The following is a 72,089-nucleotide window of genomic DNA, read 5'->3' on the forward strand; positions in this document are numbered from 1 at the left end:
GTTGCACCTTCAGTGCCAATCAGAGAGTTAAAGAAGCTGTTAGTGACCTTTGAAATGATAAAATATCCCTTAATTTTTCTAATGATCACTCAGAGATGTGCCAAAAGATGATTGCAACCAACTGGGAACAAATAATATTGAGCAAGCTGGTAGGCGGTGCTGGCTGGTAGAAAGGTGCACAGGGTCTCAGGGTTGAGCTGGACGCCGCGGGGTTCAGACACTGCCTTCTTACTGGCTTTGTGAACTGCACAAAGGCATTAGACTTCAGTTTCATCACACTTAGAAATCAGCAAATAACACTTATGGGACTGCTCTGAAGATTATGCATGAGATATGCCCCGGAAAATACCTGCTACTGAACAGGCTTGCAATTAATCTCAGTTTCTTTTTTGTCTCAATACTGACAAGTGAACAAATGATGAAAATGATCATACAAATAACATGCTAACTGAATTATTATGATAAATATGATATTCTTCCCATGAAATTTTATTGCTTTTAATAAAGAATATCTATCAAGTAAGATTCACTAAGCACAATGATACTTTTATCTTTCTGAAGAATTTTTCTATAAATAAACAAGCCATTAAAAAAACTTTTTTATCAGCTCAATTCTTGTGCCAGTCCTAATTGTTATAAAAATCATAGTCCTTCAGCCTTTTGGAAATCTTTAAATTTTGTGTGTTTGACAATCGAGCTTCAGGCTCCCACTAGGAAGTAGGACAAGCAGAAAACGGGAAGTTTAATATGAGCACAAGTATTCATCCTGGTCACCCAGCCGAAGACAAAGATGAGAACTATGTGTCCCCAGGTCAAGTCTATGATGGAAAGCCAAATTCCTCTTAAAATTTTGGTGTATCTTGTACAAAGGTATTTGGGTTTTGTTCGCCTTTGTTTTCTTGACATTACAACCATGTCTGGAATACAAGTATTCAGTAAATATCTGTGAAATGGATCCATACATGAATGAACCACAACAAGGAGTATCTGGTCCTGTCGTTTTCAAACACGTTTTAGCTGTGAGAACTTTATTCCAAGTACTTGGTGTACAGCCAACGTGACGTGCATACAAGAAAAAATTTTCTGGACAGTGAAGCTGAAGGTCTATACCCCAGATCTCTAGACCCTGCAATGTGTGACTGGGAACCCCTGACCTTTCGCATCCCCTCACTTTGCAGATGAGATCAGTAAGGCCCAGAGAGGAATAGGACTTGGCAAATGCTACACAGGGGGTCTAGAAGTTCACTCTTGAACTTGGGAGTCTCTATACCAGGCAACATTCCAGGGAATGTTTGCATCACCAGGAGGGCACATAGACTCCCTCAGGCCATCCAGGTGGCCTCAGAGTAGAGCTGGTATCAGCTGCTTATCCAATTTTTAGAAATGCAACTTATCCTGTGGTGCAATAAAGGGCTTCAAGGATCACCAAGGGCTCTCTTAGAGCAAGACGGTGTCTGGGATATAATCCCATGACCCTCTAGCTCTTCATACAGGAAATGGATTCTAAAGTTATACACCTTAAAATCGTCTCAAAAACGTGAGTGTGGATTCTTTGGGGACTATATATACAGGTAAGTGAACGTAGGAGCTGAATTTGGAGGTGTGTATGATAACCCCAGTATCCTTTCAGATCAGAGACCAGCCAACATCATCAACTGGTACTAAGTGTGGAAGAGGTATTGAAACCAGTGCTGTTTCACACATGCATGGGTGATGCTCGGCTGTTCCTCTCACTCTTCTTTAGGTCCTGCTCCTTAGATGGCAGCTGAAGGTCTGCACTTCTGGAAGCCTGCACTAGATACCTTCTTCTCATCCTCCCTCTGGGCAGCAAGAGACCATCCTACCCCCTAGATATGGCCCAGGAAGGCCGTCCGTTCCTTTGAGCCAGGCTCTGACAACTTCCTCTTCAGTCTCTAACTTCTCTTGATCCTTATTCTCCACACCAGAAGAGGTAGAGAAAGCAGCGTATTACCAAGAGCTGACATACTGTGCAACTGAATGCTAGCTGCCAGAGCCGTGTTTCAGTCTCATGGTTATGGATAAAATATGACTTCTAAATGGGCACACCACAGCAACCATAACAAGACATCTTGACAAGTTGTGTGAAGACATCATCAGGTACCTGGGAGAGTTCCATCACTGGCGCACTGCGCTGTTTCGGGTCTGTGGGCCCTAAATTGTTGCTGTTCCTCCAATCTGCCTAAAGAGGGAGCTATTTCCCTAGAATGCCCGAGTGAGGGGCTGCCAGCCAGCCTGCGGCTTTGTGGACCTCAGCCCAGCCGCAGCCTGCTCCTGCACCAGACTATGCACGACCTTCTTGTGTCAGCAACAACCTAAATTGCACTTTTCTTATCTTTTTAAAAAACTATGTCTACTAAACTGACGTAAGTTCTAGATCCAGTAAACTGATTAGATTCTGGAAAGTTGGTTTCTTGTCCCACCTGCAAAATGCTAACGAGGTGTCTTTGGGTGTCACCAATCAAACTCAGGTAACCAAAGTGAAGTTAAGAGGACCGATTGTGTTCAGAAAGTATCGTGTAATAACACGGTTCTCTGGAGGGTGAACCATCAGTTTGGCGCCCATTACTGGTTCCGATCTTCTGGCCATGTCTGTAACCTCTCTTTTTAATTGGGAGAAAAAAATAATGTGAAACTCTTACAATAACTGCAAAGAGTAATTGAAAACACACGTGCAACAGGTTAAACAGGGTCAGTACATGGTAAGCTCAGAGACACTGGTAGCTTAAAAAGAAGTGTATGAGATGTGATCCAAAACTATGATGAATGTTTACATTTGAAAAATATTTTACAGTACGAGACACATTGCCATTAATCCCTCTTGCTTAAGAAGCCACTTTCGGAACAGTTCTGGAAGTCCTTGCCAATGAGTGTCTTTAGTTGCTCTGTCATGGTTGCCTCAGTGTTCTGAACAGACTCAAAATATTCGCCTTTCATAATAATTTTGACTTTGAGGAAGAAATTCCAGAAAATTCACCCGATGCCAAGGCCATGTGAATAAGCTAGGTGAGCACACACCCAGTGTTTTTATTCTACATAAATTACCATACATGTTTTGAATCAATTCAGGAAAATTGAGGCAGCACAAAAATAAAACAAAGCAAACAAATACAAACGAGGATTTCCAGAACTGCTGCAGATAGTAGTCAGCATGATGGGATCAATGGGTTTGAAGTGAGGGGAGTATATTAATGGCAATGTGTCTTCTAGTATAATAATTTTGTGCAATTAAACATTCATTGTATTCTTCACACCTTATATTGAAGGGAAATTCTTCAAGTCCTGTCATTTCATGCACAGGTGAGGTACATTACTTGGTTCACCTACAAAAGTAAAGCAATGTACCAGAAGACAAGACATGCGTTTCTAACCTACATGGAAACATACTGTTTAGATACCTCTTCAGGTGCTTCATTGAAGGAAAGGCACTCAGTCCAATGGAAAGCCGGCTCTGTTCTGTCCATTGAGAGGGAATCACTGTTAATACATTTTCCCTACCAATAGCAGTGCTTCCTTCAATCTATGACCAATTATTCATACAGTCATTTAATAAATAGCCATGGTTCAACAACCTAACAAGTGCTCTGCTGTAGTCTATAGCAATGGTGCTAAACCTATGACACACACGCCTCACTGGGCTGTTTATTATCAGTGCACACTCCAAATGATCTCTAGGGACAGAGAGATGAATCCTAATACCTACTCTCAAAGAATTTGCAGCACGGCCAAGGAAAATTTAAACACAAATGCATAATCACAACCCAGGAAGATATTAAGTATAGAGAGCTGTGAGAATGCAGGAGAGGCCCGTAACTCCTTCTGCAGAGGATATTAGCAGGAGGTATCCCAAGATTTCCTAGAAGAAACAAAGTTGAATTTTAACAGGGAATGCAGGGTTGCCATTTGAGGTGTAGAGGGGGGAATGTTCTAGGCATGAAGTCTCCAAGTTCCTCTATGAGAGAAGGAGTTCAACTAGATTGTTCCTAAAATGGTCCTTGGAAGGCAGAGGAGTGGTGAAGAGGAGACAAGAGGCTTCCCCTTAATCAGTCCTGCTGTGGGTCCCTCTTCATCCCTGACGACATGAGGGAACATGGTACTCTCAGGGCTGCTGTGTTGTAAGCACAGGTTTTGAAACAAAGGATAAAATTTGATTGTGACACGGCTGTGAGTGTTTAGAAAATCTGTTGGGGCTGTTTTGAAGGCATGGCTACAAAGCAATGGGCCACAAGACAGTCAGATGGGGGCATTGCTGAGCGTGTGACTAAGGGAGCATCAGAGGCAGCTGCGAGGGTGAGTTACATAAGAAAGCTCACTACCAAGGTGTGTCAGAGGTAGAATAGTCAGGATATGATGACGATACAAAACAACAGAGAGGGAGGGAGAAGTGAAAAATAATCCCAGGACCCTAGTGAGTCCATGGGACAATCTGAAATTCTCATCAAGAATTTAATGAATGCTTCCTACATGTATACAGCATTAACTATTCTCATGCTTCTCAGGGAGAAGTTGGTAATTAATCACAGGACTCAAGACATGGTAACTTCATGTGTCTTCCATGTTTGTTTGTCACTTGCAGTTGTTCTGCTATTAATTTATAAAGGAAGAAAGACTAGCCCAGTGATGGCAGAGCTTTTAGAGATGCCTGCCCAAACTGCAGCCCCAAACCCACTTATTTATCACAAAGTGCCAGCAATGCAATTAAACCTAAATATCAAGGTTTTAGTTTAGAAAAAGCACCACATACTTTAATATCTTTCGTCATTAAAAAAAAATCATACTCATGTTACAGGTTCACTACCACTGCACGAGGCCCTGGGATTGTCTGTGATGACTGAAGCTTCCAGGAGGCAGGGTGAGCTCTTCTGGAACATGGATCACTTTTCCATGCCAGGAGGGAGCACAGAGCAACAAGACTCATTGGCAGTTAAATAAAACCCAATGGAAACCGTGAAAGTGAACATTTGCTCAGAATGTCTTCTCTTTGGAATTTAGACTAAGGAAAAAAAAAGATAACTAAGATATACAAGGATGAATTCTAAGATTTATTTTAAGGATACTCATTGCCAATTTGTTTATAGTTGTGAAAAGCTGGGAACAAGTATGACATACAAAATAGTTTCTAGTCTTAGAGGATTCATGACTAGGCCTGGCTCTGTGGCTGGTAAGTTCCACAGAGAGGGGGACAGGACAGAGATATCCCATGGACAGCAAGGCTCTTGAAGTCATGTACTGATCACCATGATCTTTTAGATTTGAGAATGAGTGCACCATGAAGCTGTGCATCTCTTTCTCCTTTCTCCCAGGCATTGCTAAGCTGAGTGCTTGCAGCTGGAGCAAGTAAGCATCTGTCTGGAATCCCCTTAAGACATCACCTCCAATCCCAGGAGGCTTTGCTCCATGTCTGAAACTCAAATATGTGCTGAATCACACTGTGCAAATAGCATTGGGTGGGAAGGGTAGTGAGGGGGGTCACAAAACTTCAGTTCCTTTATTTCTTGAGTTTTTATTTTTTGAGTATGTACTAGATTCATTTTCCTATGCTAAGCCACCAAGAAAGCCTGCTAAGTGAGGCATAATCCTTGCTGCATGTGGTAGACACTGAAGCTTGCCTACCTAAAAGCACTTCCTCTGCCTTTCTAACCAAACCCTGATTGCATTCTGGATTTCAATATATTCAGTTGCACAAACCTCGCTCCCAGCCTCTCTGTCTTTAAGGATATCCCTATGACACCATTTTGACTAAGGAGAGACAAGTGAAAGTCACTAAGTGCATTTTTCAGAAAAACTCTATAAAAGGAGCAGCATGGTGAATGATGGCATTATTACCAATCACGCCTACTGATTTTCTAGCCTGGGAGTTTGGTAGATGGTAAAGAAGTAATCACTTGATGATCATTGGCATCAAGCATGGGAAAAACAGTCACATGACAAAAGTGGCTGAGCAGAAATCTTGAAGGAAACTAGGTCCTTGATGATATTATAGTTGCAGTGACCATGGCTTCGTGTAACATTGTTCAAATCAGCCCTTGACTTGTCTAAGATACTCATTACTTGGGCTTTTGGTTACTTGAAGCTGAATACAATCTTAGCTATTATTTGACTCCATGACCTTTTTAGACAAATGACATGGCCCAATGTAATGGTCAGTTGTATGGACACAGCATGATTGGTCCGAAGTACAGAAGGACAGTCTGCTGTAGCTGGGGAGGGTACCACTGGGGAAGGACCTCTGATCAGGAGGGATTTGGCTGCTTGAGTTGGGTGCTAGATAGGGAGTTGTTCAACAATCAGGGAGAAACACTTATGGTCTTGCAGGTTACCTTGCACAGAACGTATGCAAGATAAGAGAAGTGAATAGCATGGCATGCTCAAGGAGCTATGATGACTTCATTTGCTTGGAGCAGAGGATGAATGTGGGATGAGGGGATGGGTGATACAGGAGAGGGTAAGTGCCAGCTTGAGAAGAGACTCATGGGACGGTGGGCAAGTCACTGGATCTGTTCACCTACACTTTCCTCAGCTGTTAAGGAGGTCACTGAGAGGAAGAGGTAGCTGTGAATAGGGGCTGCCTGCAAGGGACTCCTGGGATTCCCTGGCTAGAGGCTCTGCTCCTTTGTGGAAGTTTCCACAGGAAGCACCATCTCACCAGCCTCCTGCCCTTGGCTTCACACTGCATAGTGTACTTCAAGGACTGCGCTGTTGCTGGCATTTCAGTCTGAACGCTAAGTGGTGACTCAGAACCAACAGAAGTGTGGACAACTGTTTACTAAGAAGGCAGCCTTTGGTGTGACAAATTAGAGTGGGCTGATGGATTGTGCAGTGCTCATGAGCTGGACAGCTTGGAAATAGCACATACCATTGCACTGGGCAACTGATTCATTGCTTGTTCTGTCTTGCCAGGCAGGGAATCATATGCCCACCCAGTCAGACCCAAATTCTTCCAAGCCAAGGAAAGTGTTTTTCTTCCTAGACTGTGCTTCCAATACACTGGGATACTGCCCTGCATCCCTTGTTCCTACTAATTTCATTATATGGGAATACAGCACTTTCTTGAAACTATTCATACGTTTAGTTTAGTTAACCTCTTGGAGTCAAAAGACCATAGTCTGTAGAAAGGATCTCAATATTGTTTTTTCTTAGAATGTTAAAAACCAGCAAAAATAAATTGGTATCTATTGGGTACAAGGAAGCAAAAGGCCAGATACTGTAGGAGACATAGATGAGTAGGAAATGCTTCATGACCCTAAGCTTAGCCTAACACCCTTGAACTTACACCCTTGCCTAGGAGGCCACATGAACTGCATGATGGAAAGGCTGAATTTGAACCCGAGCTCTTGTACTGACAGCAGGTGCAACCTGGTCTGATTCTGAATCTGAACTTTTCCCAGCTTTGCTTCTTTGTCCATAACAGGAATGATAGTACCCAGGAATGTGCTAATCAGAGATAATATCAGCCTGAAATAGCTATAATATGTAGTAGAGAGTAACTGCCTAATAAACAATGACTATTCCTATCACTGTCAATGAAAGAGTTAAAGAATTAAAAGTAATTACAAAAAAAGTTTTGAATGGTAGTGCAAGAGAATTGCTGAATTGGTGGTTTAAGGTGTTAGGAACTTCCCAGCCCACACAATGTTCCTGTGATTCTCACAGCAAACCTGTGAGGAATATCCCCATTTACAGATGAGAAAACTGAGCACAGAAAGAAGTGAAATGGTTTAGAAATCTTCAGTAAAAGACAGAGCCCTGTGTGCTTTCTGAGAGGAACAGCTTCTTGCAAAGAGCCTAAAGGCTTTAGCTCAGAAAAGTGACAAATCAAGAAGCTGAAGAAAGCTGGGCAGACTTCAGAGGAGGAGATGGGTCTGAGCCCACCATGCACCTAGCTACTAATCATAAAGCACCTACTATTGGAAAAGGATTATTCTGAGACTCTTGGTGAGTCATATAGAGGAGGATTTGAAGGGCTCAGAAGGGAGAAAGGGAAGAAAGGGCATTGCAGTAGCAGGATGTGCGCCTAAACTCACTGCCTTTAATGTATTCGACTTGACCTCAGACAACTGGGAAGCCTAAAGAGCCACCACTCTTCTGCCTCCAGCATCCCTCTGTATCCTTCCATGTGCTTTTCTAAGACTTTTTTCTTTGTTTGTTTGCTCTAGTTTTTTGACTGCTCTGCCCTGGCATCATCTTGCCTCTAATTCACCAAAAGCCATCCCAGTCCATCCTCCAGGCCAACATTTTGTTCTAAGTACCAGGTCTGTAGGTAAGAGGCCCCGAGATGGCATTCTCCCCAAAGGCCCCATGATGACAACCTGAGCTGAGCTGGCCCCCACCCACTATCTCAGGGGAAAAAGCAATCAGACAAAGATGATGATACAGATGTGTGGAGAATGGTGGAATCTGCAGTGGGAATAGCCTGGTTTTGCCTATTGATTTATCCTCTCTCTCTCCTGTCTACCCCCGCATCTGTCTCTACAACTGCCAGTGTGTGTGTGTGTGTGTGTGTGTGTGTGTGTGTGTGTGTGTGGTAAAAATTTATTCCCCATATGATACTGGAAGCTTTAAAAGCATAGGTTTTGTCTCTTTTGTGCACCAGAAGAGGATTTTAGCTCAAAGTAGAACGTAAACACCAGCAGCCTATGAGGAAGCCCTTAATATAAATAGAGAGAGAGAGTCTGGGCAGAGACAGGCTTTGATGAAGCTGCCTGTAGGGTGGGAGGGAGACTCTAACGCTGGGTGTCAGGCTGATTCCCTAGTTCCACAAGGTAGGAAGAAACCATTATTCAGATTAAGGGGAAGGAGAAGTAAGAAGTGTTGAAAACTTCTTAGAGAAGACTCACAGGAAAAGAGGCCCTGCTGAAGAAATTTGGAAAAGGCCTTGGGAGAAGAAAAACATGTTTGACAGATCCTACAAGATTTTTGAGTACTGTGTCATACAATCTTCCTCAGCCAACCCTACAACCTCACTAGAAGCCCATTAATAAACCCTATTTCAATTGTGTTTGTGTGCAAGTAGAATTTTAATCAATGGATAGATGAGAACTCAAGAGGGAAAAGTGGTGACAGCTGACAGCCAGGCCCATCCATAGCTTGTGGGCTCTGATATAAACACATAGTTTCTCCTCACCTCCATCCCCAGTCCTGCCAGGGGCCACTGGTCAATGTCCTTGGAGAAGACTCATGGCCCAGTCTGGTTCTTCCAGTGTCTTTGTGCCCTATACTGTTCCAGTTAAGGGCTATTGTTCTTGTCTTATGTTGTTCTTTAGGGTCCTTGTTATCATTTGAAGTCATTAGATTCTGGCTCTGCTATGATTTGCCCTCAGGCATCCAAGAATTATCAATAAGATCAATGTTTAGGTGATTCTCCAAATATATTTCCAGAGGCAGTGGGCGTTAGTCTTATTACTTAACCTACAAATGGCTTCTTTCTCTAATAAAATGTCCTATGTCTTATTTCTAACTCCATTGCCTGAAATATTTGAAGAAGTGTATGTATCTTCACCTTTTATCAAAAAGAGTCCCTTCCTGATTGAGTTTCATCTGGAATCTGGATCCTCATTGTCTAATGCAATAAATCTTCCTGCTTCATACCCTGGCATGAATGGGAACATATATGAATGCTCCCATAGGAGAAGGGAACATTTTAATCATTCTAGGGCTTTAGACAGCTTTAGAATCTTCTTTAAAGAATTCCTGAATATCCCACCCATATGCCTTACAACATTTCTATATCCCCTGGGGCAGAGTACAAAATGATTATTGAATGTAGTCAGTCAAGTTCAAACTTAAGTTTGATTATATTGTTGAATTAACAGGTATCTAGACAAGGGTCCTATCCCTGATCTGTTATTCTTGCCCCCCCCATAACACACCCTCACATATGAGCAGTATTAATTTTTCTTCTGTCATGGGGGTGGGGAGATGAGGTTTGACAGGCTGCTGAGTAGCTTTTCCAGACAGGGAGTCCCTGGATCTAGGCACTGAGCCATCCTTCCCTGCTGTCCTGGGGAGCCTTTACAGAATCCTAGCTCCAGACTCTTCCACAAAACACAATCTTGCAGTGAGGAGAATGAAGTGGCTCCGGGGAAGCCACTTGGCCTTCTGAGAGTGGCTAAATAAAGTCTGTGCTGGAAGAAATGGAATGTCATCCACAGAAACACTACGGGCAAGACCTCTGAGTGTCTCCTTCCTGTGTCCAAACTTGTAAAAAATTTTTATTTTCTTCCTTCTGGAGTTACTTAAATGGGCTTCATTTTCCAAGTAGGCAGGCCCAGAGGACTCCTTTATTGGACTTGACTATTACATCGCCAGGACTCTGAGAGCCAGGGCAAAGGGTTAGCTTTGGCCTGGCAGAGTCTTACTAGCATGCTGCCAGTGGTGGAGTCACTGGCATGCACAGGAAGTCCAGAGCCTCACCCCAGGGTGAACTCAGTTGGTGGGTCAGTCTTCCTTCCTGAGCCCTAAAACTTTCTTGCCTTGCAGCTGACACAAAGCCTGAAGCACTGTCCATTCCAGCTGGTGACTTCAGCTTCAGTTCACCTAACTCCAGGGAATCATGCCGGTGAGGGGCATCTTCACAATCCACAGAAGCCCACTTACCTGCTAGAGAAACCAGATGGTTTATTAGGCTGGCTTCTGACAATTCCTGCTGAGGAAATCCATGCCTTTTCTCCTACCAGAAAATACTTCTTAGATTTGGGTCTTCTATATCCATTCTTTTTTGGTTTTTTTCCTTTCTTCCCTTAATTTCAGTATCATTTTTCATTTCTGAAGATTTAACAACCACAGTGCACTGTCACAATGCCAAATCATTCCAAGTCAACCACAGTCTTGGGTAAGCAGCTCTTCCCGAGAACTCATTGACAAGACCAATATTACGTAATTGTAGCTTGCACTGAGTATTTACCATCTGGCAGGTATACATGTTCTACTTGAGCTATCTCATTTAATTCTTGTAATTGAATTCTCATGAGTCATTGAAGTAAGGTTGCTGCATGAGACTGAGAAAGGTCACATGACTGGTAATTGATGGATTTGGAGCTCCATCCCCTGGTTTCTCTGATTCCTGAACTCCTGCTTTTATATCACTATTACAGCTAAAGCAACTGAAGGTACATTACTTGCCCAATAGACAGGTCGTACTTGACCTCCAAGGTAGTAGTTTTTAGTCTTGGTTATTCATTAGAATCACCTAAAGAGGTAAAACAGAAAAAAAAAAAAAAAAAGCAAAACCAGCTCTCCAACTGTGTCCTTAATGATTTTTATTTAATTGATCTGGGGAGAGGCCCAAACATTAGTATTTTTAGAAAGCATCCAGGGGATTCTAAAAATGCATCCAGATTTGAGAATCTGACAAATCCAACAACCCCCAGTCTAAAGCTTAACTAAACAAAATAAATGACATTTTCTCATAATTCCAAAGGAAGCAATTGGATGGACAGCTGGGTTCTCCCACCATACTTCAGGGAGAGTTGGAAAAGTCTGCACACCTGTAAATGATACCACACAGGAATCCTGGTTCCATCTGGGCATGTATAATGCTTATTCCAGGACAAAGTGCTCAGGGAATGATTGTGGTGGTGAAGACAGTTGTCAGAGTTAACATAGGGTAGAAGTTTTATAGACATTCCAAATCTTAGAGCCCAAAGACAGTAACTCATAATCAGCCAGAGGCAACTAGAACAAGTTTTGTCAAACATCAGCTCCTTGAAGCCAGTTCTGAACACACACACACACACACACACACACACACACACACACACACACTCCAGTACCTTCCAACCTATGTATGCATTCAGGAAGAGGCCCCCTCAGCAACATTCTGGGTGGATAAGCCATGATGATAGATAAGTGAGGCACGCTGGGGTTATCAGTGCAAATCATCATGGTTTGCACTGTCAGTCTGAGTGAGCAGAGGTTCATGGCAAGACTGCCCCCATCACGGAGGAAATGCAGAGAGGAATCTCTTACTGTGTGCTTGCTTAATCATTTCCACTTAACACACAGTGAAAGCAGAACTTTGTGACACACTTGCCCTGTCTGGGCAAAAGTTCTGCTTTTTCTGGAAGATCTTGGAAAAAGAAAAAAAAACAGCATAAACCCCCCCCAAAAAAACCCCAAAAGTTGGCCTTGAGGGAGGGAGAGCTTCTTAACATTTCATTCATTTAAGTAGCATCTATGGTCAGTTTCTTCCTCTGGGTGCCATGTATTCACATTCCCAGTATTGTGCTGGAGACATGATCTGAGCACAAGAGAAAGATGTCACTGTTCTGGAACAAAAATAGGATTCCATAATCCCAAGGGGAAAACAGAGGAGCACAGGAAACCCCAGTTTAAGCAGAGGACTTTCTATTCTGTCACTTAATACCTGTTTCAGGAATTTTGTGGCAATGGTAATACTGAGACAACATGAGGCAGTGTAGCATCATTGATTCTCAAACTATTAAGATGCTTCTGAGAGAGATGGCAAATCATTACTCCCCTGATCACCCATTTATTCCCACAATCACCTGCAAATGCAGCATCTAAGGGGCTAACTCCTGACATACTGAGGTCCAGGACAGTTTTCTGATCCCACCTCAGCTTTCTTATGGGTCAGGTGTGGTGCAAACATTCTGGACTTTGCATCCCTACCTCTGGGTCATCAGTGGCTCTAGAGTGCTGATGGAGGTTTTAGGGTCCCTCATTTACCTACAGGGTAAATGCAGAGCAAGTTCACGAGTTGCACTTAAATTGTTTATTTGGGATGGCTTCGTGGAGCTGATCGTTATTTTTAGGGGTTAAAGTCTTTACCTACATAAACCACTTCCTGGCAATGCTTCTATTCTAAATTGGAAATTTTAGGATGCTGTATTTCCAGGAAGGCCCTCTCATGAAGGAAAAAAAATTCAATATACAGAAAACCAAAAAAAAAAAAAAATGCACTAAGAAATACTTACCATTTAGAAGGACTGATATAGGGTTCCACTGCATACAAACCTTTCCTGGACTGGGAAACTTAGTAGGATGCATTTGGTGACAAAATACAACATAGCCTCATATTTTGCTCATGTTAAAGTAGCTCTGATGATTGCCCTTAAAAGATAGTGTGTTCTCCCAGGAAGAAACTGGGCAGCTAATATTGTCCAGAGGGATGCCCAAGGAATGACTAACAGCTCCTGGCTCTGCCCCTGCTCCGTTCTGGGTCCTCAACTTCTTTTCCTGGCTTCCAGCTGGATTTGACCAACTGGACATATTGGGAGGTGATTGGTAGATGGGAGCAAGGGAAAGCCTGAGATTTATCTGCCAACCTCCTTACCTCAGCACTGTGCCAGGCTGCAGGTCCAGTTCCAACAACACAGACCAGTGGGCTTCCAGATTCCGCCAGGAGAGTGGCCCCAGACTCAAGCTATCGTACCTTCTCCTCCTCTTCTTTTGCAGCCTGGTAGTCGTGCAGCTTGGGTAATCTTGAGTTGCTTCCTGGTCCCCGTTAGCTTTATTGCACCTCTGTCACCTGCACAGCCAGGTCCCTGCATTAAATTCTGTTTCAAACATTCTCTGTGGGTTCTGTTTTCCTAGTGCATGAACTGGTGCTCTTCAGAGAGTGTGATTTCTCCCTTTGCCTCAGGGTCCTGGTCTGTGAATAAGATTGGGTGATGTATTTACAAGCTTGATATTAGCTTCATGCTGTCTATTGATGTGGTGACCCGCATACCAAGGGAAAACATAGCATTAACATCCAAAAATTGAAATGAACCTCACACTTCAGGATGCCCCGTAAGCAAGGACTTCATTTGGTTTTCTCAGAGTAGTTTTCATTTTGAACTATAACCTCAAAACCTTTTGTTGGAAATAGGCAAGGAATAGAAAGTAAATAAAATGTTTTTTAAAAAGCAATAGATATATTCTTATTCATTTAATAATTCATCACTTCCTTATCTGTTCTCCAACCATGTGTGGTAGATTTACACCATTTCCCTCTGCGTTAATATTCTGATGCTTGGTAATAAACACATTGTAGGTGTATTCCTTATTTTTCTTGCAGTTACTGACATTGATCTATGGATTTGTTGTTTGGTTTTTGATTACTATATTTCTGGGTTGAAAATTTTTCATCATTAACACCTCTATACTTGTCTCCTAGACCCTTTTAACTATCTTTCTCTTCTTCCTTCAAAATCCTTGGATGTATTCCATAACTGCTATCAGTGAAGTCAGAAGATGGGCATGGCCATGTGATTTAGGTGAAGAGTTGTTTTGTTGGCCCTCATTTTCCTTCTCCAAAAAATATTTTATGTGATATTTTATCCCTCTCCTCCCTACTCAACTCAACTCCCAGGCAGAGATCCCAGAGGGGTACAATGTGGCACCGGTCTGAGTAATTTTGGTGGCAAGTTCCATGTACTTCTTCAACTGCCTCCCAAGCTAGTGGGCAACTAGAGAACTGGAATTGAGTGTCATCCATAGTCGGATCCATATCAGGAGTGATTCAGCAGGCAGTGACACATTAATTTGCTGGAAATGGACTCTACAGATGGCTGCCCACATGGCCTCATCAAAGCAGCCCAATGATAGCACAAGAAAAAGTTTGAGAATCAGATGTGGTTCCAATCACTGGTTCCACTGCATGCTTATTATACAAACTTCTGTAATAATAATGGCCAACAATGTTTATCAAGTTCAAACTATGTGATGGGCAGTTTTGCTGTATGTATTATCCTAATTATTCCACAAAGTCATGTGGGATAGGTTTTACAGATAATGAAACAAATTGAAAGCAATTAAGCAACTTGACCAATAACATTTAACTGGAAAGTGAGAGAGCCAGGAAATCCCCCAAGTCTTTCACCCTTTTTTGCCACTTTGCAAGTTAACTAAATTTTCCAAGTATAACTTACTTTGTCTTTCACATCAAGATATTTGTGTCCATCTTACAGTATTATTTCTCTCTTCTTGTCATTCTGCACCATTTAACATCTGTTGAAATTCCATTTTATTATGCACTGTTACACTTGTATTCACTACTCAAAAGAAAAAAATAGAATCTCAAATAAATTAATGAACACAAAATTTATCTGCCGATGGAAGGTATTCTAGGAATCCTAGGTAGCACATGGGTCTGGATTCAAATGGGTCCTTAAAATGCAAGGGAATAGGGAGATAAGTCTGATTGTGACTAGAGGGAAAGCCAGGAACCAGTACAAACAATTCTGCCTCAGCTGCCTCGGCTGCTGTGCTCTGCAGAAAGGTAAGGGATCTCCTGGGAGCCTTCAAGATAAGTGTGCCCAGGTGGGAGGTTGTAGATTCAGATCTGCAGCGTCACATCCCTCCAGAGCACAAGTCAGAGAAAAGCTCTATAAAAGTTCCTCTTCTCTAAGCTCTGGAGGTACAAGCCTCTAACGACAAGAGCAAGTAATTTCAGCTTTGGGAGCACAATCATTTTATACTAATCCACACTAATTTTACATTCAACTTAGAGACATTGCCACTTAGTTTCCTTATGCATTATGTTGACATTTTCTGTGTCTTTGCTTGCTTTATATGCAGTTTATAGGAGAAAGGAACCTAAGGGAAAGGCTTAACAAGAATAATACCTTAATAGACTCTCAAAGAGAGTAGAAGTTGGGGAAATACAGACGTTTAGGCAGATTGTAATAATATTCAGACTAATTTTTTGCAAGAGTCTGCAAGGTGAAGCCATCTTTCCTCAAGAGAGAAAAAGGATATTATTTTTCCAATGGACAGCAAAGTTGGGTAGAGGACAATCTGGAGATAGAACAGACAGCAAATGGAAAGAATAGGGAAATATTTCTAGAACAGCAAACACAGTGACATTCAAATGAACTCCCCCAAACACCCCCTTGTTAGGGAGACTTCCTGAATTCCCTGGGGTCACTGTTTCCTTCTTGCAAGACCCATAGAGTCCCTATAGGTCTCTACTTTCCATTCATTCAAATCGTTACTGTCAACATCTGTCCTCACCTTCAATTCTGAATTTCTCAAGAACAAGAAAACATATCCTCCCAGGCTGGTATTTTTCTGTGCCTGGCACTGTGCCTGATACAAAGGAGGACTTGTGAGTTGAGTGTGCTTTTATCAGAGGCCTGTGTGAGTGAATGACCCTTTTCCCAGTACTATTACCTGTTAGTGAGAGAGCAGCAAAGCTACCTTTTCTAGGGAAGGGAATGATTTCACCTTGTAAGATCTTTTATTTTCCTTGATGTTCCTGTCCATGTGACTTTAACCTCAATTCAAGTACAAGCTAAAATTGCTCCCCATCATTTATGCCTTTTAAGGACCAGTTAAATGGTATTAGAAAATGTGTTCAGAGCATGAGGATTGTTTATACCCTATGCTAAGAGAACACACCACCAGATCACCACCTCGCTTCTACACAAGCATCTGTGTACACACTTGCACCTGCTGAAAACTCCAAAACTGGAAACGGCTGATGAGTTAGAATGGTGAGATTGCAGTTGTAGTGTTTTGGGTTTTTTTAGGAAAAAGGCTTTATGCTTATTATATTTATACAAAGATAAGTGAATAAATATGCAAATGAATATGAAGTAGATACATCAGGAAATGGGAAAACAAAATTCATGACTAAATATCCAAACTTCTGTTACTGAAAGCAGTGCTTTTTTCTAGTTACACAGAAAGAACAGATCATCTAGAATAGCACGACGTCTGGCTGTGAGAAGGTTTCGGAGAAAATGTCTGATATTCGTATTACCACTCCCTTTGGATTGTGAACAAGGGTCTGCTTCTGCCTCTCTAGCGGCTTGAGTATGCTCTGGTCAGCTCAGGGTCAAGGAAAGGCCAAGGATTTTTTATACATTTCTAGTAGATGACACGAACATTAGTCACTTATCTCTTTTTTTCTCTCTCTCCCTTTCCCTTCAGGAACAGAAAAATATGCTATGTCGCACGATGGCCCCTGAGAATTTAGGGAGGGCAACAGTTTAATGTCAGCCTGGTTCAGGGTGTGAATCTTGTTGAAGATAAAATGAACTCCATGAAACTCGTTTAGTTGCTAAGAGACATGATATCTTTAAATGTCAATTATCATTCCCCTCAAAATAGCTCAAAAATCATCCAGTGTTTAGAGCTTCTGAAAGTTTCATGATATGCTAGATTTTTTAAATGTGCATTAAAATCCTGATTTCATAATGCTAGCTTGAATAAAATGTATCTGACTTGACCATTTCTTAGCTGTGTGACTTTGATGAAGCTATTTTTTTCTAAGCATCAGTTTTATTCCTTTATCAAAAAAGTGGTAACCAGGGTCAATTTCTTAATCTGTGAAATACACCAGTTGTATTAGTTTGAACTGCTTAATTCACATGAGATATAAGAATGTATGTGAAAGAGAATAAAAATAGGAAAGGCATAAAAATATCAATTATTATCATAGGGATGTCTGTCCTTCCTGTATATGATTATAGTATGTTCAAGATAGATACTAAAATCTATTGGAGATGAACAGAAAATACTTGATGTCTCAGAAAATTAAAAAAGGATTGAAAATTAATTTTCAGTATTCATATTACAAAATAATTAACTACGACTTATTATATTTTTATATAACATTGTACATTTTTAAACTAATGTTATTATGGACCCAAGCTCATCTTAAATATAATTTAATTCACAAAATATTGTTTTGAACCTAATGTACAAAGGCACATACATCACAGTACATCAGATACATGCTGTGGTCCAGTGTAAGCTGGTGAACAGGGCTTTAAAGACAAGTAAGACAGAATTTCAGTGACCTCTCTATGGTCTGCAAATGGATGTCTCTAGGTGTACAAGATGACACTGAAGCTTTGTCATAGGTGTGTGCAACTCTGTGCTGTGGGAAAATGGATTAATCTTTTCATTTTGTCCTTTTATCACTGAGTTCTCTCTAGACTTGTTCTCTGAGCTGTGTCTCTCATATTTGCATAAGAGACTCTCTGATGACATACCAACCTCCAACCTTGGTGCCTTTGCCTTGGTTCCAGCTGGGCAAGGTACTGACAAGTGTTTTGGGGTTCACGCCTATGGCATTCCTCCTGCTTTTCCTGTCTGAATCATCCTTGCTTCAAATAGCTGAACAGCAGCTGATCAGAATCCAGCTGCTTAGACTTTGGGTTTAGACAATTAGAACTCGGATCTCATATTAGCCAGTTACTTACCCAGGGACCCTAAGCAAGATTGCTTCAATTCTCAAGGCTTTGATTTTTCTTATCTGTAAGTAGTATAACAACACATTACAGAATTTTTATATTGAAAACATACACTTTAACATGGTGCCTAAGAAGTAACAAGGAAGTTATGAGTGTTGTTGCTATTGATGTTGTTATAATTATTATCATTATCATTTACAGGGTCAACTTGGAAAAAGAACAATCAAGTAAATGTCAATTTGGTCCCAGTGTAGTGATTGTACCATAAGACTTCATATCCAGAAGTTTCATGTATATCCATATGAAAATGTGTATGATGTTTTCAGTACACAAGGATGATCATCTGTCCTCAAACAGGAAGCCAGAGCTAGATAGTACTTCCTTTGGGTTGTTCTATATGATTCGTCTACTGTAGATTTACCTCCAAACTATTTTTATCTTGAATAAATATAAAGCAAAATGAGATCTTTATTCCTGAAACATGCATCAAGATTCTCTTAGGCAAAGGAAGTAGTTTCAAAGTCACTGAGGGACAGAGGGAAAAATGAAGTTACAGGTAGTTTACACACTTGGATTCAGTTCCTGTTTGGAGAATCAAAGGCAGCTCCAAAGAAAAAGAAAGATGAGGAACTACTAGCTATATTCAAAATAAAAAAGAAGTTAAAAAGAATTCAACTGGCTAGGACATCAAGAGTTTTTCTGTGGCTGGGGAGAGAGAGTAAAAAATGATCCCCTAGGAAGAAGAGTGGAAAAACCCTGATCTCAATCTTCTGAAGTTTGAAAGAATCATCACATAGAGGGAGGAGTTTGTTTTCCTGTCTGGGCTGCTCCTTATTAAAGTATGCAAGAAACAGAATTTACAACTATGATACATAAATAATTACCTTTCCATATTAAAAATACAGAATTATGGAGCAAGCTAATCTATTGTAAACTTTCTGAAATATGTAACATCAACTAAATAAAAAAATCTCTAGGAATATTTTTCAATTGTTTAGAGTTTTTCAATAACAAGGACTACCTCAAAGATGTGATAAAATTTATCTACGATGAGTTACATTGGTCAAATCTTTCAAAAATCCTGTTTATAGCAATGCATTATTAACAGCAATACTGTAGCCAGGTTCAGCAGCACAAACCTGTAAACTCCACACTCTGGGAGACTGAAGCAGGAGAATTTCAAATTCAAGTTCAGCCTGTGAAATTTAGTAATTTAGAGAGACCTTATTTCAAAAAAAAAAAAAGCTGAGGGTATATGTCTTAATTACTTTTTTCTCATTGTTGAGACAAAATACTCAACACCCAAAGTTAAAGGAGGAAAGGTTGGTTTAGCTCACAGTTTGTGGAGATTTCAGTCCATAATCACCTGGCTCCAAGGCAGGGTGGCACATGGCAGAGGATCAACAGTTCACAGGAGTGGAAGACAGCAAAAGCAACAGGGAAGAGCAAGACCAGCCTCTTTCAAACCTTTATGTTGTATACAGTCTACAGAGATTGGGCAGCGTCAGTCCAATCAATGGATTGATCCAGCCTTAATTCCAACACCCTTAATCCTAGCATTGAACCATGAATCAATCATATACTCTAAATTCAAGCACCTCTGAAAAAACTGACCACATGAGGCTTTGAGAGGACATCTAGAAACAAAGTATAACAGTGTAATTCACTGTGATGGCTCCAGGTTTAATCCCCAGACCACAATAAAAATGGCAATAATGTAAAAGCCCATCTGTATCTGTATGCTATCTATTATTCTAAAAGCCCCCTACGAGAGGAGTATTTTTAGTATTCCCATTTTACAGAAGAGAAAACCGAGGTTCAAAGAGGTCAAGAAACGTGTTCAAGATTACCCAGCTGAACGTGGCACTGTCTGCCTCCCCAGCCCCTGCTTTTTCCACTGTGTCATACTTCCTCGTGACCACTTCCTGTCTTGCCTGAACAAACACAGTTCAAGTGAAGCATACAAGCAATGATGATGTGCCACTGTCACGCCTCCCAATTAAACCCTATAATTTCTAAGTCTGAGTTGGAAGTCCTCTGGCTCTATGTTCCTGTCTGGCTTGCCCAGGAAAATGTTTATTTTGAGATGCACCTCTGTCAGAATGGCTGGATGCTTTTAATGCTCTTTCATGCCTACACTATAGTGAAATGAGGAACTACTAGATGGAACTACTAGATAGAAGAGGTAGAGTCATATGCTCCATGTCACAACTGAGAACGTCCCTGGCCCCTGCTCCCAATCTGGGGTCTGTTTCGAGGAGGGTGTTAAGGCTATGAGTGGTCATAGAGGCTATAAATAGAGCCCTGGGTTTGAGCCAGCTCAGAGTGTTTATGTTTTTCGAGTTGCGCTGCAACCGTTGTTGGTAATTATAGACGCGTGGGTGAAGATGTGTACTGATGAACAGTTCCTCCTCCTGATTCCTTCTCTGCCCAAGCTGAACTCTGGGGGTGTTTGAACTCACAGTCCCATCATAAAGTCCATTGTGTATTTCCTGACCAAACTGAAGTGGGAAAGAGGTTGAAAGAAGTCAAGGTATTCTATGCCACCATTTGGTGTCTGGTGTGGTCTACACTTGCTTTTAATGAAATACTCTAATGTGACATTAAAAGAACATTGTTCTTCCTCCTACCTGTAGTTAGAAAAGCAACTTCTGCCTTATGACAATAAAATACATTCCGGTTTTTGAAGATGTATGTGTAAAGAGGATTCATGGGTCTGATTGAAATGATCCCCAAGAAAACACAGTGCAGTGAGTTCACACCAGTAAACTGCTGTGATGTGTGACATAAACTCTGTAAGGGCTGCATTTCTCTTTTGGCAATCCAGAATCACATGCAATCCTTGAACTCTCCCTCTACATTGGATGGTGGAGCTACATCTTTCTGCTCTTCCCTTACGTCTCTGATCACAGGCCAGAAACACTTCCTGATCTGACCATGCAGCTCACTAGAACGGCCAGCCTTGTCTGATTCTCACCAGCCTGGGCCAAAGAAATGCCAGTGAAGTAGAAATATCTGCTGGAATTCAGGAGGAAAATGTCATTCCCCTTAAAGTCACATATTTCAAAGAACGATTGCTTCAGCTTTCTAACCTCACCTCATCTATGCCTTTGCAAGTGTCAGAAAGTCAACTAGAGAGAGAGAGTGAAGAAGCCTAGCGAGACCTGTCTAATCTGTCTTATATGCCCTGTTTTGTCCTACTTATCTGCTTGTACCTGTACAGTTTGTGCGCTCTGATGACTGGCTAACTAGGTAACTATTCAGGTGTTTAGAGGCAGAGATACGGAGTACATGAAACCAAGATTTGGTGTCCAAGGATAAAATCAAATAAGCAAGTGATAGATCATTAAGCAAAAAGCAGATAGTGAAAAGAGCTAGTCACAAAAGACTTCATATTGTATGATTCCATTTTGATAAAATGTCCAGAATAAGCAAATCTATAAATTAGTAATTACTAAGGCCAGGGGACATGAGAGATTGGAGGGTGCTGGATAAGAGGGATAGAGTTGTTTTTGGTTTTTGTTTTGTTTTGTTTTGGTACCAGGGATCAAACTCATACTTGTCAGGCAGGTGCTTGTGCCACTGAGCTAAATCCTCAGCCCAGAGGGATGGAGTTTTGAGGAGATAATGAAATTGTGATGATAGATGTTCAACTCCATGAATATATTAAAAGCCAGCGAATTATACACATTAATCAAGTAAACTGGGTGGTATGATAATTATTTCTCTATAAGGATGTTTTTAAAAAAAGGTCAGAAGTGATACATTTGGAGCCTGTTCTGTGGAAAGCCGGAAATGCTAAATGTGGAGAACAGTGAGACAGGAGAGGTGACAGGAGGGGCTTTACTGGAAGGTCCTGGATCGACATCAGACAGGATGCAGGATAGATTTAATGCAATTTTAGCTACAGCTTATACATTTTGAAAAGGACCAATACGAATATTCCTTTCATGTAAAAGACCACTGGAGGCCATAATAAGATTACTCTAAATTTACTTCTTGTATTCTAGGGGAATGTGTGTGTTTAAAGATGGAAGCTGGTCCCAATGCTGAGTGGGTACAGTCCTGCTCCTGTGGTAAGACTATGTCTGTGAGAAATTAGCTTCTTCAGTCTCTAAAGCCTCGTTAGAAATTGTGCTTGTGCTCTATGACCTCTGGGATCAACTGCCCTCTCAGTTGGTGATATTTACCTACGTTTCCCTTTTATCAAGACCAACTCAAAGGCTCTTCAGTTTGCCAGTCCAGGGGTAAGGTGATTTTGGTTGTATGTGAAGGAAACCCAAGGTAAGTTCAGTATTTCTTTAATCAAGAATGAATGAGAAGGCATTTATGCAAGATCCACTTCTCATAGTAACTGAAGATTTCATACAGCATTTAGCATGTTCCATCCTCTTCGCTCTATTTTCAGAACTGCAAGCCCAAAGCCATCTGCTTGTTGCTCCCTGTATCTGAAACATCCTTTCTCCTCCGCTTGTGGCTAATTCCTACAGTGCTTCAACAATCTTCCAAGAAACCTCTTCAAATCTCTGGATAGTCCGGGAGTCCTCCCATATGCTCCCTCAGCATCCTGTTTATATTATAGCCGCAGTCACTGCATTGGAATGGAATTATCCATGTGTCTGTCTTCACCTCACTGCTCTGGAAGCTCTTTGCCACTCATTGCTACATTTCTCTGTCCATCTCCTGCACCAGCTACCAGCACCTAATACATTTTTCATAAATGTATTTTAAGTGCGAAGGAGCTATACGATGACCACCTAGAAAGTTAGAGCAAATGAATTGACCCTTTCAAAAGGATCAGAGAGTAGTAGGTCATTCTTTGTGTCCACAAGGCTGAGTAAACCCTCTTTAAATATTTGCCAAACTGATTTATTTGTATCTTGACTTTGATACATTTAACTGCTTATAGTCCACAACTCAGATACGTTATATATGCCTATAATTAAATTGTTTTTCACATACTCAGTTCAGACATTCGTTCATTAGCTGACAAAAATACACAGGGAGCTTTCCATAGTGAAACTGACTGGACACTCAGTTTTACCAGCAGCATCATTTTGGTGATGGGAGATTCGAGTCGTTGTCTGAATATTTTTTTGCATTTTCAAAAATGAGTGGGAGACAGAGAAACAAAATGCTGATATGAGTAAAAGTAATTGGAGAGGTCCCATCAGTTTAATAAAATTAAGACAAAAATAGAAATCATTAGGTGTACTAAAAATAGCAAGCCTTAAGCCTCAGTTGTATGCTCAGTGGAAGGTAGGTTGATTGGGTGTTCAGTTACAAAGAAAAGGAGCATAGTTAAATTTGAGGATTGCATTGTCATCTATGGTATCCAAAAGGCAAAGGATAGCAAGTATTTTTATAATTCTTTTAAATCTCTGAAAATCCTCCCATCCCTCAACCAAGTAGTCAACACTGCTTGATATCCACACTTTTGATTTTCATATATGCTACGGTTTGGATATAGTTTGAGTGTGCTCCCCAGAGGCTCATATGGTGGAATTTGGGCTCTAGTGTAGTGGTGGTACCTTTAAAGGTCTAGTGAAAAGCAATTAAATCATGATGCCACTGACTTTGCAAGGTACCAATACTGGTTTTGCAGAGCAGGATAGTTCTTAAGAGAGCAGGCTGTTATAAAGCATGACTACCCATATGTTTGTCTTTTTCTGTAGAGAGCTGCTTCTTTTTCTGGTTCTCTACCAGAAAGTTGTCATAGAGCCAGGGCAGCCTTAACCAAAATCCGAATAAATGGGGCCACTTGATCTTGAAATTTCAACCTCCAAAATTCCAAATTTTAATAAACCTTGTTTTTGGATGAAGTACCCAGTATCTGATTATTATATTACAGCAACATAAAATGGACTAATATGTTTTGAAGAATATGTCTGACATATGTATCAAAGCAGGAGATGTGCCTTGTGCTATATTAGATTTCTAAAGTATTGTCCAGTCCTAAAAATCTTTGGAAGGACCAGCAACAAAACCTAAAGGCTATATCTCATTGCTAAGTGATTAAAGGCACAGATGAAGAGTCAGACAGCTGGATAAAAATCCTGACTTTGCCACCATTTAGTACATATGTCTTTAACAAGTCACCTAATCCTCTAAACTTCAGTTTCTTCTGTAAAAGGAAGATAATCGTGGTATATATTCCATAAGGTGGCTGCAAAATACAAATGAGTACATATCTTTAGCAGGCTTAGCTGTGCCTGGCACTTACTCTGATCTTCTAATACAGAAGCTGTTTTCTAGGAAGGAAGAAAAATACTGGAAGAACTAGGAGGAGCCAAGTTTGACTTGCTTCACAAATTGTCTAGGGCCCCATCCAATCCTGAGCCCTGTTACAAACTCAATGCGGAAACACTTAAAATTTCTGTTACTACTTCCAATCTACTTACTGGGTCATTCTGGCTTCTGCTGGTGTGAGTGGGAGTATGCTATTTATTCATCTAATGATTCCTTCCAAGTTAGAGAAGCTGGAAACCCTGACAAGTGTTCCACCCATTACTTCTTCCATTCCACCTCCCGAGCTCACTGGAAGGTGTGTCTCCGCTGTGACCGTCACATCTGCATTGTGAACTTTCACTCATCTGTGCTGTTAGTGCTTTGAAACCAGTGACTATGACTCTGCAATCATAGGGGTAGAAGAGGCTGGATTAAAGATGTGCTGTTAAAAATGACACCTTGACAAGTCAACGGTATACAACGGGCACCTGGCACCCAAGGCACACTCTGGTTACTGTGGGTCTCTGGGTTTGCTCACTTTAAAATGACTATGAGTCTACACCATTTCTATTTTGGCAACACTGTTGTTTAAGGCCCTCTTCAAATATTTAGCAGTTTTTAATAACTTTACTTATTACTATCTAATATTTATTATTTATTAGTGTTAGTCTTGATCTTTCAACACCTTTCAAAAAGGCTTTCTAAAAGTGTAGCTAGACCTCAAATGCCTTCAAGGTGTGAGTTCAGGTACAAAAGAGACGGAATCTGGACAGGGAGAGGAGAATGGCAGCTCCACTATGGAGAAGATTAAATAACAAGTAATTGAAAAACACCATACCCAGAGCCTAGGGCACAATCCAAGGTTCTCAGTAGTTTTAAAAACCCACCTTTTTAGGGCTGGGGATTTAGCTCAGCGGCATAAGCACCTGCCTTGCAAGCAGGCAGTTGCGAGTTTGATCACTGGTACTGGTAAAAACAAAACACACACACACACACAAAACCACCTTTTTGTTCTATCAAGCTAATCTCTTTTTCCTGTTGTAAAAAGACTTTCTGACAAAATCAGTTGTCCTGAATATTCTGGTGACACTTTTTCCTTGGCTCCTTAGGGTAGCCTTCTGAATGCACCCTCTCCAATCCCCACTCTTGTGCTTTCCACTGGCTCTAAAGTGACCTCCATGCCCACCACCTCAACCTAGAGGGTCTCAGTCAAGACCCAGATTGCCTTTCCTTCAAGTGCTGCCTCCTGGGTCTCCCTGAGGCAAATGATGCTATCTATAGTCCAGTCTCTTCTTCTTAGAGATGCTCTTCCCTGCCTCCTCCTTCTCGGGCTCCCTTGTGGTCTCTCTTTTAGCTGCTTTTAAAAATGATCAGTTAAAAAAAAAACTTATGGTTAGCCTTCTGTCCTTCTTATAGGGCACGGCCATCTTCTGTCATGGATTTAACTACCACCTACATAGAAGCAACTCTCATATGTTTCTCCTCATCCTTGGCTTATCTTTTGAGTGTCAAATCACATAACCAACTGCATACAATAATCCACCCCCCCATCTGCAGCTTTGCTTTCGGGGTTACCCACAGTCAACTGCAGTCTGAAAATGTTACATACAAAAATTATAGAAACAATAATTCATACATTTTAAATTTCATACCATTCTGAGTTATACAGTGCAATCTTTTATTCTACCTCTGTCCCTCCAAAATGTGACTTAGCCCTTTGTCCAGTGGGTCCATGCCACATATGCTACCTGTTTGTTAGACACTTAGTAGGTGTCTTGGGTATCAGACTAGATAGTGCCGTATCTCAGTGGCTGTGTTCAAGTAACATTTATCTGGCTTAATAATGTGTCCAAGTGCAGGTATAGTGAGACTGGTAATTCAAATATGCCAAAAAGAACACCTAAAATGCTTCCTTAAGTGAAAAAGTTGAAACTTCTCAATTTAGTAGAAAAAAATTTCTACACTAAGGTTGCTAAGTTCCAAGGTAAGAACAAAGCTATCTGTGAAATGGTGAAGAAAGAAAAAGAAATTTGTGCTAGTCCTGTGTTTCACCTCACACTGCAAATATTATGGCTATGGCGAATGGAAGAGCTTAATAAGCTGAAAAGACATTAAATTTGTGTGTCTATATAAGAAGAAATCATATCAACTATAGGATTTTGTACTATCCCCAATTTCAGGTATCTATCCCCTTTTTTCTGTATCATCTAGAGAGACTCAAACCAGAATCCCAGGTGGCATCGTTAGGCGTACCATGTTCCATGACCTCTCAGTGTCCTCACTCTACTCCGTGTCCACCAAGTCACAGGCATTCACTACTTTTCTCATCCTTCCACACTGCCTCTAGCTTGGTTGTAACCCTCAGACCTTTCTTGAATTATTTTAACAGATACCCAACTACTTATGTAGCCTTCTGTCTCATCACCCTTAGACATATTCTCTCTACAGGGAGCCAAGTGACTTTTCTGAAATGAAAGTCTGCTAAGAACCCACTGTCTTACTTAAAATCTGTGCAATAACTCCCCTTGCCTGCCTGGTAGAACAGAAACTCTCTGCAGGCCCTCAAGCAGCTCTGCGATCTGTACTGCATCTCTACTTGTCCCCTTTCCCTCTTTGTATATTGTCAGAGCCAAAAAAAGTTCATTTCCTTTTGCATTTCATTCCAGCCTAGACAGTATGCAGTATTTTGCCAGGCCCAGTCTGAGCATTCTCTTTCATCTTCCTACCTTCCTCCAACCCCTACTCTTCCACCCCTTCTTAGAGAGTGACTACTTTTTCTAATACACCACAGTATATCTTGGCAAGGTATCTACCACACTATTTACATGTCTGTCTCTGCTAGACTGAGAACTCTTGAGGGTTGAAGATGGTCACCTCTCTGTCCTTACCCTCAACCTTGTCTGTGCACAGGTCCTGCCTATAGCAGGCAGGGAACAGAGCACCCAGTGCCTCAAATCGGCTGGGACCAAGAGCCCACTGGCTTTAGTTTTAGTCTCAGTTGCTCAGTCTAACAGCTTCTCGAGCTTTGTGCTTATGAAAAAGCACCCAGCCGATGATAAAACATGCAGTATCATTTGCTGAGCTGTAGTTAATGGTGACCCTGCTGATCGGGGGTGCTTTTGCCCCCTTTTGCCCAGACCCCAAACTCCCCCAGATTGTGCATCTTAAAGGTCATGGTCTTGGACTGTCTTTATCAATCAAAGCATCAGTCAGAGACAAAAATCCCACTCTGGGATATGGTAAGACATTTCAGTTTCAAAACACTGCAGATGTTAAATGAGTAATGTTAATGTGATCTCAGAATAGTAAACACACCCCCACAAGGATAACGGTCTTAGTTGCATTATCTAGAAGGAAAGGTTAAAAAAATAAAAGCAGCATTTGGCTGGGAGGACAGTGGAAGAACTCCCTGCAACACTATATCCAAAAAGGAAGGACAAATAAACTGCATTTCTCCAATGGCCCCCTCTCTGCCTCCCCCATGGGACACTGCTACACTCACCCTAGGGTGGGCTGTGTCATTTGAGGGAAGTGAAGGGAAGCAGGGAGCATACACAGAGGAAGAAAACACAGGCTTCATTTTCTAAAGCAGTCACTCACTCTGATTGGGAAAGAACTTCTTAAGAACTATAAACATCCTGGCCAGGAAGCAACACTTCATCACATGGTCAAGGATCAGCCGCTTGCTTGTCAGGGATTGGTTTCTCCCTTCTGTGGTGAGAAGATGGCTCCAGGCCAGCAGGGACACCTTCCCCAGCACTCCACTGTCATTTAGGTACGTGTAGCACCTACCTTCCAAAGTATTTGACACAGTTCCTATTACATCTCACTCATGTGGAAGATTCACAATAGCAGTGGTGGAGAACTCACCCTTTCAGAGTTTATGTAGAGCCAGACTCATCTCCTCCTCCCTAGATGGCCTTTTTCAAAGCGGAATGGTTTTGGAGATCCTGGATATTTATCCACTTAGGCATGATGTAGCCAGCCCTCTAGCCCACTTGACTCTGCCTCTTCTGTTGCTAAGACATGGTTTGTCCCATAATCCAGCATTCTTAGAATCTCTTGCCCTTAAAGAAAACAAGCAGGCAGCATATTCCCGCTGAGGTATTAGAGACTCAGCGTGACCAGTATTCATACTTTACCCAAGAGAATGACTCTAATGGTGAAGTTTCTACCTTATCACAGAAGCCAGTGGGTCTTCCTAGTGCCTGTCCAGTTCTGTTACATTGACAATCACTGCAGATGCCAAGGCATGAACACAACCCCTCACGCCTGGGTTGTAGCTCTGTCTTTGGTGAAAGACTGGCAGAGTTCATTGTGATTATCAGGCTGTTTTGTATATTGCTTATTTAGAAGCATTTTTTGGAAGTACTAGGCAGAGTAAAACTACAAAGGCTCTTGGCCCACACCCCAAAATCCTCAGTATACTTCTACTCCACCAGGACTCCCTTGACAGAGAGGTCCCAAGTTGTAGAAGAATGAAAAAGTTGCCTGATGAGTCTTCAGATGTGCAAAATTTGAAGGCTCAAGTTACATGGTAATTTTACAATGGACACATGAAAGTCATCATCCATTTTTTATTCAGTTATTCAATGGATATTTATTAAGCTCCTACCATGTGACAGGAATTGCCCCAGAGATACATTAAAGAACTACGCTAACAAAGTCCCTGCCATGGTGGAGCTAAAAATTGGAGATTGATTTGAGCTATTTTTGTTTGCTCCCAGAAAGCAGAACTGGGACAAATGGGCAGAGGACCCAAGGAAGCAGATTTCCATGCAGCACACAACCAAATATGGGCTGGTAATGAGCATCTTATCACTAGAAGGATCTGAGAAAAAGCTGCATGACTATTGCGGAAAAAGGCCTGCACAGTGTTGGACTAGATCCGCTGCTTTCCAAATATTTCTTTCACCAGCAGAAAAAGTTTGCAAACACCATCTTACCTGCACCCTCGATATAAAAAAGAGTAGAAGGTTCTGCAGAGCAAATGAGAAATATGTATCTGGAGGCCCCTTACACACCTCTTTGTTCTTTAAACTTAGATATCTAAAAACACTGGATGAGATTACCCATTGGGTAATTTGTAAATCTAAGTAGAATGATACACTTTTCTTACTAGATTCTTTCCCTTGTCCTTCCCATTTCTACTTTTTCCTAAGAAAGAGGGTAGTAGACGAGAGAGGACAAGCAGAGGCTCTGGGTGTACACTTAAAAGATTCTCACTGAGAATGTCAGCATAGGCCAGATGTAGTTTCACTTGGGTGAACCTAAAAATCATAGCATGTCTCCTTCAGTTCCCAACACGATCCAGGATCCTGAACTTAAGATAAACCCAAAAGAGTTCTAACTGACCAAAAGAACCTTAGATAGAGAGGACAAAAAAAAAAAAAAAAGACAAAAAAAACCACACAAAGAGAAGACACTCATGAGTAACTCATCCTGTTAAGCAAAAATTCACCTGCATTATTCTCGGGATACTTGAGATACTTGAGGGTGTGCAGTATCTTCTAATGCAAAGTTTACTTTCAAGCAATGAACTCTGCCTTTATGTGCTCCCAGATTTAACAGGTGTGACTAAGGGACTGCACATCCTTCTCCAGTCTGGAGCAAGATGTTGAAGAAGCAGCCTCTTGTGAAAATCTTAGAAAGCCCCATCCTTATTGGGTGCAGTTTACTTGAATAGCCAAGTCGTCACATCCTAGGGCACTTGAGACCAGGAGGTGCTACCTGGATAAGGCCAGTGGACTGTGGGAGAAAGGAACCTGATAACTTGAAAAAGAACTTGAGCTCTTCCCAGGTGTGTCACCACCATACAAGTCCTCAAGCTTGTCCTGCATGACTTTACCATCCCCTAGGCTAGAATTTGCTGAAACCAGGCTCACATATTCTAGCTTCATGGTCTACAAAGTTGTGAACCAAAATCAGCGAGCAGAGTTTTGCTTCATCCTATGGCTTTCCACAGCACGACATATCTAGGAAACAGGCGTAGGGGATGATGTTGGCAGTTACCCAATAGAATTCTGAAGTGTACGACTTTGGGAAATCCTGGCTTAAAAAACAAAGTAGCTTTCACTATTGCAGGGCTTTTCAGAGGCTAGAAAATGCTAATTTGAATTGTAACTCCAGGAAATGAATAGAGAAACAGTTGTTCCTGCTTTTATTTGACCTGTAAGAATTTTTTTTCGCTATGCAGCTAAAGAACTCTTCTGAAACACTCTTTGGAAAACACTGTCATAAACCAAACATTTAGTTAAATTGTATGAGCCTAAAGATTTACCTTTTATTAAAGGAAGCCAGTATTTCCAAATTTGGCACTGTCTTATCCACTTGTTTGGGAGATAAGACTTCATGTAGATGGACTATCTCCATCACTGAAGCTTTCAGAAACAACACAGTTGAACCACTTTACCTGAAAATTTTCTGTAACATTTCTCTATTTTATTAAAAATTAAAAAGTACATTTCTGAGTCTAAAAGTATGTTCATGCTTCTTTGTCTAAGACTGAAAATGTTAGAAAAAACTAAACACAGCAAACCCATAAATCTGTTAATATTTGAAGTGATTGACTTCCAAGTGATTCTGCAAAAATTTGTGCTGAAATATAATATAATGCTGTAATTTACTTAATAGATTATATAGCATCAAACATTCTTCAAAGCTTATTTTAATGGCTTATTATGGCCTATAATATAAATGTGTCATACTTCATTTAACCATTACATTTATAAGATGAATTAGTTGCTTTTGCTATAAATAAGTATGAATTTTCTTTTGCAGAAATCTTTGTCACTTTTCTACTTCTTTTAAGTAGATATCTATAAGTGGAATCAATGTGTCAAAGCATATAAAGATTTGTGAGATCTTGAAATATATCAAGTTGCCTTTCAGAATACTGGTATCATAAATATATAAAATATAATATATATTTTCATGAGCTTATGAAAGGGTATTTTACCATATTCTCACCAAAATAAAATATCATCACTTTTTAAAAATGTGTGTTAATTTGATGTTAAAACCACCATCTTGTAATTATTTCACTTTTTATCATTGAATTTAAACATTTATATGTAGTAATTTGTCACCTGTGTTTTTTCTCCTATAGATTGTTTACATATAATATTTCCATTTTCTATCACAGCTTTAAGAGTTTATTCACTGATCTGTAGGAAGCCTATTATTGTTACTGAATTTCTTATTTGTGACAATTTTTAGAACTTGCTATTTATGTGTTCAAATGATTTTATAATTTTTCTTTCCTTTTTGCAGTAGTGATGATTAAACTTTACATTCCCTGCTTTTTTATTTTTTATTTTGAGGCAGGGTCTTACTAGGTCGCAACATTGCCTGGGGTGGGCTTGAACTTCTGATCATCCTACTTCAGCTCTCCCGGAGTGCTGAGATTACAAGTATTCACCGCCTGTGGTTTCAATATATCAGTCTTAATGTCTATTTACACAAAATATAATTCTCTCCTTAAAAGTATCCTCTGTTGTTTTTGTGTTCAGAAAATCCCTTCCCTTTCAGAATTTCTGATGAATATTTACTGAATTTCTTCTTGATATAGTTTAATTTTTAAACCCTTTTTAAAGAAATATAGTTGGTCATTGATTTTTAAACTGAATTAAACATTTTCTTAATGACTCAGGGTCACAGATTTGAACAGTGCTGAAAGTTTTGTACATCAAAACAGAAGAGCCTGGAGACCACCAGTGTCTGGCTGGCATGATTCTCGCCATTGCCTGTGACCTGTGATTTTCTCATTTGTCAGTGATATTTGAGTTTTAAAGCTCTTCTGCTGATGTCAGCTCCCAGTCCTCCTTTCCTATTGTTAACAGTTGTCTGCCACTCAGAAGGCTTCCTACTTGTAGCAGCTGGAACACTGTGGATATTACTGTGAATGGAGAACATATATAATTGAGCCTAAGTGGGGAAGGCATAAAAATGTCTCCATCCTCAGAATTGTGGAATATAACACATGGGAGGGGGGAAATAGCACTACTACTGGTGGAATTACAGATATGGTCAACTGATCTTGAGATATGGAGATTGTTCTAGATTATTAGGTCAGCCAAATGTCATTATTTTGGGTTCTTACAAGTGAAAGGAATATAGAACAATCAGTGGCAGAGTAAGTTGATATGAGAAAGATTTGTCGACCATTGAGGACCTGAAGATGGAAGGGGACCACAAGCCAAGGAATGGAGACAGTGGAATCCAGAACCTGGCGGGGGGTGGGGGAGGATTCGTCCTCTAAAACTTCCAGAGAAAACAGCCTGCTGAAACCTTGGTTTTTAGTATATTGAGGCACATTTTGAACTAACTGCCTTCAACACTGTAAGATGATAATTGTGTGTTTTACCATCTGAGCTGGTGGGGATCCATTAGAACAGCAGTGAGAAATGACCATAGTGGCCCTCAAGGTCTGTTTGCCAGAGCATCCTGCTTGGGCTCTGGTGCACAGCCTGCACCTCTGCAGTTCTGGCTGCTCTGAGGTTTTGTTTCCTCCACTACCCAACTATTTCCATGCTCACTGGAAATCTAACCCACATTTAGATCAGAGCCTAAGTAGGACATTAATTTACAGGAATTGGCCCCTCCAAAATCAGGTTGCAAGCACTGAGCTAAAGGGTAAATTAGAAGGAAGAAGGAGAGGCCAAGTATTTAAACATCTGTTTTTCAGAGAAATCACAAGACTAGAATCTTTTGCACAGTTGAAAGAAAGAATATCCAATAGAAGGCCATAACCCCTGAGCTGGGCGAGAGCATCATGTGGCCATTTAAGTTATGTCTGCACTAAGCCAGATAACCATCTTTGTCTCCAGGTAAATCCCCTCTGTCTCTGGAGGACTGGAGAATTCAAAAGAATGAGTTTCAAAGCATCTGTTTAGTGGAAAGAGTCTTCTGAGAATGGGGGTAGAGGGTTCAATGCTGATATGGATTTTGTGCCACCAAAACTCTTGGATCCAAACCAAATCATAGAATATGAACTATTCTGATAAAAAATGCAGGTGTAGAGTAGAATCTGAATCTGAGTTACTGATCCCTGTATCCTTAATGCCTTCCACAATACATGGCATGTAGTAAGCACTCAATAAATTCTTGCTCTGAAAGTGAACAAATGAATGATTCACTAACTATCATCTTCAAAGCCCACTATGAATCTATTTCATTGCTTAAAATTTTCCTATCTTAACCAAAAAGACCAACTCAAACAGTCCTAGTTCCAGCTAAGTTAGAGAACCAGAAGAGCCATGAAAAAGTATTTTACTAATATACTAGAAATCTTTTTTCAAAGAGAGGAAAAAAACTGGCCTTCTTTTGAGTTACAAAATTTGAGATGATATTTGAGGAAGAAAAGCAAAGTGGTTAAAGCCAAACACTGAATAATAATTGTATCTTAATGCTATCATTTAAAATGTAGTTTAATAAGTTAATACACATGTGACATTTAGAAAATATTGCCTGGGATAAATGTGCTCAATTGTAACTATGTTTATTATTCCTCAATACATGTTATATATCCTTTAATGAGTAAAACAATAGCATAAAATCATAATCTATAACATGACAAAAAGAGTATGTAAATTTGTTGATCATAACAAAGGAAAGTTACTAAGTGATGAAGACTGAAACTTTGCATGCACAGAACAGCATATCTGAAACACACTGTTATGAAAGCTATAGCATAGGTGTAAATATATTTACTTCTGAAACTATCACTAAACAAAGAATGATTCTTCAAGGTGATATTGACATAACTTCTGAATGCATTGATTTTTATTACATATGACTTCAGGCAAATAAAGTCACATGCAAATAAAATTGCAGAAAAAAGCTAAATGAAGGGTTTCACACTGAGTCTAAAGTCATAAGCAACAATATAATAACACAGTAACATAGATATCATGTATATTGGGAAATGTTAAAAAGGCCATTTTCTTAAAAGAATAAATTCACTCTCAGAGAATGTGGACTGATCTTCCAAGGCCAGAGAACACTGACCGGGGGATTGAAATATATTAACGTTTCAAGGCAATGTAACCTTTTTATACTCCATTAGTTTTATCAAAGATTCAGATGAAACATACATAGGTTAGATTACCCCTCACACTTACACCACTGGGAAAGTGCTAACTCATGACCTCAGGTGCCATTGGAAGAGAGATTACCTTGGTGTCCTAGTGCTTTGGACCCCAAGGAGCTGTTGACCAAAACTGACTGCACAACACACAAACTTGGGGCCAGGTTAAAAATGCAGACATATGGCTTACCCCAGGCCTACTCAACTAGAATTTCAACAGGCATTTGTACTTTTAAAAAGAAAAAAATCTACCCAAGTGATCCACAGGCAATCAGCCCAGCACCCTATCTGAAGAACCACTGCACTAGAGGGATTTTATGAAGAAGTTATTTCATAATAATAATAACGCTCCTTTACCTGGCAGCCTGGATATCACTAGGAGAAAGCCCTTCCCTTCCTATATGCTGGCCAATTCAGCCTTGACGGCTTCTGTCACCTACCACTCAGCTTGCAAAGAGCTCTATACTCCCATTTCCTCATTTTACAATGTGAGGGTTTGTTGAGATAACACATGTAAGGGGGTTTGCATAGCACATGGTTTGTGGATGCCAGCTGCTATTAACAGACTGTTCAGACAACTCCGTGATCCCAGGAACCTCTGGTCTGTCTTTTGACCAGAACATGGCTGGCCAGGAAGGAACAACGTTACCATCAATGCAATATCAATGGTATGCTGGGCACTAGGTCACTAGCAAGTATAATCACATTTTCACACATGAGGAGCCTGGGGCTGAGGAGGTTAAATGACTTCCTCCAAGTCACCCAGCTAAAAAGGGACAGATACACAGGAGCATTTGGCTAATAAACTTGGGCCCCATTGCACTTCTTTAATGGTTAAGATAAGGAGTGGAGAAAGCTTTGCCCTTTAAAAAATCTAAAGAGAGACATTTTGAAACTGCGAGGGAGAGGGGAAGTCACACCACCTACTCTCCTTATTAGCTGACACTTAGCCATTAGCCGAGGAAAAGCCCTACAAAGATGCCATTGCTTATGCTGTCTGTCTTTCTGTCTCTCTGTCTGTCTTCCTCCCTCTCATTCTCTCTGTCACACACACAAACACACACACACACACACACACACACACACATTCTGGCCACCTTATTTAAAATTAAATACCCCCTCATGGAGCTCTTATTCATTTCCCCTGATTTCTTTTCTTCTTACAGCTTGACCACTGTCTCACATTCTAACATTGTGATTATTTACCATGAGTCTTCCTTCCCCACTATTGTGTATACTTCTTGAGGGAAGGCATGTTTAAGGACCTTGTTTACTCCCATCTCCGTGTCTGAAATAGTGAGACATTCATTGGCAGGAATAAGTGAATGAATAAATAAATGAATGATTTGTAAAAGTCTAGAAAGATATCAATGATATATATTGAAAGAATAATTAGTTCTTTAATTTCATGTTTCCACTTTTCTATTGTAAATGTGTATTATTTTATAATAAGTTTTTGTTTTCAGTGTAACCTCTATTGTCCACATAAATAGCGACCAGAAGCTAAAGTGAGGCAGGACTGACTTTCTCTTCTGGAAGGCGAGTGTATCCCTCTGATCCTCTCTCCACCCTCTGCCTCTGCTCTGTGCCCTGAGACCCAACCTTGGTGAACTCTAGCAACTTCCAGTTGGGGAGACAATAAGGCTGGATGACTTACTCCTCCACTGGCGGCTTCTGTTGCTGAGTCACTGGAGATTTTTGATCCTCTTCTGAGAGTCCTAGTCCCTGCCAGCCAGCCACCTTTGGGTACATCCATTTGGGCTGGATTCCACAATTTCTCCTATGCTTGCACCCCCAGGCTGAGGTCCAGTCACAGCCCCGATGTGCCTGACTTGGCACCTCAACTCCTGGTCTTCCTCACTGTGGTCAAGACTTTCTTAAAGAAATTTGCCTCAGTTACCCCACTGAGTGTGTCACCAGACAATTGAGTTTCTTTCCAGGTCTGTAACTGGTGTGATGTGGAATGGGGAAATGTGCGGACAGCTGGAAGACCTGGATTCTGGTGCTGATCTTATCACTGAGTAACTCAGTTACTTTCTCTCTTTACTGGTTCTTTACCTAAAAACTAAGAAAACTGGGCAAGATAACGTCTAACATCTTGTGATTTTAAAAATCCTTTTGCTTAAAGAATAAAGTAGTTACTTCCTGCTTTGGCTAGAAACTACTGACTTGATCCCGATTCTGAAAAGTTCCATTCTTCCAGGAAGTTACCCACGGGGCTGTAGCTATAATCCACACAATAAAGCTGAGGTTAGCAATAATACAGCTGGAAAACCCAGTCCTATCTTAAGATTCACTTCAGCGTCAAATCAGTAATTTCTCAGAAATTTTAGGCTATGTTTTTTAAACTATTATAAAACTAATTCATGTATATAATAGAAAAATGAGAACATGCAATTATTTAAAGAAATAGTAATTACTTTCAACATTTATGATTGATACCTCTTTCTAGGCTTTTGCTATTTGTTCATTTATTCATTCAATCCACAAATATTCATTGAGCGCCAGTGTATATGGACTCACTGAGGCATACACACAGACATTAAAAAATAACCAAAACTCTGGATGCGCTTCAATTATCCTTTTTGGCCAAATATTAAAAATTTCTGCATGATTTCTGCTATTCTGTGGCAGTTTGGATACAGGATACCTAAGTTCCTGGAAGAAAGACTTTCAGTCTGCTAGGAACAGGCCTAGTCTTCCTGCCATTGCTGGACTTCTTTGTCTCAGACATGGCCTCCAACTTCTAGTATAAAGATGCTCTTTATTAACAACCAAAAATATCTCAACAATAAAAACAAGTGAGGAGGGCCAGATAGTTAGCTCAGTGTGTAAGCACCTGCCTGGGAAGTATAAGGTCCTGAGTTCAGCCCCAGGTACCAAAAAACAAAAACAAAACAAACAGGTGGGAAATAGGGAACCCTGCTGGGAAGTGGGAATTGTGATCTATTTAAAAGACAAAGGAGATTCCAAGCAGTGAACCTCTTCTGCCAGCACAGGGAAATGAGGTAGCTCAAGCAGACACAGGGGTTAGAGTGGTCACACAGACAAGCATGACCTGACCAGGTTGTCTGACCCTCTGTCCCATCATCTCTCCTTCTCACACTTTGAAGACAAGTTTTATTATTTTGGAAAACACTGTACCAGAGTTATGATCTCAGAAGCCCTGACTATCAGCAACAAATGGATTTGCCCATCTTACTGACACTTTATGCTGAAGAATGCATTAATTGAGGCTTACCATAAAGAGGCCAGTGCAGAACCAATATTGGCCTCAAAGTTGAAACCAAAAACAATAATTGCCCCAGCTTTGACCATTCTTCTTCACAAAAGACAAAAGATCCCAAAGGGAAGGAGACCCAAGGGAAAGGGAGGTCCAGGAGTGGACTCTCGTAGATCGAATTCAAAAACGCCCTGCTCTGTTCTGCCCCAGACTTGACTATAATCTGGGAGAAGCACATCTTCTCTCTAGCTAGATAAATGTAAAGTACTTATAACAGGGTCTAGTATTTAAATAACAGCTTATCCTCTTCTCCAAGACCTCTTTTTCCTCATCTTTTCACCTTCCTTCCACGTTTCATTCAAAGAACTTTCATAGTAGGCTTTATGCATTCTGTCCTTGTTCTGGGAGCCCAACAATGCCAGTCTACCCTTCCACACACTGCAAGATATATTGATGATGCTTAGGCATTTGAAAAATTTAAATGAACTTGACACTAAAATTAGTGTCTAATTGTCAGTGATCCTCTTCAAGATGTTCCTCCACATTATACTGCTATGGCACAGAGGACAACTTGGATCACGGTTAATTTGGTGACTCAAAAGGCAATTAAAGTTCTTACTCTCATCCATTCAACAAATATTTATTAAATGCCTGGCATGTTCCAAGCCGTGGCAGAAACACCAGGATGAATCAGATATTGATCTTTCCTTAAAAGAAATTTCCATTCAAAATAGAGAAGAATCATATAGAGACTGCCTCTCCATTTTAATAACATTTTTGATTTATGTTATAGTAAGAACTTTTTTTAATGTGGTCAAAAGATGGTGCAGATTATATAGAAGCATGAGTAAAGAGCATTGTGAACCTGCAGTGGGAAGAAGTGGTTTCTGCTATAGTTAATACAAATGCGGAACACTTACCTTGAATTCAAGGCATTTATTTTTTTGTCTGGGAGATTTTGTTCATAAGAATTGCAATATAGGCCCAGCTTGTCACACATTCTGCTTTTATGCTGGGCAGCTCCAGTGCACACCCCACAACCCTCTCATCATTCCAGCAATGTATCTACACTGGATCCCATTCCTTGCTTCTTAAATTCTCATTCTGATCAAAATACCCCCATCATACATCCCTTGTTCTCCAAGGCCTCCGTATAGACTTTGGAAGAGAGACCACCAGCACGTGGGCTTTGTATATTTTCCACAAGGATCATCAAAAGTCAAGTAGATATTTACGCCATGTGTGTTAAAAGGTGTAGGCCACAGGACTGTGGGTACTTAGTCAGTGGTTACTGCAAATCAACAAGTTTTGACCAGCTTAATCACAAGAAAAACCTCAACTGGCTGACAACTACAAAAGTTAGCATGACTTTGATTTAGTCTTCACATTGAAATCTTTACAAATGGCATTGGTTGGAATTGTGCTGAGTACAATCTGCTCATGGAAACTGGGAGCCCTGACTGAGAAAGCCACAGAGCTTTGACAGCTGAATTTATCAAGCAGAAAAATAAACACTCTTAGATAAAGCACATCACAAATAAATAATGAGATTCACCTCATGTTTTTCGCATGCACATCACTTTGGAGCTGTCTTTCTGAGTTGCACCTGCGTCTTTGACAATACAACATCAGCTTACCTTGATGGCCTACCACACGACTTGGCTCACACAGTGTCTCACAAGGTGGGATTCTGAAAAGGTCAGCACTGTGCCAACCCACCTACAACCTCCTTTGAGGGAATCCACCCTGCCCACATTTGCTACTAAAGGGACAGGCCCAGGAAGCCACATGTGGTACCTAGTACCCCATCTTTTCTGGCCCTAGAGGATTGGCATCAGTCCAAGTACCTGAGCCAATAGTAAACATTCTTTATGCTGGTTGGAGAGGTATAAGATACCCTAAGAGATTGTCTGGGCCAATCAGATACTCTTTTGGGGTCCTGACCTTGAATCAAACAAGCAGCCATGAGTTAGTTGCTGTGCAATATGTTGCTTAATTATAGAAACCAAACAGCTCTGCACTCCTGCTGCTGAAGGTCAAGGAGACTCCTTGAATCTCAAACCGTCTCTAAGTCTTGGATTCCTTGAAGCCAAGATTTAATATGGTTCCTGTTTTTGGATTTCTATAGTCATTCCTTTATCATTAAAAATATGTATGTGACATGTTATAATAAGCTAACGGCTTTGTCTTAGGTTGGCATGAATAAATTTTTGATCTTTGCCCAAAAAAAGTCAGTTAAGCCTTAGGAAATGAAAATCTGGTCCCAAATGAACTCTTGGGCCATAAGGCCTTCTGGAGAAATTAAAAGAAGTGAGACAAACTAGCAATGTCTTAGCCATTACTGGGAAGACAATAGACACCAAAAAAAGAAAAAAAGAGAACTGAGAATCTTTGAAAATGATTTGGAAAGTTTGTGTGTGTGCCTCGCTGTTGCAAACGCAATGACTGTGGCATCAATACCATGAATGGAGAAGGCTGGGCCTCACCAAGGTGTCACTCATGAACAAAATCTCATTATTTTAACAACCAAACTTAAAATAGACTATGAGTGACTGCTGGTTATGAGATACGCTTGATGCACAGGAATCACAACCAATTGAAGCCAATTCACAAGAAAAACAGAATAATAATATTCGAAGTGGCTTCAAAAGCAGGTGCTAGATTAGGGTGTGTCTACGCACTTCTGGTTTTTGTTTCATTCAACTTTGGAAACTAAATGATGTACTCCCTACTAAGATATATATATATATATATATATATATATATATATATATTCCAAAATATTTCATGACTTGAAATTCAATACAATTTGGCCTCTATATAAATATCCCAATTTAGAAATTGAATTGATCCTGTGTTTGATCTACAAAGCCATTTCACTAGTTTAAAAAGTAAAATTTATAAAAGAAGCTTTCCTATTTATGTGGCTATCCCTCTGCCTGGGTGATAGGAATTATATCTCCCTGCTCAGGGAAGGCAGATGGTGAAGTGGACTTTGAAGACAGCCTGAGCTCAAATCTAGATTCTCTTTCCATGTAGATCCAAGTGACTGACTCCTCCAGATTCTTTCTTCCTAAAATGAGGATGATAATAATAGTATGTACTTTATAAAGTGTGGTAAGTATTAAATGATTTAAGGTCCATTCTTATTAAGAATAGTGTCTGGCCGATAAAAGTATCCTAAAAATATTTGCTAATATTACTTCATTTTTTTCATTGGACTCATAACATGCATTATTAAGCAAAACCTACTGAGTCCATGCAAATATTGTGCCGAGGGTATACTTTTACAATCTTGTTGAAAACCCAGAACAAGGAAGGTAGAAATTTTTCAGTTTTACACTTGCCCAAATGAGGTTTAACAGAAGTTAACTAGTTTGCTAAGGGCTGCCTCGCTACTAAGTAGTGAAGCCAGACCACATTAACTTATTAATTTATTCATTCAGTGTGTTTTCATTGAGTACTAGCTACAGACTATACTAGGTACCAGAATACTAGGAAGTTCAAACAATCAAAGTCCTTGCTCTCAGCCCAGCAGAGTGGTACATATCTATAATCCCAGTACTTAAGGAAGCTGAGGCAGGAGGATTCCAATTTCAAATCCTGCCTGGGAAATTAAGCAAGATCCTGTTTCAAACTAAAGAATAGTGGGCTAGGGATTTTGTTCAGTGCAAAGATCCCTAGTCAGAGAGAGAGAGAGAGAGAGAGAGAGAGAGAGAGAGAGAGAGAGAGAAAGAGAGAGAGATATCCTTAATCTTTTTTTGTTTTTTTAATTTTATTTAAAGAAAAAAAAGTAAAACAAAACAATAAAAGGGTACAAGTAATACAGAATTTCAAAAAAATAAACATTAAGAGATCACTAGTTAATAGATTACTTATTGCATCTTAGAAATAGTTGTTCAAGTTATAAAATTAAGCATACAAAGTGGACATTCAAACAGTGAGACTGCAAACAGTTGTGTTCAATGATCCAACTATAACTTAGTAATATGGTCATCTATCTTACACACCTAAACATACTTGCAGTTGTGTCGTTTAGAGCACTTTCTTTTCCTCTCTTTTTTACAATAACATTTTCACATTTTGGGTTTTATTACTCCCACAGTTCTTATTACTTAAGAGATCCTTAATCTTATAGAGGTTGCCCTCAGATGAGAGGAGACAACCAAAAGACGTCAGTAAAATATATAGTAGGTTATGAAATAGGTAAGCTAAGGAGAAAACTAACCAGGAGGAGGGAGAAGGAATGTGTACGCATGTGTGTGTCAAAGGCATGGAAATCAGAATGCAAGTGTTTCTAGAACTGATAACTAGGGAAGGTCTTGCTGAGAAGACATTTGAGATGAGACCCGAGAGAGGACAGAAATGTGCCATGGGAGTATCTAGGGCAAAATCTTCCAGGCATATAAAGTGTATACGCAAAGTCCCTGAGAGAAGCAGCACATTCCAGGACAGCAAAAAGTCCAGTATGGTCAAAGCCGAGAAAAGGGGAAAAACAATAGGAAATGAGGTCAAAGACGTGGCTGAATTAATACTTATTGAAGAAATCTCTCCCCGTGTCCCTGTTAACCTGGGTTCTGCTTCCACCAAGTCAACATGGAAGCCAATAAACAAGCCACCAAGGGAAGCAACTGCCTCTTGGAAAGGTCATATCATCTCCTAGCCTCTCCCAAAGAGAGCCAAGCTTGCTAGGCAGTCAGTTCCCGAGCCTGAGGAACCAGCTGGCTAGCACCGCCCCACCAGCTGTCTGGCAGCAGCCGTGATGTATGATCAAAACCCTTGCAGACCTCTCTGAGCTCATCATGGCACCTTCCAACGTAGGAGTTTCAATTCAAGGGCGTTTTGGGTTCCTTTCAGTGGCAGACTCAGAACCAGACCTACTCAAGTGTAAGAATGGGGCAGACACATTAATAGCCCAACCCCAGTGGGAGTTTTTATTTTCCACTTCCTCCTCCCCCATATTTATTTGTTTCTTCACCTCCTCTCAGTGGTAAAGGTGACCTGATATGAGATTTTCAGATGAAGCTTTAAAAGGTAGTGTGGGGGGGTAGCAGGATGTCACCGACATTGGAGTCAGCTTTTCTCCACACCTTTTGGAAATACTGGAGTTGGACTGCCTGCGTTCAAATCCTTATTCTAACCAGTTAAAAACCATGTGATCTTAGTCAAAATAGCTGTCTGAGCCCTAGTGTTCAACTTTTCAAACTGGGATGATGAAAATATCTGCTCCATAGTTTACCATGAGAATTAAAAAGAGGCACATTTCATAATTTAAACAAATGTAATGGCTCTTTCTCTTTTGGGGAATATTTTTAATATTAACAAGAAGGGAGTCATAACGAGAAGGGTGTTCCAGGACATTAAGAAGCAGATATCCATACAGTGTGGTGGCCTCTACATTTTTACTCACAGCCAGATTTGAGCATGTCTTGCATACTTCCATCTCTGTGTTGAAATTCCACCAATGTCCATCTGTGTGGTCCCAGCCTCCTAATCTGCTAAGCCTCTTGAGTTCATAGTATATTGTAACTGTACTTAATACCTTGCATGACAAGAAAAATGAAGAAGCTTTTCTTGCCTCATACAGTGTGGTGAGTAAAATGCTTGTAAATTCTCCAATAGGAACAAGAAGACAACAAGAAAGCAACCTTTCTAGATAAAGAGACGTTTTTGACAAGAAAATCTACAGGGAGTATATTTTTCCTCCTTCAGTATAATTTATCTTTTGGGAAAGGCCACATAGAATGCTGTTTAATGGCTACAACTTACTAACCTCTGTTTGCTTCTGCAGAAAGGGGAAAGGTCACTATGCAGCTTAGGTCAGAAAGTCTCTCGTGACTAGGATATAGCAAACAGCATCACTACTGGCAATATCAGGAATCAGAGAATAAATGATGTGTCCAGAATAGCTGCAGCATTTTATCAGAATGGCCTAAAATTTGCCTTAGGATCACTATAATTAAAAAAATGTGTTCTAGAAGTATACCTGTAACTCAGTGATTTATACAAATAGAGTAATATTTTCTCAATGGTTCAGATGACCATTTTAGAGATGATTTATCACAGTTCCTGATTATGTTTCAGTTGAAGAACCCCTTCAGATTATGATTTCAAATTGCTCTGACTCGACATTGCCACAGGCTCAATCTCAAATACAGTAGTTAAATAACCTGGACACAAACCCCTGAAGTGCACTTTATTAAAAAGTCGTATAAAGGATAGCCACTGGCAAGAAGGCTATAGTGTGGATAGCCATCCCAGACTTCTCAGGTTAAGATGTTCCAGAAGTTTCTGTTTGTTTGTTTTCTTGGTTTTTTTGTTTTGTCCTTTACAGTACTGGGGCTTTAACTCAAGGCTTTTGCACTTAGCTATATCCCCAGACTTTTTTTTTTTTTTTTTTTTTTTGAGACAGGTTTACACTAAGGGTTACACCAAGTTGCTCAGGCTGGACTCAAACTTGCAATCCTCTTGCCTCGGCCTCCCGAACTACTAACATTACAAGGTTGTGCCCCCATCTCCAGTTGGATGCCAGAATACTTTTCCAGAAAACAAAAGATCCACTTTTAGGTAGAGATCTACCAACATCAACCCTAGTTCTGCACCCAAAGACATGCCACCAAGAGACATGTTCAAGAATGTACGTGAGTACGCACACTTGGAAACAATTCAATGCCCAATAATAGTAGAAGAGGTGAATTATGCTTTAATCATTCAGCACCAAAATACTACTCAATTCATTTGCAATTAAGCAAATGAAAATAAGAAAATTATTATTATACACAATAACTTGAAGAAATCTCAAAATATGTTGAGCAAAAGAAACCAGACACAAAAACATATACCCTGTAAAAATCCCATTTATATGAGATTTCAAAGTAGCGGGAACTAATCTATAGAACAATGAGAACAGTGGTTGCCTGGTCTAGAGCAGGGGTGGGTACTATGAAACTGAAGGTCCTGGAGGAGTCCACAGAATCCTTGTCTGTTTTAGCTGTTGGATGGAGTGGTAGTCCCATAGGTATGTACCTATGAAAAATTTACCATCCATATACTTATTATTTGTGAATTTTATTCTGAATAAGAAATGCCTCAATTTTAAAAAGTATGAAATAAGCAAAAAATAGAAATACAGGTCAACTCACAATTGTACGTATTTACTGGATATAGTGTGATATTTTGATACATGTACAAAATATGCAGTGATTAAATCAGTATTAATTAGCATATCTATCACTTTAAACTTTTTTTTAAGAGCAGAATATATTTATTGAGAGAAAGAAAGCTTCTGTCTGGGGGAGAGACAAAAGGAGTCCTGAGTGGATTGCCAAAGATTCTGTCTTTTCTAAGGACTTTTATAGAGCAAAACCACGAGGTGAGATGGGTCCAAGATGGGGAAAACATGGGAACTTGCAAGCTAGGTAGGCATGAGATGGGACAGAACTATGGTCCGCCAGTAAGAATAATTGTTTAGGTACAATTGACCAAATCGGGGATAATTGGGAAGTGAGTCATGCAGCAAGAGGGCATGCTTAAAGAGCAGTGGCTCTTCCTGTAAAGGATTGGGATGGTGGCTCCTGGCTTCCTGAAGGTGTTCCATACCTATTTAGAGTATTAACCCTGATGTTTATACTTTAAACAGTTATAATTTCTGTTTTATCTAGTTCTTTTGATTCTATTCTAATCTCTTTATTTTATTCTCTTTTTGGATCCCCAAAAAGGAGCATGTCTTCTGGATGACTTTTGTAAGACACAAATTCAAGAACTGTGACTTCTCTGTGAGAGGAAATGTGAATCCCCTACAAAGAGACACCCAAGAGTCACAAAGTAGCATCTTTTTTCATCAATGATCACCATGACAGAGGTGATCATTGATGAATGGTGGCCAGGCAGTGCACAAACTTCTGGTAATGATATGGGGAACAAATCATTGTGAACCCACTCTGCAAGGGAGAGAGCACTTCAGAAAGAAACCACATGCAATGTGAGAAAGATGTGAAGTTTGGTAGGAGTCAGCCTGAAGAATGAAGTAGGATAGAAATACACTAAAAGTAGACGTGTGTGTATGTGTGTATGTGTGTGTGTGTGCGCACGCTCGCATGAAAAACAGAGATGGGCATCGGTGTCACTTTGAGTGCACAGGTTGGAGGAGTGCTAGTGTGACTAAAATGTAGTCAGTGACAGGAGAGTGGAGGGGAGTTAAGCAGAGGGGAGTGGAAAGAAAAGAGTCAGAATGTGGAGCACTTTTTAGGCCATGATGCTGGTTTAAGTTCAAATACCAAGTACAAGGGGATGGGTCAAAGTGTTATGTGAAATCTGATTTACATTTCGAAAAGGTCACTGCCTTCCAACAAGAGAATAAACTGACAAAAAAGATAAAATCAGAATCCAAAGAACCAGATAAGCAGAGAAACAATAGATGTTGGTGGTGATGCATACACTCATTACCTATTGAATATAAGTACCCCATAGATATGTGCAATTATTGCTATGTGTTAATTTAAAACAAGAAAAACCAGGTAAGTCTGTTAAAGTTATTTGAAAAGGAGAAAACAACCTGCATTAGGATGTGACAATGGAGGATGACACAAGTGGGAGACATAAACTGGGCTTTCCAAAGTTAATTATCTCCTCTTCTGATGACCTTTATTGTCTTCTAAAAGTAGCTATTAACCCTCTTTCCTCTCCCTCCCTCCTGTACTGCTCTCCCTCCTTCTCTTCTGACCCTACCAAAACACACATTCACTTTTATAGCAGACAGGCACCCACTCACCGACCCACAAGATCCCAACTGTGACGAGAACGCCATGGTAACTGCACACAACACCTTGCTAAGATTTCTACTCATTACACAGTTCAAGAAAAGGAAACCAGGAGTAACTCAGCTATTTATCAGGGTCACCTATGTACCAGACTGTAGGCTAGATACTTTGATATTTCTTGTGTTGGATACCAAATCAGATATCATCATCCCCCGTTTTAATAGGTGAGGAGATTACAACTTAAAGAAGTCAAACGATTGTTTTATTGCCATTCTAAATGGCAGAAATGGGTTTTAAATTCAGAGCTGTTTCTAGAAATATCATTCTATAAAAGATTCCTTTACCAAAAATGCATTGTCATTCTAATAACAAACATCCAGAATAGTAATCCAAAAGAATGACTACCTACTGCTTCAGAACTTCGGGGATCACAGGTTTTAGACAACCTGTGTGCTAGCAGCCATGTGGTTAGCCAGAAATCCAGCTCCATGCATGGGTACTCTGGAGGACAGTGATTTCTGAGAGTATCCCTGAAGGGATCAGAGTAGCTACATAACTTCCTAAAGCAGTGGCATTAGAACTCAGTTTAGCTCAAGTTTGCTTGGGCAAGAAGCAATTTGAGTAACTGAGGTATAGAAAGTTGGTTTCAGTACAAGTCAGATGGATCTGGCTCTCACCTCTGAAAGCAACATAGTCTTCCTGGGAGTGTAAGGGAGAGGTACAAGAGGTCCAGTCCTAAGTGTCCTCCTGCTTGGACAATAACTTTGTCCAATTATCATGAACCAATTTGGTGGGGGGTAACCATGTGACCAAGGACATCATATCCTAGGGACTCAGGGAAGGGGGATGTGTGAAAGGATTTAATTAGAGAAGTGGAGCCTCTCTGAGTAATACAGAACAAAGGAATGCCCAATTGTGGGCACCAACTGAGGAGTCAATGACAGGCAGATACTCTGTACCCAGGTAAATAATTGCTACAAGTAGCAGCTCAATAAAACAAGAAGGAATACTGAACCTGAAATAGGGAAAAGTGACAGAAAGTGGAAGCATGGGAGAAATCAGAACCAACAGGGACAAAGTAGAACCCGTACAGTCTCTTACTGCTTCCAGTCTCAACACAGTGAGGACCTGCAGATATGGACACTTTCTCCACGAAATGGTACACACAGCAAGCTTGTGACTTAGAGAATCTGAAGGTGGAGACTGGGTTGGGCTAGAGAGACTGCAGGCCAGGGCTGCTCCTTTTCACCAGGCTGAGCCCAGAGAGCAGCACAAACTTGGGGGCCCTCCCAGGCCTCCCCTCCAATGTCCAGAGAGCTTCTCCTGTCCCCTTTGCCTTTCCATATTCACACCTATGGTGGCCAGTGCTCATCTGGAGCCATCCAGAAGAGACAATTCTGAGCAACAGCTCCAGTTTAGCTAAATTTACATAGTATAATCCTACTTCAAGGGTAAAATTTCAGAGACCAATTCATGCACAAAGTAAAACCTATGATATGATGGGGTTGAAAGACAATTCCTACTCCAAGTTGTAGTGCAATTATGGCTAGGGGCCCTCTATAAGAAACTCTTTGAATTCAGGCATGGAGAGGGTTACTGCTGGGTGTAAATTACTAAATTTTAATGAGTGATAATTATATGCAAGCCACATCATAGGGATCATGATAGAGCCTTCAAAACTGGATCCCTGCCCTCACCAGGAAGAGGGAAAAGGAGACAAATGCCACATCTGCATTTGTCCTCTATGGTCACCTAGAGGAGACAGCCACAGGTCTGGTGTCTGGTTGATTGGACAGAGTTTACCATTTTCAGGCTCAGGTTCAAACTCAGCTTTGCCCCTCACTAGATGTATTATCTTGGACAATGAATTTACTCACCCTGTGCTTTCATTTCCTGATTTATCAATTACAGATAATGATAATATTGACACAAATTACCCATAAAGATTAAAAGAGATTGTATAAATGAAGCACTGTCACATAGCATGCATCCAATGGCTAACAGGCATTTTAATTTTTATCTTGCCTCGTCACTGTTCCTTCTTGGGCCCAAAGTCAATCTGTGTAGTAAAGGTCAAATACTAATTACTATGCAAGACACATGGCCAAACCATATTTTAGAGGCCTATCAGTCCAAGATCAGCATCAAATGACTACTGTAAGTGATATTATTGGGAGCTGAAGTCCAGTTCAGCCAACTGAAGGTTCACATCCTAGACCTGAGATGGCTTGAAAAGAAAAGTTTCACTGGCTTGTGGTGGTCACAGAGGTTTCAAGGAGCAGGCAGAAGTTTGGTTCAGTGTTAAAAAATGGGTAGGTGTCACAGAAGAGGCAGGAGAGAGGGCACTCCTGGCCCTATTAAAGCTGGATAGTTTCTGCTCCCTGGCTGATCAGAACACAGTAAGGATGGTAGAGTGGTCTTGTTATGCAATTAATAGATCAAGAATCAGATTGTGCAAGATTTTCAGTGTCACTATCAAGATTTCAGATTTTGTCTCATGAGCAACAGAGACATACTGAACAGGGACCCATTGAAAGCCAAGTGCTGAGACAACTAAGATGACAAAACTCTAAGAACTTCAGTGGACAGGGGAGAAACCACAGAAAGGAAGGCTCAGCAGACATCCTGTTACAGCAATTCAGGAAGTATAGAGAGATCTAACCTGAGATGATGAGAGTCAGAAGAAGAATGCAAGATATAGAGTGGGAGAAAGAAATGATAGAAACACATAAGAAGGAACTAGAGATGTTAAAGTTGAGCCAAGATTCCAATCTGGGCAGTGGGAACAGAAAAGGGGAAGCTGCGTCTGAAAGGTCGAAAAAAGAAGAGAAATTGTGGTCCATAAGAAGAGTTAGTGAGGACCACAAAGACCCAGGAGATGTGTTCAGGAGTTCTGGTAAAGATAGTGGATAGATAACAGCAGATTACAGAGGCGCCTGAGATAGTCAACTTAGGTGCCAAAATAACACAGCGTGGTGAGTCATGGACAGAGGGAGATGGATCATCTCGACCCAGGAAGAAACTAAGGTGAGAAGAACCAATCAAACATACAGTCTCGGTGCTACTATTGGAACAGCTAAAGGTTCAGTGCTCCCGCTGCAGTGCCCAAACTTGCATGGCCGTGACTTACAAGCTGCCTGAATTCCTGCAGTTTTGATTCACTGGAACCACAGTCGCACCCAAGTCAGAGGTTAGCGGGTCCAACCCAGAGCAGAATTGGCAGGGGACCTGTATCGACCTGCGGTGAGTGCCGGGAATAAAACCCTTCCACAGAAAAGGTTGTCATTCCAATGGGACGACATCTTGGAACCGGGTAAGACTGGCAAGAACAAGGAACAGCAGAGGCTTCAGTCAGTTGTTCCTTCCCAGATGGGATCAGTGGGGTGTGCTTGGGCTGGGTCATGCTCCTGGCTGCGACCCAATAAGTTGCCCCAAACCAATGCCCTACATGTGGTGCACACTAACGCAGTGAAGGCCTCAGCAGGTTGACTGACCAGAGGGGAGGGGCCAGGATGTGCTGCCTTGTTTGCACCACAATAGCACACTGGAGAGGGCAGGATAACCTAGACAGCATCCTTCAGCAGAACTGTAACCAATAAAGAAAGAAACTGGGGCCTCCTCTATACACCTGTATGGAAGAAACAAAAAATATGAGAAGAAGAAGCAACAAGAAAAAGTCCCCAGCCCCCAACCCTGAGAAAATTGATCCAGGAAAGGTAAATACAAAGGAGATTGAGGACAGCAAACATGCAATATCAGACATGGCACCAGTGGACATAAAGAGATATTTTTGGGACCTCATAGACAAGTTTAAAAGTCAAATATTTAACCAAGTAAAGCAAGATATAAATTAGATTAATTAAAGAAATGCTAAGCACCTTTCAAGAAGACACAGACAGAAGAATGGAAGAACACAAAAAAAGGGGAGAATGGTTTGATGAAGAATATAAAGAAAATATAGAATACATGAAGCTGGTTCAAAGAGATTACCAGGAAATTAAAAACTCCATTGAAAGCTAGCAAAACTGCTTGAAAGAAACTAAGGATAGATTATCCAAACTGGAGGGCAGGTTTGCAATGTGGGATCATGAAAGGAAAAATTTCTTTAAAATAACAAGGAAATAAAATAACAAGGAAAATAAGCAGTAACAATACAAAGGCTAGAAACAAAAGAGGATCTATAACTTAAGAATAAAAAATGTGAATGAAGAAGCAGGGGTACAAACAAAGGAACTACAAAGGCTATTCATAAACAATTAAGGAAAACTTCCCAAACATAGAAAAAGGAAATGATATTCTGATGTATGAGGCACACAGAACTCCAGCCACCCAAAATCAAAACAGAGCTATACCTAGGCATATAGTAATAAAGATTCCAGAAATTCAATATAAGAACAGAATGTTAAAAGCTATCAGAGACAAGAAACAGATTACTTATAAAGGAAAACCCATCAAAATTATGGCAAACCTCTCAACACAGGCCATCAAATCAAGACAAGCTTGGAGCAAAGTATTCCACCCTGAAAGAAAATAACCTTCAGCCCAGACTGATGTACCCTGCAAAACTGTCTCTAGAAATTAATGGAGAAACAAGATGCTTCCAAGACAAAGAGGAACTGGGGGATTTCATGAACACCAATCCAACTTTACAGAGAATACTGCAGGACATTCTAGAGAGAGAGAAAAGTACCAGGATTCCAGGAACAGTGGCAGAGAAGCCTCAATGAATGGAGCAGAAAGTGAAATGAAAAAGACAAACAGACAACTAATAGCTGAAAAAGAACACAACAGAAATGAGGCAGAGAAGGTTGGCTATAATCTCTAACATAGGTGGCCTTGATACACTAAAAAAAAAAGAGAGAGAGAGAATCACAGGCAGAGTAGATCAGAAGGTAGGGTCCACCAACATGCTCTTTATAGGAAACACAATTAACCTGAAAAAGGGTATATGGACCGAAAATCAAAAATGAGAAAACAATGCTCTATGTAACAGGGAACCAGAGAGTCATAGAGGCAACTAGACCAGTATTTGTGGATAGGTTGGAAAGCCAAGCTTTAATAGGTAAAGGAATACAACTAGAGGTCAAGTCCAGGAGGGAGAAGGTTTGGAAATTAGCAGGTAATTAGCAGGTTTCTCCCCCAATTTAAAACCAATGGTGTTGGTGAGACCCAAAAATGCACAGTGACCCTGGGGGAGTAAAAGGAGAGGAATAGCCTTTAAAAAGATGGCAGAAGATATTGTTAATAGTGTATCAGGAATTAAAACCTATATTACTCGCACCACTCTGCTTAGAATTTATTCTGTCCCAGATTGTCTACATGCACTAGATCTGAGGGCACAGACAGGTATCCCAAAAATATCAGGATATAGCACAGTAATCATCTTTAATTTCCTATTAACTTAATCTGGAGCCCTGTATAACTTATACTGTTTTATCATGACTGATCTTAAATCATGTTTGTTTGATTGCTGTTTGTTATCGACATATTTTATTCAAAACTGTTATGATTGATAGTATCAAGTCTGAGAGTATAGGTAACTACACTGACGATAATAAGATTGTCTTTGATATCCATTCTGGTTTGATTACTACCTGTTTTTGTAGTTTTACACTATCTGCAAAGTTGTGTTTTTATTAATACTGTTATGTACTGATATATTCAATTACAGTATGTCTGATGATATAGCCAATTCCATTGAAGATAATAAGAGACAACACAGTAACCATGGTAGAACTCCTTGTACAGCGGTTTTATATGTCTTTTTCATTTTATGTGTTTATAGGAATATGTTTTGTTTTGCTCTGCTTTGTTTTGTTTCTCCCTCTAATATAGAAAAGATAAAAATACATGTTAAGATTCATGCATGCGTAGCACCTATAAACAGTTTACAAGAACTGATCTTATGACACATGATGAAATGAACAAATACTTAGAAGAAAAAGAGACACTACAGTACCCAGTGCTGATCCTGGAGTGTCATGATGTGAAATCTAGCAATACTATTATTCTTTGTTCAGAGTGATTTTAGCCTGCTTTGGTTTGTTTAATCTCAACATAAATGAAGATATGGATAACTGCATGTATGTTTAAGTGTATAGGATTGATAACCATATTTCTAAGTTTTTGTTGGATAGTTGAACAGAACCATTTGCAGTCTGGCTATTTGAATTCCTACTTTATATGCTTCACTTTTGTATCTTGAACAACTATTTATAAGAGGACAATATGTAAACATCAACTAGTGATTTCTTACTGTTTATTTTTTCTTTGAAAGTATGTATTATTTCTACCTGTTTTACTGTTTTGTTTAGTCTTTGTTTAAATAAAAATTTTTTTAAAAAGAGATGTGTTTGGACACAAGATCCAGGTAACCTTCCTGTGATGTGACAGTGGGCAGACTCAGCCCTGCAAACACCCTAACATAGAGAGGGACAGGAAATGACAAACAATGAACCAGGCTCTGCAAACCCGAAAAAAGCATTCCATTTGGTCACAGGAAATAGCAATGACCTCCAAGGCCCTGTAGTTCTTCAAGATCCAATGATGCTCATTTCTGTATCAGAAGAGTCATTTTATAGACATTTCCAATGGCTAAAAACAAGAGAAAACTTAAATCATGCCCCCGCAAAGTGACAATTCATTCAAAAAGAGTTATTCATTGGCCACATTTTGGTCATGAAACCGGATCAGGCAAGATTCCTTCAGGCCCAGCTGACACATTCAAAGTGTTGGGGAGCCATACTTCAAAGACCATTTTCAGAGACAGGGTCAAGGGTGAACTGTTCCTCTCAACATGAAGGGAAGGAGAAAACAATGTTAGCTGAGTCCCAGTGAGGGAAGAGGCTGTCCCATCAGAGCAGTGGCCTTGTGAGAACACAGATACTGCCTGATTCTTTTTTCATCAAGTAGAGAATGAGAAGAATAAATATTCCAACTTTTCTGTCCTCCTCACTGTCCATCTTCTGTAAGCCCTTCTCCTTGGCCAAATCCAACCATAAGCCACAAACTAATGCAACTTCTAGTCCTCTGTTTCTCAAGGTACAGAGCAGGAGAGATAAGTGTAAAGAACTGAAAGAAACCAAAGGACAATAAGAATACTGACTGTTTATGTTCCTCAGTTGAATATCATTCTTTGAGCAGATTAACCTTTCCTGTTTGCAATACACATTTGAGTAACATTTTATGATTTCTAAAGTGCTTTCACATGCATTCTTCTTAATGAACTACAGTGTTCTTCCAAAAAAGGTAAGACCATGATAACCATGTTCATTGAAATCTGAAGAGCAGAGAAGTTAATGACTTATTCAAAGTCACATGGTAGATGAATTATAAATTCCATATTAGAAAAAATGGCCTCCTGATTTCTAATCCATGTTCCTTTCCAGGTGCAAAAGGGAAGGAGTCCTTGCTATAAATTGCTCTGGGACACTGCTCTCTAGAGAGTGGCATGTCTTGTGGCCCTGGCCTGTTTGGATGAACAGGGCCTTCCTGAATTGTTTTCAATAAACAAATATTCCTGACACTTCAATCATCCCAATTCAAACAATGAACACACTGTACTACAGGCTTCATAAATTTCATTCACTTGGATGCAGTGAGAATGGCATAAGTCAAAGCTTTGTTTGTATTCCTCTCTTTTGAAAAGCACTCAACAAAACAGAGATTGTTGTACTGGAAGTATCTAGGAGAAAAAAGCAGACAGCACAGGCCGTGGGCTTCACAAACCTGGGTCAGAGTCTTTCATGTTCTTCACTGTAACTTTCACTGAGAACCTGTGCTTTCCATCCTTTTTTTTTTGGATCAAGACAAAGCTTTATTTCACTTACACAACTCCAAAATTGTATGTTTGATAAGGTATTTCTTTTAACTTTCCTATATTTGGTGCCTTGTCATCTTCATGGGTACTCTGCTAAGCCATGTTCTCTACCACACTGTTAGAGATTAAATTGTGTCTGACCAAAAGATACTACACATAGTATCTGAGAATGTAGTCTTGTTTGGAAATATACTCCTTACAAAGGTGATCAAATTCAAATGAGATTGTTTGGATGGGCCCTAGTCCACTATGACTGGTGTTTTATGAAAAGGGGAAGCTCAGACAAAAAGATGCATGCACATAGAGAGGAGAGACACAGGGATGGACAAAGCCATCAGTCAGCCAAGCAATGGTTGTGGCTACCAGAACTTGAAAATGGCCTAGAACACATCCTTCCTAGCACTTTCAGAGGCAGCAGGGCCCTGAGGACACTTTGATCCTGGGCTTCTGGTCTCCAAAACAGTAAGACTATAAATTTCTGTTGTTCTAACTCACATAATATCTGGCATTTTGAGATCATTAAATTAATTTCTACAGAATGCATATACCCACTAAATTTATACACACTTATTTATAAACAAGATGTAGCCAGGAATGTGACAGCTGTTTTCTTAGCAAAACTCAATGTTTCATAGAAAAATCGAAGTCCAAAGAAAGTGCTAGAAAGTTTATACAGATAGCATATTACTCTTCTTTCTATTTCTGACCCAGAGACAATGTTTGAAATGTTAGTACCTTAATTGATCAGCACATACTTGGCTTTGACTACTATGATATCCATACCAAAGTGGTTTAAACAGTGAAGGAAGCTGACTCCCACACCTAGAAGTACAAATGTACCTTGGGCTTTAGGCATAATTTGATCAAGGCTTTAGACTAATTTCTCTGTGATTCTCCGATTCTCACCTCTTTCAGGTATTGATTTCATCTTCAAGCTAGTTTCCTTCATGGTAGCAAAATGACTGCAAAGGTTCCAGCAGGAATGTCTGAATCCAATACTCCTCAGAGAAAAATGCTTCTGTACCTCAAGTTCCTCAGCAAGAGGCCTAGGCCTGGTACTGATAACACCGTCCCCAACTAATTCCAGGAGAAAACCTAATGCTGACGGGCTTGTGTCTGACTTGTGTGGTCTAATCACTACAGCAAGAAACTTGGGTTTCCTAATGACTAGATCATTTAGGATCTACTTCTGGGGCTTAAGGTGAGTGACCACACCCCTCCTAAAGAGAAGAAGAAATAAACATGAACGAATAACCACAGTGTCCAGTCTAGGACTAAACCAAACGTTGTCCTCCTTAAAAGGTCTGCACTGTGTGAAGATCTGACGGTTAGAAAACATTAGCTTGGGTTATGGTCACCTACTAGAATGTGAAATCCAGAATGTGAGATTTCTTTCCATGATTTAGGAGGGAGTAAAAAGGATGAGATTATATTTCATTTATCAAGTACTGTACAAGTTACTATGGCTACACAAGAAGTTATCTCAAAACTTAGTGTCTTAAAATAATAGTAATTATTTATTATCTCTCTTGGTTTCTATGGATCAGGAATTTGGGTTAAGTGTAACTGGGCAGCTCCGCTCTGAGTCATTTCTAAAGCGATAGGTATTCAGCGGTTGTGGCTGAGTCCATTTCAAAGTCTAGCACCTGATCTGAAGCAGCTTGAACACACCGAGGTTCCTTGGCCATCACTGTCTAGCCCTGGGTTGACTCTTAATGTGATCTCTGGAGTGTGGTAGCTTCAGATGAGGGCTCCCAAATCTATGTACAATTACAGATACAAATGCACATACAGAGAAAAAGAGAGAAAAACAAAGAGAGACAAACAGTGAGAGAGAGAAAGAAAGGGACAGAGAGAGAATGAGGACAGAGAGAGACAGAGAGAGAGAGGGAGAGGGAGAGGGAGAGGGAGGGAGAAAGGGGAAGAGAGAGAGGCAAAGAGAGAGAGAGAGAAGCAGCCAACTTCTTACTGTCTTTCATGACCTGGCCTTAGAACCAGTAGCTTCCCTTCTGTCTCATTCAGTTCATGAAAGCAGTCACAAAGTCCCACTGGGCTCAAAAGGAGGAGACGTGGATTTTATCCATGAAGGAAGAGTGGAAAGGTTCTAGTAGACCACATGGGACCAGTGTATCCCGATATGGAAAGTGCAGCCTGCCACACACAGAGTGTTCTATACACCATAGAGTGTTCTATACACCATAGAGTGTTCTAAGTGTGTTACAAACACTAGCTCATTTAACGAACTGGACACCAGTCTTCCTTTCACATGTGGCAGATGCTGCCTGTATTCCATCCTCATTTCCTTGGCTTTCATCATTTCAGCACATACCAGCTCATCTTCCAAATATTGAACCTGATCTCGGAGCTTCCAGTAGCCACTGAATGCTGGTGTGCTCTTGCATGCAATAGGCCAGATATGTTAGAGGATAAATGGCATTTAGGAACAAATCACTGAGAAGAGTTAGTGCATAAAGCACTGTGGCTGCTTTGCTTCCCAGTGTTGGGGTGGAGATTTTATGCTGAAGCACTTACTCTGCCCTGACCATCAGAGTTCCTAGTGGGAGTACGCTCCAGTGCCCACAGTGGTGACTTGCTTGGCAATGAAACTTTATTAATTATCTTCCTTTCCCTGTCTTCTTCCTACCACCATATTGGTGTTTCCTGTCCCTTCCAAATAAACTTGGTAGGTTTGAATCTTTCTGGGGGAACCCAAACCAGGACAACTGACTCAAGATCATTCACATTATAATTGCAGGTAGCTTCGAGAAGCTCTCTCTTGACACCTAAACTAAGAGAAAAGATGGAGCTCCAGGGAGTAGAACACCATGACAAAGCAGCCATAGTGACTTCATGTTGGAGGAGTGCTCCAAGGTCACATGCACCCAACACTTACTCAATTTCTTCTGTGAGCCTGGCATAGGGATAAATCCTAGGAGGTCTCAGTTCTCTCAAAGTTCTTGCCAAAATTCTTTCTTAGGACTGTGATGGAAATCACAATGAGGCTTTTAGATGAAATAGTCCTCTTCTACTGTGAAGCTGATTTTAGTCACATAGTTTCTGAAACCTCAGCATGGACCTTTGGGATAGGGCTAGAATGTATTAGCTTCAGCTGCCTTAACAAAATACCAAGGGACTTTAGGGGCCGAAGGGACTTTAGTAGTAGAAATTTATTTTCTCACAATTCTGTAGCTGGGAAGTCAAGATCATGTTGCCAGCAAGTTTAGGTTTTGTTATGAGCTCTTTTCAGGTCTTGCCGCCATCTTTCTTCTTTCTATGCCCTCATGAGGTGGAGAAAGAGAAGAGTTCTGATTTCTCATCCTTACAAAAACACTAATCCAACTGGATAAGGGGCCTACCTTCATGAGTTTAATGAATTTTAACCATTATAGATCTTAGCTTTAAATTATATGGTCAACTTAGGAGTTTGAGTGTCAACATAGGAATTCAGGGAACACACAATTTTAGCCATGAAGTTCCAGTATAGATTTCTGTAGAAATTCTCACCCCTAGGAGTACTTTTGTTTTATTTTGTTTAAATAGCAGTCATCCATAGCAAATTGACTCTATCATTTGATTGCAAAACATGCCTTTGCATTTGAAAAGCGCAAATGTTATGTGACTGTGTGACCTCCACTGCCTTAACAAAGCCGGATCACCAGCTTCTTGGGGTAGTTCACAGGGCTGTGCTGGTGGGTGGCTGCAGCCCTGTGTTAAAGCGTCTTCATTAAATCATCTCCCATTTCCTCCTAAAGCCCTCACTGGTTTTTTGAGAACATGCTGTCTCTCATATTCTCTGACCTTCTAATCAATACCTGTGTAATGAAAATGATCTAGATTTAAAGCATACTGCTTTGGCCGCAGCTGCTAGAGCAAACAGCCCAACCCTGGACTTTAAAAAAGAAATTCCAACCAGAGAGTCTAATCTTTCTTCTTTTTCTATTTCTTTACAGACAACCATTTATGTAAGTGTAAGGCGCTGTGCCGTATACTTTTCATGGGGCTCTGTCTTCAAGCAGCTAGCAGCAATAAAGAGAAAGGAGATGGCGAGACAAGACAAGGCCACTGTTGCAGAATTGTGGCTCTTGCTTCCCTGCATCCATCTGCAACAAACTTCACTGCAGGCTGCCAGCTGCCCACATAAATGTCTGTGTTGCTCTTGTCTTCTTCCTGAGGGTATCTCTGGAACCATCAAGGGCCAGGGCAGCCAATGGAGGATAGTGGATAGATAAATGTCTCCTGGGCTCCACCAGCAGTCTGAGGCACATTCCATACAATTTTTCAGATCAGGAAGGGCTGCTCCAGGGAAAACCCACATTTCAATATATTATTATTGACTTGTCTCCCTCCTCATGGTGTCATTTGTGATTCTAGGTATCACTTCCCAAACAAATTGCCTGCTTAATCTTATTGTTTTCCATTTTAGAAATTAAAATTAAAATGGATATGTATCTTCTAAATTTTCATTTCTTTATGTTCTTCTTCCAGTGCTGGGACTGGACTTGAGGACTCTTACCTGCTAGGCATTTACTAGAGTCATCCAAAACTTACCTTGTATGCCACCATCCCCAAAAAAGAATGAATGTTTTTAAAAAGTAAGCAGCAGTCAAGAAATTCTTGGAATGGTAGCACATATTTGCAGTTCCAGCTACATGGGAGACCAAGACAGGAGGATCACATGTTCAAGGACAGCCCAGGCAACTTAGCAAGACCCTATCTAAAAATCAAATAAAAAGCATGGGGGATATAACTCAGTGTAGGGCACTTCTGCATTCCATCCCCAGTACTAAAATAAAACGAGGTTCACAGTAGTAAGACTTGTTCTATACTTTGAAGATGGCCGTGATCCTGTCAGAGGTTTCTAGAAAAGTGTTAACATGCAGAGAAGGGATCTACCAGGTTGTTGGAACTCATGGATCTGGACAAGAACAGAATTTTATAGGGTCTGGAAAAATGGATTATGTTGAGGAGACTTTTTATTTGTAACCAAATAAGTTTTAGTTTCTTGACTTCCTTAATTCTGGTAGCTTCACCCAACTGCATTCTATGTTCTGTATCAAACTGCTGTTAACTGCTTCCTCCACATCTTTGAACTCGGAGCTTTTCTTCTTCCCTCTGTATTTGCTCCTGGTGTGTTAGCCCCTCACCCTAATGCCAACAGACTCAGGGGGATGAGTTGGAGCTGTGCTTCAGGAGCTCACGCCAGTCTTCATTTCAGTGTCCTGAGGAATATTTCCAACAGACAACCTCAACATCATCCTTCAGACAACGCGCCTCATCTCACACTCTTCTTCATCCTCCAGGTACACTGACTTGCTGCCCCTCCCGTACCCCTGATTAACCTTGCTCTCAAAGCCTGAGGGAAAGAAAAGAAAACCAAGAAAGGAAACTCTCCAGCTCGAATGCCACACACCATGCTTTCGCACCTTTCTCAGCCCATCATCCTCACAAACAAGGAGGTAGACAATATTGACTCCATCTGTCAGGGCAGAAATAGAAGTTTAGAGGGTTGAAAAATTTGCTGAAAATGTAATTAAAATAGTTTTAGAAAGATAGAATTCAGATTCCAGCCCCAGTGTTTGACTTCAGAGTGTGTGCTGACTTCATCCTTCACCAAGATCTTTTATTTTCCCTCTAAATATCTCCTTTACACCTGCCTTCACATTCCATGACCAGTGCTACCATCTTCCCTAAGGTCACATTCTTGGGAAGGTCTTTGTCAGAGGATCAGCTCTATGCAGGCCCAATGGTAGGTGTCTTGGTGTCTGGCCTGGAAGGAATTTACAGTTTAGGGTAGCAAATAGAGTTGGTAGAAAGAAGGTGAGAGGAAGGGTGGGAGGTAAAGAGGATGGGGGAGAAGTAGGGTGTGGGCTGAGGGGGAATCTACCCTGTTCATGCTTTTCCGTGGAAACCTTTGGTCTACTAGTCCTGGCCTGATGCTGAGTACTGTCCCTCATCTTTCCTTGTTGTCCCCACGATACAATGGGTAATCACAGCTCTTACTGTTACCCTCCTCTCCTGACACAATCCCTAATACAAAATCAAAGCATCCTAAAGAGTCACTTTCAGAGTAAGCTTTTAAAACCATTGTTTATAATTCTTTTCACTGTTACTAGCTAACTTTGTTGAGCTATTGCTCATGAGCCAGATAGACTCTTTGCTAAACTCTTCCTAGGAATTGCATCATTTAATCCTTTAACCACCATGATGCCCTTTATAGACAGGTAAGTTGGCTCACAGAAACATGCCAGGGCCTCAGGGTTAAAGTAGGTAGAGCCAACCCAAGTTTGTTGTGCTAAAGAGCCCTGAAACTTACCACTATATCAAGCTTCTTGTTTGTATAATTGTTGTTAAAATGTGGGTAAATGAAAAAGAAGAAATTGAAAAATTCTATGTATCCCACTAGCCAGAAAGAACTGCTAACATGCTGGCATTGTGTTTCCAGACACTTTCATATCTGTCCACACTATTCTTCTTCAGTAAAAATAGGATACACAGTGTTAAAATTTAGTTTAGGGGCCAGGAATTTAGCTCAGCAGCACAGCACCTGCCTGGCAAGCATGAGGTTGTGAATTCAATCCTTACACCAAAAAAAAAAAAAAAAAAAGTATAGTTGTTTAACTTTTGTTTACAAAGCAATATATCATGCACAAGCGTCTTTATCATAAAACACCTTTTTATGTAGGGGAATGTGTAGGACTCCTTATTTGCCCTGATGGATGCAATAGAACTTAATTAGCCTAACTATACTGTTAAACACATAGGGATTTTGGTTTTGTTTGTTTTTCACACTGGTAGATAATTCTGTGATGGATGTCCCTACAGCTGAAGGCTTCCAACTTGGTCTCTTATACCCTTGCAGGCCCTCCTCCAAATCCTTCTCCATGGTGCAACTGGAGGCGTCATGGCCTTGGAGCATGGTACTTTCTCCCCGAGTCTCCTCACCTCCAGCCATCAACTCATGTGTGCTCTTTCAGGTCACAGCCAAAATGCATCTTCCTCCAGGAATCCTTCAGAGACTTCTCAGACTAGATTGGGACTCTTCGTTATTTGCACTCCATGACTCTACACAGCTTAAATTATGGTGGGTTAATTGACCATGTAATTATTGCCTAATTATGGTCTTCCCTACTAGATGATGAACTTTGTGAAAGCAGTGTTTACAATTCTATATTTCAATGATATGTGCTCCCCAGGACCTCGGAGTGGCATATGGTAGGTTGCTACATCTTTAACTAAAACAAATTATTTTAGCTATTAAATACACAAATCCAAGTGTGTGGACAGCATGAATCTTTGGGAGAATTGTTGAGTCACAGAACATACATTTTTAAGACTTTATAGATGGCTCAGTTGCTCACCAGAAAGGTATAATAGCAATAATTCACACCACTATTGTGTAGAGAGTGGATCTCCTTCTTGTATACTTTCAACCAAGCCATCACTTATTTTTAAAATCCAGTTTATAAAATGCTGGCTGAACTGTGCCAACCACTATTTAACTTCCTCCCCAAATCATGTTTAGCACAGAAAAAAACATTTTACAGTCTATGCTGAGTCTCCAGGGTATCTCTTTTCACTCGTGTATTTACCATCACTTCGCTATTCTATTCTGCTCAATGAATCTAGGTTTCCTAATTATTACAACAATCTCTATCATTTGTTTATCTGCCATTTGCTGTGCATATACTATATTAATCCACCATGCTTATGCTTCTCCTGCCTTACCTCATTTAATCCAATCACAAACCAAGGGGGTAAATGCCTTGATCACCCATCAGAGAGAAGTAATGGAAGTACAGCTGATTAAAAAAAAACTGTAGTAGAGCTGATATTTTAGTATACACAAGCTTCATTCTGTTATCTGTGCTCTGAGGAAAGCATCACTCATCTTCCAGTTTCAATAAGAAATGCTGTTCTATCAGATCCCACTTTCAAGTTTCCTTGAATTAGAAAACAAAATCTTGCATTCTGCTCTATTTTGAAATAGTTCTCCTAGAGTCTGCTAATGTAAGTACCTGCTAACATGCCATACATCACACATTTACTCATTTGCAATATCTTCGATTCATTATTATTATCATTATTACTAGTTATTTCCATTTTTACAGGTGACACACTGAGGCTCACATAAGTTACACAACTTGCCCATATAACTAGAAAACATTAGAACCTCAAGTCTGAATACACAACCTGTAACTCCTTTCCAATTTCTCCAGCTGACTCCCAGCCAATACAGTTTTTACTCATTTACTAACTTGTTACACAAGACTTTCATGAAATAGACTTGTTTGCTAGAAAGAGCACTAGAATAGAAGGTAAAGGATGATTTTTCTATGTTTCTAACTTTGTGATCTTGAGCACAGAGAAATTATAATTTCTAAAGTCTCCTTAAATTCTAAATTCTGCACCCTTACACATTGGAAAGTAGAAAGAACATGAATTTAAATTCATGAAATGTGAAAGGTCTATTTTCATACTGTGACTTGTCATTCTCTACCTGATGGATCTTGATAGTTAAACTTTCTGAATAAATTACCTCATCAATAATATAGAGTTAATAAAGTCTACCTTGCTGCATCATTATGAGAATTAGTGTAACACACTGGTTAACACCTAGCATATAGAGGACATCACTAAAGGGTGGTGCTGGTGATTCTGGGGCTGCCACAGGTGGTGCCAGTGACATGAGAGTGACTTCCTTCCGCTGCCTGCATAACCTCAGTCTCACTGAAAAAAACTCCACACGCACTCATCACCAAGCACTGCCTACAACACACTCATGCCCTTGAACTTTCCTGTGTCTATGAGACATGCATTTTTTCAATCTATCTTAAGGTGACTGTCCCTGGTACAGAAATTCTGAAAATGTACAGTCAGAGTTGCATAACTGTAAGGAAGGTCTATAAAGGAAGCAGCTTTGCTTTTGCTCTTTTAATTTCTTTTTTTTTTTAATCGACTTGAGGCATTCCCCTTGTGGGCGTGTGATCTCCCCAACGGCAGCAATAAGTAGGCAGCCACAACCACAGCCTTTACCCTGCTGCAAATGAGCACAGAGACATGCAGAGAACCTGGTCTCCTGCAGGCCCAGAGCTCCAGAGCAGTTCCATCTGGTGGCCACCTGAGTGAAGGCTGGCCAAATTCAAGAACATCTGGGCTGGCCCAGATAGTGAATGCACAGGAGTGAACTATTCTTCCCTGGATCAAAGCAGCTCTGGGCAACCTTTGGTCAAATACCAGTAGCTTAGGACTCTGAGATATCAGGAGTATCAGGCAGATAAGTGACCTCCACACATCAAATGTTATCTTTGTCTGTGGTCAAGCCAAAAGAATAAGTCTTTTCATCTCAGTGCTGGTCACAGGAACCAGCAAACCATTTGGAAACTAGAAGAGGGCCACAGAAATGGACTGTCTTCTGACTGGTGGTCCTTAATCTTAGTTGAACTTTAGTATCACCAAGAAAGAAAAATAGGGAGAAAAGGTGGGCAAATATTACAATAGCCAACCCTTACACCAAGCTGTCTGTCACATATTAACTAAGCACTTGACAATATTCAAAACGTGAAAGAGTAGATGGTATCATTATTTTCACTTCACACATGAAGAATGAAAATGCTAAGGGTTTAAATAACTTATCTAGGGTCATACTGACACACCGACAATAAGTAGCAAAACTGGGTTTGGATCCACCCAGCAGTCTGCCTTCAGATACTGAGTTCTAACCCACTCTATTTCACAGAAGTAAAATTTCAAAAATCTGATAAATACACGAAAAGATGTTTCACTTCACTAGTTACTAAAAAAAGTATGACAAAATAGGCATGTTTAAATACTAATAGTATTCATAGGCCTTTTAGGAAAAGTGATTTGTCAGAGTCTTCTATAATGTAAAGCATGGATGCTGCATGGCCTAGACCTCCACTTCCAGTAATCTCCACTACTGGAGTATTCCAAAAGCTATATAGACAAAGATCCTTCTATGTGGCATTATCTGTGCAAGACCCTCTAGCTTTCTCTGTGTATGAGTCCTTATACTTTGAGGACCCTTGTTAGGAGTTACAGAACTACTTGCAGCAATATACAAACAATAAATATTTATTCAATTGAAAATAATGTTTGTCGCAGTAATTCAGTATTACCACCAATTCAGTAATACAAGCGAGACCAGACCCACATTCTTCAAAACTAAAAGAAATAAGAGGCTCTTGTCTTCCTAGCTGTGAATGCTAGGAGGATGGCCACTACTCAGTGCATTAACCTGCTTCCCTCCTGGGGTTCACCCAATAGGAGACACCTGCAGATCAGAAGTTTGAGTTATAGTTGGGCATTATTTCCCTCACCTCCCTCCTGTACCCCAGTCCCTCCATGCCAGATCATGATTTCAGCATAGGCTACAGTTCTCTACAGACCCAGCTCTCTCCAGGTGGATCTTTCAGAGCTGTGACTCACACTGAATCTGGCGATATTTTTCCTTTCCTCTGAGCCTAGAAAAGGGGACACTTTCCACCATTGCTCTTCTCTGGATGTCTCGCTATCTCCACTGGCTCCACTCATTTGCCCCCTGTACACAGCCCCTTTTAATGAACAATCTTCCATTACAGCCCTTGAGTGCACCATCACTTTACACCAGGACTCCAAGTTATTCAGCCTCAAGCTTTCATCCAATGCACATTTATCAAGCATCTACTGAAGTGATCAGCAGGAAGAAATCAGGTTCCTCCAACTTCCAGTTCAAGAGAGGAGTCAAAAGATAGATTTTTCATGAGCCTCAGCAAGATCTTCCCTTCAAATTTGGTCAGGGCTTGGCTGTTTTTTAAGTGACAATGAATTAAGATGGCTCATATTTTGTTAGGTTAGTTCAGTAAAATCTAAATCCAGAGTTTTAAAAAAACCCAAAAACTACATCTGTAGATAGTAACTCCTTTAGAATTTGATCTAATGGGGCAGATAGTGAACTCGAAGAGACCAAAGAGATGCTGAGTGGTAGTAAACCTGTTTCCATAGAAACAGAGAACGGCACCACTCACCACCTCATCTCAAACCCGGAGTTCTGGGCTCTCCATCTCTCAGAATCTCTCTCTGGCCCATTCCCTCCCATACACCTTCATTTGTCTTACCTTGGTCCAGGACCTTACCGTTTTCTTGGTCTGGTTTGCAATTGTCATGAGGAATAGACTGTATATTCGTTTCTGCATTCCCAGACTCCAGCTTGGTATAGTGTCTGGCATAAAAGAGGTCACTGATAAAGATTGGTTGCATGAATCAAATTTTATCATAGTATCTTTCTTTCAGCATCAATTGTTTCTCCATCCTATCTGGTGAAATCTTTCTAAATTGGAAGTATGGTTACAACATTACTTAAAGGCCTCCAATGGTTCCACCATGAATCTTAGCCAGGCATTGCCAAATTTTCTGTAAAGAAACAGCAGATATTTTAGATTTTAATGGCTGCGTACTCTCTGCAACAGCTACTCAGCTTTGTTGTTCTAGCATGAAAATAGCCTTAGATGATAAGTAATGAGTTAGCTTGTCTTGTTTCAATAAAACTTGGTTTATAAAACAGGTAGCAGACTGAATCCTTCCTAAAGTCCAGGATTTGCTGATACTGCTCTAACCAGGAAGTCCAAGATGGTTGGCACAGCCTAAAGGCCCCTCAGGGCCTGAATGCAACTGGCCTTTCACTCCCAACAGTCCTGTTTCACAATTTTATACATTGATCTCTAACAATATCACTTTACTTACAGTCTCTCAAATGTGCTGTATTTCCTCATATCTGTGATTTCACACTTTGCTGTTGTGTCTTTTAGAAACCCCTCTCCCATTTATATGTCTATGGCCCGTTTTCCAAATTCTATACATGGATGCCTTCACTCTGTGCTCTCCCAGCTCCTACCCTCTCTTTGTTCCCTTTTTACTTGTTGCATCATTGTACCTAACACTGCATTGTTATTACTTATTAACATATTGTACCCAATGATAGAAGATGGCAATGCCTGTTACAAAAGCGCTTAAGAAATGTTTGCTGACTGGATTGAGACCTACGTGCCTTTCAACAGAGGGATTCTAAGTTTGCTGGGGACAGTCCCAGTTTTTGCCTATTGCCCAAAAGTAATAATTTTGTGTCCTGTTTCTGTCTCCAAAATGACTCCATTGTGAATGATAAGTTATATAGTTGCCCTACCTTTCCACATTCTTGTATACATGGCTGCCAAGCTTACCCTATGTACGGGACCAACAATAGAAGCATTTAGGATCCCCTTTCCAGTGCTCACTGTTTTCCCAATGTTGATCAGCATATTAGTGTCCCCAAGCACAAAACTGAACAGCTGTGGGGACATGGTAGTAAGGTTAGCAATGCAGGTCCATTTTTCTATGCCAAATCAGCTCAGTAAGCCAATTACAATGCTGATCTATGACCCTAAATCTATTCATCTATGACCCAAAAACAACTAGGACACCAGGGCAATAGGTCAAGAAGCAACAATACTCCACAGTATTGCAGTGATACCACAGTTCACGAATGCTTTTGTTTACAAGCAACTGTGTTTGCAAACAAGCATTTGCAAAATTTTGTTTTTGTTTGCAAACTTTGCATCAGATGACAAACATGACCATGGCTATCTTTCCCATACAACCACAAACATAGCCATTTCTTTCAAAATCATAGAACAAATAAATTTGTGAACTGGGGTACATCTGTATCTTGTAATCCTCCAAGGCCAGGCCTCACTACGCATAGGACATTTGTGGAATTTTATATAGAAGGAGAGAGTACCTCATTAGAATGATCATTCCTTTTCAGGGCCTAGGCACGTCTCCTGAACAAGGTACTGCGGGAAGAGAAAAAGAACTGCTGAATGGCCTTTCCCCCACACCTCCTCCACTTGTTTACCAGGCAGCCTGGTTGTCCTAGCCTCTTTCCTGAACTTCCTCCCACCTCCCCCGCATTTCAGACACTTCCATCTCTGTTCCCTGGATGCCTCACAGGAATACAAAATGGCCACCCGGAAATGGGCTACATAAGGAGCCCTTGGTTCTTTGAAAATCATTTTGTAACTCAAAGCTCTGAGGTCTGGGCAAAAGACAACTGAATTACTTGCCAAAAATGTCTCCTTTTGCATGTGAATCCTGAATGTTATCTATACAGCCATGTCCTAGGAGGTCAGACTTACTATTTCCAAGAGAATAGAGTTCCTTCTGACCCTAAGATGCTAACTTGACTCTATATGCTTAGCTTTTTGTTTAATGTCTTTTGAGTAGCTTTTGAATAATTCTTACTCCAACCCCAGCTGCATTCAATTCTCCCAAATAGGCATGCCTCCCTCAGGATGCCTCAGCCAAAGTCTTGCTTAAAAATATGCCAAAAAACAAAAATTTAAACTTAGACAATAAAAGGGCTACTAGCAGACATGCAGAGAGCCTCTTCATATAATGAGAGCCCCTCCACAGTTCTTTATAAATTGAAAGTGGTCTTGGATTTATTAGCTTTAGGAGCTACTGTCAAATTAAAGATCATCACTCAAATTATAAAATAAAGAAAATACAAATTAATTTATTCTAAACATTTGAGAAACTCTCCCCCTTTGACTTACGTTACCTAAAACACTGGTATACTTTCTATACATAACCAAAAAACAAAATATAATCCAACACCAAAGAACATGGTGTAAAATTCAGATGGCAAAAGCTTTGAATTATGAAACTGTCCAGAAGATTGGAGATTTATTATACACAGTATTCTATAAGCTTAGAACAAGGGATCAGAGCTAAAGAAGGAAGGCTTCCTGTTCTCTGTGAGATATCCATTTGGGGGAGAAATAACTAAATATATGAATAGTTTATATAATACAGAAAAGGAGCTATGTGATCTTGAACAATTTACATAAATTCAGTGAATCAGTTTCCTTATCTTTAAAACAGAAAGTAAATCTCATGGGATCTTCATGAAGATTAAGTGAAATGAAGCAGATAACACACATGGCACCATATCACAGTCCAGGCTAGACCATCACTTCTTATTGGCTCTACTGGTTTGGTAGTTCTTATTACCATTTCCATTTGCCTTACATAGTCATTACAGGAAGTAGAAAGAAGATTACTTATGTAGGAGAATTCACAAAGGCTCAATGGGAGAAGCAGAACTTGAGCAGTCTTAGAGGAGGGGTGGATTTCTTACAGGAAGGGAGAGGAGGCTGCAGAGGGGGAGTCTGTGACCAGGAAACATGTCCATCTGAGCACAGAGGAGAGAGTGTGGCCAGGTTTGAGAACCCACTGACAAGTTTGGCTGACAGGGAGACCTACCAGGGAACAATAGGAGGTAAGATTGCAGAGGCCAAGATCAAATTTTAAATAAAGTTTCACCCTCCCAGCTGATGTACTCTGATATTAGTCCAGAGGCAATAGGGAGCCACCAACAGATTTTTGAGCAAAAGAGTAACCCTCCCTGAACCACATTTTAGATACATTGTGGAAAGAAGGCGAATCTAATGTGGCCTGGGCAAGGGATAGTGAAGGTCTAAAGCAGCCCAGAGAATGTAGAAAATGAGTGCAAGGGACAGGTGCGAGAACATCGTGGAGAAAAACCAGAAGGCCCAACTGAAAGCAGAAAAGGGGATAGATTTATCTTCTGGTGACAGAAAGACTTTGAACTTGGATATAGATAACGATAAACAGGAAACGTAGGAAGTGAAATCAATTCAGAGAACAGGTAGGTGAGTAGACATCCATAACTATACTGCCTGACTTTAGGAGTCTCCTGCCAAAAATTGAAAGAATGAAATTTTCCTCTTTGTTTACCTGTGAAAGTGAGTAGACACTATAACTATATTGCCTAACTAAAGAGTCTACTACCAAAACAATAGAAAGGAAAAATGAATGAATGAGATAAAGAAAGAGAAATTTTTCTCTTCACTTGTAAAATGGGTATATCTGAGACACAGGAGAATAGGCATCTATTACTACATCTCCTTACTCTAAGGAGTGTATTGAGAAAAAAAAAAGAAGAAAAAACTAAATTAATTTTTCTCTGTCACTTGTGAAATGGGGATATCTGGGTACGTCCCACAACTTTCATAAATAGCTTTACTAAAGTCTAAGTCTGAGTTTTTCAGGGTCCAGAGTCTCTTTATTCAAGGTTCACTAATTTGTGGGATAAATGTATGAATTACTGTCTATGTGCCTATTTATATTTATTACTATGTAGCAAAAAGACTTGAATAAGTTAGCAAAGTGAACGATGGGCCCAGTGTTTTAAAGCTTGGAAATCAGAAGACAGATTTGCTAAATGTCAGTTCCTTTGGTGTATTAAATTCCATTAGTAGTCAGTGAGACCTTGTCAATTCTTGACACCTTAGATAAAAGTGACAGTGTTATCATCTCTCCATACCCATAGCCTCTGTACTTGTAGAATCAACCAATCACCAACCAAAAAACCATTTTAAACATTTTATCTGTACTAAGCATGTACAGACATTTTCATTACTCTCTAAGTAGTATAAGCTAACAACTATTTACATAGAATTTATATTGTATTAGATACTGTAAGTAGTTGAGAGATTAAGTTTATGGAAAAATGTGCATAAATTATATGCAAACACTGTGCCACTTTATAAAAGGGACTTGAGCATCTCACATTTTGCAATCCACAAAGGATCCAATATGGATCTCCTATAGGTATGAAGGGAGGACTTCACTGTATTATCAGGGTCCATTCAGGCAAATAAACCATACTGGGTATTTTTGCAGCGAGAAAATATAATGAAGGTATTTGATTTAATACAAGTTAGGAGATTGAAAAAGCGAAATGAGAACACTGAGCAAACGCCAAATTAGCAACGGCAGGAAGTGAAACAAGACTGAATTTATCCCAACATCCAAGTTCAGTGGAAAGTCCCATGGAGTTGGGACTCAGATTATGACAAGAGTCCCGCCCAGCTAGTGCTGTCCTCTGACGGACTGCAGTGAGGCTAGATCTGGAAGAGCTGGGAGAAACCAAACTGGACCCAGCCACTGCTACGGTAAAGAGTCATTGCTGAAGCAATCATGACATGAGGTTTTCCCTTTTTTTCCAAAAAGGAAACAGCAAGGCCCTATCTTCTGTCCTACTGTAAGAACCTAATATGAAATCAGTTTTTTTTTTTTAAAGGCAGTTTTTAGAGTCCCAGCATGACAAAAAGACTAGAGAAGAGTAGATTTAGCTTAATAACTGAAATAGGACCTTCATATAGCACATGAATTGAAAACATCAGACTGCTATAATTATTTTTCAAATAAGCAACTGCAAGATTACAAAACTGTTTTAGATTATAGAGAACAGACTTGAAATATTGTTATTCTCCTGTAAAAAAAAAAGAAACAAAAAGGCTTATAGGGTGAAAATACTTATGATTGTATACAAAGATTAAGGTCAACACACCCTCACGTGAGCCATCTCAATCATTTATGCCTTTGTACCATCCAATTCCCTTGAATGTGGCCAAGACCTGAAAATTGCTTTTAATAAGGCACACAAAAGTGTGCTGGCCCTCCTTTGATTATGTTATTCGAACACAGTATTCTCTGATCAGAGTAAGAGAGATTCTCCTGTTAGTTTTGTAGATGCAAATGTGAATTGCTGGTGGCACCTAGGACCCAAGGCTGGTTTCCCTCCCACAGGCACTAACACTAGGAGCCTTCAGTCCTAAACCAAAAGAAAACCAATTCTCTCAGCAAGTCATATGAGCTCAGAAGCAGATCATGCTTCAGAGCTGCCAGATGAGAGCACAGCCCAGGCCAACACTGGAGGGCACATGCTCAAACCCTAAGCAGAAGACGGCCACGCTGACCCCAGACTCCTGATAAACAGGAACTATGTGATGATAAATATGTGTTACTGTCAGCCACTAAATTTGTGGCAATTTATTCTGTACAATAATGAATAACTACTGAGATAGTCTCTGTTTCTCTATTTCCAATCTATAGTCAACAGTGACCTCTTTTTGAGAATTTAACATGGCCCAAGTGTTTCCATATTAGTACAGAGAACAGATAAGCAACCAGGCCATTCCAAGGTAGTGTGATGGATTCAGGATGTAGGGGAACAGCATAAGCAGGATGGGGGCCTGGAAAGCCTTTCAGGAGGTCTTAGTTCAAGGAAGATTAACTAGTAACTAGGAAGGGGTCTGTGGGAGTCTGAAAAGTGAGGTTGTTCTTGATTACTGGTACTTTTTCTTCACCTTCATTACATGAAACAGAATCAAAAACAGTTCTTCCTTAAGTTGTTTTTCTTTAATTGATTTACATTCATATTACAGCATTCAGTTGAAAATCCAAAATTCAAGAGTCAGGGAAAAAAAAACGTGCTTGAACTTAGATATGTCTCCTGATAGAGATTAGATTAGTGATTGTTTGTCTTAATAACCAGCACTTCCTCTTGAAACTGTGCCCAAAACAACCTTAAAAAGATCCGATTTCAAGAAAACGTGTCACTTCCTCTCCACGCACAGCCCCCATTTTCCTTCCTTCCCCTGGGTCTCACTTTTTTTTTTCCTTTAATGTAATGAGTTAGTGTTTGAAATAATACTCCTCTTTGGCAGACTGACATCATATAGCTTCCATTTTTCTGGGGATAGTTTCTCAATGTAGAGAGTTTTGATCTCAGCCAAGGTCACAGAGAGGGTCAAAAACAACAGAGCTGAGATTCAACTCCTCACCCCAGGAGCCTCAGGATGAGCCCCACAGCAAGTTTTCTTGTCATTGTCTGAACTTGGAATGGCCTTCCACCCACATCCAGCCTTTTCTGGCACCTCCTTTCCTTCCCACAACTTCAGAGAGC

General features: G+C 40.4%; 1 long non-coding RNA gene across 2 annotated transcripts; it reads right to left on the reverse strand.

Moving 5' to 3' along the window:
• Positions 1–9,220: 9,220 nt before the first annotated feature.
• Positions 9,221–40,400, reverse strand: LOC106028473 (uncharacterized). Of its 2 annotated transcripts, XR_010044307.1 has the most exons (4): positions 15,588–40,400; positions 14,892–15,014; positions 13,313–13,630; positions 9,221–12,256 (listed from the first exon to the last, which is right to left on the reverse strand). It is a non-coding gene; the product is annotated as an uncharacterized LOC106028473 (long non-coding RNA). The 2 variants fall into 2 exon arrangements; XR_001202099.3 differs by having other exon boundaries at positions 14,892–40,400.
• Positions 40,401–72,089: the final 31,689 nt, after the last annotated feature.

The sequence above is a fragment of the Cavia porcellus genome, unplaced genomic scaffold (assembly GCF_034190915.1).
Source record: "Cavia porcellus strain 051 isolate PalLab524CR breed Dunkin Hartley unplaced genomic scaffold, mCavPor4.1 scaffold_28, whole genome shotgun sequence".
NCBI lineage: Eukaryota > Metazoa > Chordata > Mammalia > Rodentia > Caviidae > Cavia > Cavia porcellus.